A 71,775-nucleotide genomic window follows, 5' to 3' on the forward strand; every position below is an offset into this window, starting at 1 on the left:
CTTCCAAGAGCATTTGAGAAGCCTAGATGGGATATAGTGTGCGAACGTGCTTCGCACACCACAGCTAGTTTAAAAGCTCCAGAAATAAAAGCGCTAAGTATGAAGCACATGCAATGGGTAATTCTCTGTTCTATGCATAGTGCTTTCTTTTTTTTTAAAGATTTTATTTACTTCTTCATGAGAGACACACACAGAGAGAGAGAGAGAGAGAGAGACGCAGAGACCCTGGCAGAGGGAGAAGCAGGCTCCATGCAGGGAGCCCCATGTGGGACTCGATCCCGGATCCCCAGGATCAGGCCCTGGGCTGAAGGCGGTGCTAAACCTTTGAGCCACCCGGGCTGCCCAGTACTTTCTATGTTAACAATGACCCTATAAGGCCGGTGTGCAGTGAGCTTCCTTTATCACTCAAGGCTGGAAACAGAAGCACAGGAGCTTAAATGACCCATACTGAGGTTCTGAAGTCCATACGGCGAGGCACCCTGCAACCTGGTGGAAATGAGCACGTTAGATGGCCCCATAGAGCATTAAATCATAAAGAAATGCACAATGGGTCATGGTATAGATTTGCCAGATGGCCAGATGTCTTTCTCTACTAACCCCATCGCAGCCTTGACACGGATTATAATCACGGGGCTTCTCCCTCAAAAATTCTGGTTTAATTCTTGAAGATATGGGTTGGCGTATTGGGTTGAATGATGGCCCCAAAAGAGATATGTCCACATCCTGAGCCCTGAAACCTGTGAATGGACCTTATGAGGCAAATAAATTTTGAAGATATAATTAGGTTTTATCTGAGCTCATCCTGGATTACACAAGTGGACCCTAAATCCAATGACAAGTGTCTTTAGAAGAGAGAAGAGGACACACAGACACAGAGGAGGAGCCTTGTGAGGATGGAGGCAGAGATGGGAGGGATGTGGCCACCAGCCCGGGGACGCTTGGGGCCCCAGATGCTGAAATAGGTGGGAAGGACCTTCCCTTGGAGCCTTGGGAGGGAGAGAGCCTGCACCACTAGATCTCAGTCCCGTGTCCAGCCTGGATCTGAAACATCTGGTCTCCAGAATGGGGAGAGCGTAAACTTCAACTCTTTTAAGCACCTCCCACCCCTAATTAGTGGTAATGGGTTACGGGGCCCCAGAAGTGAACACAACAGGACATGAGGAATTTTTAATCTCCCCAGGGGATCGCAACACGAAGCCAAGGAGGAGAACCGCTGGCCTCTTAGGACGTAACGAGGTTCACTCTGTGAGGAAGGCTGAAGGGCCAGACATGCAGGATGGAGGTAAAATGACCTTTGGGTTTTCCCTTCCAGAAATATCAGGTCGTCTGGAGCCCAGAAACTCACCACACTGCCCGCATGCAGCTCAGTCTTACGTGATAAAAGGTGCATTGACAATATCTGGAGCCAACTTTTGATTGTCACACCCGGAGTGTCTGTTGAGTGGACACCAGGGATGCTGCTCAACACCCTGCAGGGCACAGGACACCCCACCCGAGAGTCCTCAGCCCCAGGCTGTGAAACCCTCTGGCTGACGGTTTGTCTGTGGAGCACGAACTCTTGAGGCAGGATGTGTTTCCTATACATCTGGTTACTCCCTGGGCCCATCCCTGTGTCTGGCACGTAGTAAAAGGCTGTGTGGATATTTGTGAGCAACTGCGTGGATTAATGAGCGAGACGCCCTCTGTGCATCCCACGGGGTCACGAAAAGCAGAGCACTCTGCTTCAGTGACTGCCATTCATTAAAGGTTGGCAGCGCTCTCCCGTCCACGCTGCCTGTCACGTCCTTCCCACATACTTACCTTGAGTTTTGTTTCTCCTCCTTGGGGAAGCATAACAATGACAGTGTCGCACGTTGGAGGCAGGCTAGTACGCGTTCCCCAGATGTGGCTTTCCTAAAGAATATTTCACTATATTTCATTGCTAAGGCACCACGTCCCCATCCTCAGACTGTCCTGCTTCATATTGGAGCTGTTACCCCCTGGGACCGAGGGGTCTCACCCTGCATTCCTGCGAAATACATCATTGGAGCCACTGCCTTTGACTCAGTTTCCCTACCTGTACACCCTTGCAGGGAACGGAATAATTCTAATGTCGTGGAAAAGAGCAGCTTTTCGAGAATTTCGCTTTCCACGCAAATTCACTTGAAAAGCTCTTGCCCTGGAATGTATCGCTATGATTACTGCCCAGTTCTTTGGAAAATATTATTTTATTATCAAATGTACATTATATTGACCTTAAAAATACAGTAAAGCAGTCATGGGGAGAACATGTCTCTTATTTTCCAGGAGCACACATTGACGGGGGGTTGGGTGGAGGAGACGTTTCCGGGCTTTTCCAGGAGGCTCTGGATTCTTTGTGCAGGGTCACGGCTTAGCTCTCTCCTGCCCTCTCCCCCGACTTCAGCTCTCAAGATAAATCCACAAACAAGGAAATCCAATATCCCCGACTCCCACACCATAGGGTTGCCGGGGAAGGTAATATAATAGCGGTTTCTGAATGTGCTCAAGGAAGTTTGGAGGATTTTTTTTTTTTTTTTTTTTTTTTACAATTGTATTTCCATGCCTGCTCTCATGTATCCAAGTCTTGTAAAGACCAATAATTTATTATTTTTAATGAGACAGAGAGCACTTCTCGCTTTCTGGCCTCATCGTCTGACCGGAAAGAAAATATAAAACGTCTTTATGTGAGACATTATCTAAAAAGTGAGTTCCAGGGAGAAAGTGAGTTCCATTATATAAAAAAAGTGAGTCCCGTATAAAATGGTGGCTGTATTGTATGAAACTTGTACGTTTGCAAAGACATCAGTCAGTGCGGTGGTTCTAAGCCCTTCTAGGGCAAGCTGGAGCTCTAACGTGGCAGGAAGTGAAAGACGGGTAGTCATTCTAGAACATTCTATCGTGTTAAGACTGCAGCAGGTTAACTAAGGGACGCATCTTCAACGGGGTAGCAAGGCACTGGTAATGTCTGCGGTTTATTTTCAGTGAATGCTCCTTAGGTCCGCGACAGACGCCCGGTAAAGCATAGACGTGGCATCTGCAAGACAGACACCGCCACGAGCGCGTGCCCAGCTCCCGTGAAACGCCAGACAGGAGTGGGCGACATGCTGTAAACATGAACGCAAGTCCCCGGGGAGGCCGAACCGTCCTGCCCGTGTCTGCATGGCTTCCCTTCACGGACAAGCGTAGGTCAAAGTCAACATGAACCTGAAACCCAGCCGGGGGGGTGGGGGGGGCCACCGTGCACCGTGACAGATCAGTCAAGGCCTCTGACTATCCGGCTGCGGCAGCTTTCCTTACAAACGGGGCTTTGTCCTAGCTTCCCGAGCCATGGCCGTGGAGTCCGTGCGCTGCGGGGGGCGTTTTCAGTAGACGTGGATATAAGTAGTCTTTGAGTCGGTGCCGAGGATGTTCTTTGCGGTGCATTTGTAGAAGCCGGCGTCTCTGTGTGTGGCCTGCTGGATGGTCAGCGAGCCCTGCGGGTGAAGGAACCTGTTCCCGTACAGACGGGCCTGCGCCCCGGCCGTCAGGTGTGACTTGTCCGGCAGGTCCCAGGTGATCTCTGCTTTGGGAATGCCCATGGCCATGCAGTTCATCTTGACCGTGTTCCCGGGCCGCGTGTAGATGACGGGCGTTGGCTCGCTGGTGATCCGGGGAGGATAGGCTATCACGATAACTGGGAAGTTCATGACGGAAGGGCCGTACTCGGTGTCCGCCTTGCACACATAGGTCCCCCTGTCAAACACCGAGGCGTCGCGCACCGTGAGGGTCCCGTTTTCCCAGACGGAGAAGCGCCCCCGTGTCTGGGGGCCCTCCAAGAGCATGGTGTTGGGGAGCGTCCAAGACAAGCGAGCCGGCCGGCCCCCCGGAGGGATGCAGTGCAGCTGCAAGGTCTCCCCGTTGATGATGCTCACCAGGTTGTGATACTGGTTGCTCGTCTCGGGTTTCAGCCCTACCTTCAGAGACACCAGCCTCTCCGTGTAGCCGGCAGAGTTCCGGGCCACGCAACGGTAAGCCCCGGCGTCCACGGAGGAGAGGCTGCTGATGTGCAGCATGCCGTCCCCCTTATGGTAGAACCTCTGCAGCTGCTGGCCACTCTGGAGCTCCGTCCCGTTGGGGAGCACCCAGAGCAGGGTGGGCGTCGGGGTCCCCGCGGCCGAGCAGTTGAGGCTGATGGTGTGGCCGGCCATGGCAGTGATCTTCTCGCTGACCGGGTCGTGGAAGATGGGCTTCTCCACGGGCTCCAAGACAGTGAGCTGCACGATGAGCCTGGCCTCCCCGCCCTCGTTGCGGCCGATGCACGCCAGCTGCACGGAGTCGCTCTTCCTGAGACTCCGAATGTCCAGCGTGCCGTTGCGGTGGATGGTGATCCGGTTCCCGTAGTACGGGGCCGGGAGAACCACGCCCTCGGGAAAGGCCCACAAGACTCTCGGCGTGGGGATGCCTTCCGCGTGGCAGTCAATGAGTTTGCGACTCCCGCCTGCAGCGATCTCCCGCACGGTGGTGATGGCGTTGGGGTTCCCGTTGATGGTGGGCGACCGGACGTTGACGTGAATCCAGACCGTCTTCCTGTCTTCCCCGGCGCTGTTCCTGACCACACAGGTGTAGTTGCCACTGTCTGAGCGCTGGGCTTTCTGAATGAGGAGAGTGCCATCCTGATATATCTGGTACTTCTCGGAGGAGGCCGGGATCAGCCGGTTGGTTGGAGAAAGCCACGTCACCCTGGGTGTGGGCTCCCCTTTGGCTTCGCACGCGACGGTGACCACGTCACCGTAGGGGACCTGCACCACGGAGTACGTCTTGTTCCGGATGGCGGCGGGCTCGGACACCACCTTGACCCGCACCCTCATCTCATCCTTGCCAACCTGGTTTTCGGCAAAGCAGGTATAATCCCCTTCCTCGCGCATGCCCACCTCGTTGAAGTAGAGGGTCCCGTTGTTGAAAACCACGTAGCGCTTGGTCCGGCCACCGCCATCGTCGGACTGCATGAAGGAGTTGACCAGGCTGCCATCTGGGAGGCTCCAGGAGATCTCAGGGTTGGGAAGCCCGGTGGCCACACAGTCCACTTTCAGGTCACCCCCGTAGAAGACCTTGTGGTCATTCTCCTCCTTGTGCTCGATCTTGGCCGGTTTCATGACCACATTCACCTTGAGCATGACAAAGTCATCACCAACCTTATTCCGGGCAACGCACAGGTAATCCCCCGCATCTTTGTCTGTGACGGATTTCACCACCAGGGTCCCGTTGGCAAACACCTTGATTCTGGTGTCAAAGCTGACCGGGAGAAAAAAAGAAAAGGAAAGGAAAGAAGAAGGATGTCAGTGTCCCATATGCTCTGTCCTGGCTTTAGGTCACCAGCATGAAATGAAAACATGTGCTTCTGGGAAGTATCTGGGCACATGGCTGCTACTTACCGCAAAATGTCACGCGGCTTTTGCAGCCTGGAGGGGACTGCGTTCACAGGCGGAAATGATTGATCTACCTCAAATAAGAACTCTGACTCGGTAGAGTCTGACCTTTGGCTGGCCTGGCCACTGATTCAAGGAAGTGAAAGGCAGTCAAAGACTTCCACCCTGTCCCCATGGGTGTTATGCGCATCACGCATTCGCGTGGCGGTCAGGGCACAGCGTCTGGTTATGATAAAATCCGGTAAAATGCGACAGCCGTGGAGAGAATGAACCTGAGTGAACTCTGTGAAGAGGTGCAGTTCTTCCTGAATAAAATGTTCCAGACACAATGATTACCCTTGACAATCCTGTATTATATCATATCCCGTTACGAGGCAAGAGGCTGCCAAAGGGCTACTCCATGCACCGTGTAATTGGGGTTATTCCTGGCTATTCCTGGACTTTTAATGGTAACATTGGGCTCGTCAGAACATGGAAACATCAATGTGACGTCTTCTTCCCTAGACCCTGAACCTAAAGCTGGATGACATTCTCCAGCTAGCTCCATAAGCCGGCATTTGCATTCCCCCGTGTGAAATGATAACGCTGGACCTAGGCCCACACACCTCTGGGTTAATAGTTCAAAAGCTTTTCAAAACTCATGTTTTGAACGAGAGGTGCAAACACTTGAGACATTCTTCCTTTAAGAGCGTCCAGATTGAAAAAATCTCAGTTACACATAATTTGTAATGGTGGCATTGGGGGAAGGTGAGGGTGACATTTGAATCCGTAAATATTTCCTAAACATTGCATTATTTGGACAGCGTGTGTGGAACTGTATTGTAGAGCTACCAAAAAAAAAAAAAAAGTCTGCCTATGGTTGAGTCAACTTGATTACTGGGAATAAAATACAACTAACAATGACCAAATAAAGTGTTTTGTTGGCTGCGAGTGTGAATGAGGCCAACATAAATCAGTAGGAGGGGAGCAGACAAAGAAATTTCAATGTGTCGTGGAGTTTAGAAACTAAAACTCTGTACAGTAGCTCATTTTTGCCAGCATTTGGGAACTGGGAAGCGGTGACTGGTAGCCTTGGTCGTAATCACGACCCACGGAGTGACTGAGAAACATATACATGCCTACCCATCCCTGGGGATCAGGCTTCAAGAAAAGCTCTGATATCTGTATTTTTAAATAGTCCCAATGTGTAGGCAAGGCATAGAGCCCGCTCTTTTATAAAACTCACATGGGTTGTTTAATCACACTTTCCTAAGAATGTAATTAGTACAAAATTTAGTGAGAAGGAAGCCGCAGAGACAGCGGTTTGTGATTTATGGGGAGATACTAGTAGAACGGCTCGCATTCGTAGCAGGATCACATTCTTTTGCTGCCGTTCATTCAGGGCTGCCTGAGTCATGCCAGAAATTGCTGAAAACAGTTCTTCTGCACATGGCAGTGCATCTGCTGGGCTGGGAGATAGTCCAGGGAAAACTGCATACGTGGTATTGCGGATGGAGGGTGCAAGGTTCACGAGGCACCACCCAACTGTCTAAAGTTAACACTCAGCCTGTGAGAAAGCGCGTTTGCCTTCTTCCTGCATTGGAAAGACACGAGGGAGGCCAGGCGCAGCTGCACAGAGCCCCCGAGTGTTGGCTCCCCTCCTCGTATCCTGGGGCGGGGGGGGGGGGTGCGACGTCCACAAGCATTCCTGCCTGAGCTGGCGGGCTGTGGAGGCTAAAAATGCACCATAAGCCAGAGTCTCTCCATCACGGCACTAGTGATGCTTCCTTCATTTCATTTTGCCAACCACGGTCTCTGCTCTGTATCTTGAGATGCGTACTGAGGACATTGGCTCTTTTGGATCTAGCCGATGGTTTCCCAGCCTGGGCACTGCTGACATCTGGGGTTTGATGACTCTCTGGGGTAGGGTGTCTTGGGCACCACAGGGTGCCGAGTAGCATCTCTGGTCTCTGCCTACCAGATGCCACAGGCAGCCTCCACCCATTCTAGTGTGACACCAAAAATGTCTCCAGTCATTGATGGGCGTTCCCTGGCGCCTCGATCTGTCTAGTTGCAAACTACTGCAATAGATGGATACACACATACATGTCTGATGGATCGATGGATAGATGGATAGATGGACATAGGTGATAGATGATAGATAGATAGATGATAGGTAGATAGATATGATAGATGAATACATAGATGCGATGGATGGATTCATGCATAGATAGTTGATGGATGGAGATAGATATGATGGGTTGATAGATATGATGGATGGATAGATATGACAGATGGGTAAATTATATGATGGATAGATGGATACATAGATACAATGGATGGATGGATAGAGATATATATGATGGATGAATCGATAAATAGATGTGATAGATGGATGGCTACATAGATAACATGGATAAACATATAGGATGGATGGAGGGATACCTAGATACCATGGATGGATGGATAGGCATAGATAGATAGATAGATAGATAGATAGATAGATAGATGATAGGTAGATAGATATGATGGATGAATACATAGATGCAATGGATGGATGGATACATAGATAGTTGATGGGTGTAGATAGATAAATAGACATGATGGGTGGATAGATATGATGGATGAATAGATATGACAGATGGGTAAATTATATGACGGATAGATGGATACATAGATACGATGGATGGATGGCTAGATAGAGATAGATATGATGGATGATTGGGTAAGTAGATGCGATAGATGGTGGCTACATAGATAGGATGGATAGATAGATAGGATGGATGGAGGGATGCCTAGATACCATGGATGGATGGATAGGCATAGATAGATAGATAGATAGATAGATAGATAGATAGATAGATATGATGGATGGATAGATATGATGGATGGATAGATATGGTGGATGGATAGAGAGGTACAACAGATGGATTGGTAAATTGATATGATGGATGGATGATATGATGGATGACAGACATGATGGATGGATGCATGGAGGGATGGATGAATGAATGCATAGATATAATGGATGGGTAGATAGAGATAGATATGGATGAATGGATAAATAGATATGATAGATGGATGGCTACATAGATAGGATGCATAGATAGAGAAGATGGATGGAGGGATACTTAGATACCATGGATGGATGGATAGACATAGGTAGATATGATGGATGGATACATAGATTGGATGGATAGATGGATGGATGGATGAATAGACAGAGATAAGTATGATGGATGGATAGATACATAGATAGGATGGACAGACAGACATGACGGATACACAGAAATGATGGATGGATGGATAGACAGATGATGGTTCAGTTGTCTTTCATACAAGGTCAGAGCGTCTCAGCCTGGGCACTGCTGACATCCGGGGTGGCTGACCCTCTGCTGCGGAGCGTCCTGGGCACTGCACAGCTTTAAGCAGCGTCCCTGGTCTCCACTCACTGGATGCCTTTGACACCCCCATTTCCTGAGTCATGTCACCCAAAAATGCCCCCAAGCATTGCCCGACGGTTGCAAACCAGTGCTGTATGTTCACACATGTGGGACCTGAAGACGCTGGATGAGAAGGGGACTTTCTTTGCAGCCAAAAAAGTAAAGTGTTAGAATTCTAGGTGTGCCAACCTGGTGCCGTATTCATGCCTCAAATGTTTTTTGTGTTCACACCGTTCAGCTTCTATGTGTTTTGTCGAAATCATACAACACACATAGAAGGTAACGTAAGTGTTGTATCTAATATTATCGCTTAACACAGGGATAAAATATAACCATTAAAAGGTTTTTGGTTCATTTTTTTTTCCCCTTTGGAGGGGAAGGGGTAGGAAAGGAGAAGGAGAAAGTCCAGATGTTTCTTCTCCGTCTTGGTTTCTAAAGGCAAGATCACATTGGGTGGAAAAGAAATGCCCCTTCCGCGCGGGGCGGCACACACAGGGAGTCAGGTCTGCTCATGTCCATCCCGGATGCAGAGTCATTCCCTTCTGTGCCCGGCCCCATGGAGAGGGCTCCCAGGATGGCCCCAGCATAGCCCAGGACTCGGTCCCCAGCGCCCAAAGGGGACGTAGGCGCAGGAGCGCAGTGATAGACGGCGAAGCCAGAGTAGACACCTACCTGAAGAGCGAGTCCATCATGCGCTTGGACGGCAGCCGCCAGAGGATGCGCGGCCAGGGGTCCCCTGAGGCGCTGCAGTCCAGGCGCAGGGTGGCCCCATAGCGCACGTCCGTCCTCTGCGGGGAGGTGCCCGTGATGCGCGCATTGGCCGCCGCCCGCTGCACGGTCAGCTGCACGGTCCTGCGCGCCGAGCCCACCAGGTTGGCGGCCACACATTCGTAGCGGCCGCTGTCCTTGGGTGCCAGGTTGCGGATGTAGAGCGTGCCGTTGGGGAAGACGAACAAGTTCCCGTTGATGAACTGCGACGGCCGGATCTGGGTCCCATCCCACAGCACCCAGCGCACGCTGGGCAGGGGCGCGGCCTTGGCGGTGCAGTGGATGTGGATGCTGAGCCCCGGGGGCAGTGAGATGTTCTCCAGCTTCTCCTGGTGGATGACGGGCGGCAGGGCCGCCACGTGGAGGCGGATGGCCAGGCTGTCGGCGCCCGCCGCGTTGCTGGCCACGCACTTGTAGACTCCTCTGTCCGAGAAGGAGGCGTCTTTGATGGACAGGGTCCGGTTTTCATGCAGCGTGACCCTGCCCTCCACGGGGGACACCGTCTGCCACACCCTCCGGTCGGGGAAAATCCAGGAGATTTGCGGGGCTGGCGTTCCCTTGGCCAGACACTCCATGGCGATCGTGTCTCCCAGGTACACCGTGACGTCCTGGTAGTGGGAGGCTAGGATTTGGGGCTGCTGGACCGTCACGGACAGCAGGACCACCATCCTGTCCACCCCGTGCAGGTTTTTGGCGGTGCACATGTACTGGCCCCGGTCCTGCACCTGTACCTTTCGGATGACAAACGTGCCATTCTTCAGGACCTCGAACCGTTGTACTCTGGTGTTCGGGGTCATGAGAGCACCTGGCAATCAGAACAGATACGGTCAGCCTCCACACAAACACACCGTCTCCGTCTAAACCAATAAGGGGGATTATTAGTTGGTTAGCCGAATTCTTCCCTTTAGGTCCCAAGCAACAGAAGACCAGACCGCACGTCAGATATGGAAAAAATAGAACACCCTGTTTCACCGTTTTTGACTCTTACCCCAATTCCAGAATCAAGGCATATGCGGCCCCCAAGCAAAGGGCAGCCAGCCAGCACGGGGCTCGTAGAACGTTCTGGAAGCGGCCGTGAGACCCAGGTCGTGCCCAGGGGACCTCCCTGTCACTTGAGCTCCTACAGACGCAGGCTTGCTTCATGCACAGAGACGCTGAGCTCCTCAAGTCCCCAGACGTGCCAGCACCATCCGCCTGCACCCGGGCCACACTCCTGAGCCACAGAGGGCGGGTCACTACTACTACTACGCGCTGCTACAATCGGGGACACGTGTCTCTCTCCCTCCCCCACCGCAGACTCCCTACGTTTTATGTCACATCCTCTTGGGGCTGGGCCACCGTGAGGATCTGCATTAACCACGTGCGCCTGATGCTTTGGCATCCGGGTCGTGCTGACCCTGCTGGGAGGAAGGCCCCTTCCAAGGCCTAGCCAGTCCCTAAAATTAGCAGACAATTCACCTTTTAAGTGCAAAGCAAGCAATTCAGAGCCCACAGGGCCACTTTCTTTTCTCACATGCCCAGGCCACCACTCACCTGCCTCAGTCACAGGGCAGGTACCAGACAAGTAGGGAACCCTTGTGCGCCAGAACCCACGGAAATAATTATTCAAACCAGCCAGCCCTAAGCCCGCTCACCCTGCCTCGCCTGTTTCTTCTTTCAGAAACCACAACAAAGGCCCTTGTGCACATTCTCCCCTCTCCCTCTGCCTGCCGACAGACGCCGGTCCTTCCCTGTGTGGTCCCCTCCTCGCGGAGACTGAATAATAAATGGTTCTTCAGTGGCAGGCATTTCCTGATGTGCTGGCTCACCATTTTCTGAATAACAAATCCCATATTTAAAAACTGGAAAGCCCTGGAAAGCCCTGAGTTATGGCATTCTCTTCGTCTCCCACACAGCTGGGCTCCTGGGCCCTGCTTCCACCACCGGCTATTCCGTTAGTTCTGACAAGCTCCGGCAGGAGACGCCGATTCGTGGGGATGTGCAAAAAATGCACGCGTACGTCGAGTGACGGGGCATGGCCCTGGGGTGCTCTGGGATCACACAAAGTAGGGGAGAGCCTACGGGTTAATACAAATGGGATTTCCCAGTAGAGAAACCAAGGCACGACCCTGTTAGCATGAAAGCCGCACGGCGTTCCCCATTCGCTACTTTGAGCAAAATTCCTTATTAAATCATTACGAAAACATATGACATCAATGTTGAGCCGATCAAAGAAGTCTGTAATCCCCCTGCGCCCAGAGCCTCTGCTGAACTTTGGAGCATTTCCAACGCTGGTGAGATAAACCTAAGAAATGCACAGTTCCCTCAAGTGCTATTAGCATAAATCATTCCTCTGTCATCAAAATGGAGAAGAAGAAGAAAAAAAACCCTCTGATCAGACTCCAGGCCTGAAGGATGTGGCCGTGTTGAGAGAGAAAGAAAGGGAAAGGGGGCGAGGTAGGTCTTTCATGCTCAGATGGCCCTTTCCTGTCACCTGGCGATTGTTTTGCGGCTCAAAGCCGATGGTCAATTTTTTACACAACCAGGTGCCCTTTGGGGCATCCCAGAGTTCCAAGTCTAGACTGTTGTCATAGGCTGAGTTGGGTCCTCCCCCCAGAATCGTTGAAGTCCCATCTCCTGGGATCTCAGAACATGACTATTTGGAGGTGGGGGGGGGGATCTTTTAAGAGATCATGAAATTAAAATGAGATCACTGGGGTGCCCTATAGTCCAAGGGGACTAGTGTCCATATAGGAAGAGGGGATGGAGACAGACACGCACAAAGGGACAATCACATGAGGACACAAAGAGAGAGGCCCAGGAGAGAGGCCTCGGGGGGATTCAGCCTTGGCCCCACCGGGATCTCAGACTCCAAGCCTCCAGGACCAGGAGAGAGTGTAGGTCTGTCTCCGAGGCCGCCAGCCTGTGGTCCTTTGTGAGGGCAACCCCAGCAAATGAACCCGACCACGTCTCTAGGTGCCACTCAAAGCAATGTCTGATGAGCCCAGAAGCAGCCGCATTCACGTGCAGCAGCCAGTGGAAGGCCAAGAGGAGGACTCCACCACTCCTCCTACCCGCCCCACATGGGCGACCTTTGTGCTGGGCTCCTCTGGGAAGACACAAGAGGGGCTCCTTTGTGAAATATTCCTGGCCTAGGTCATTCCCTGTCCAAACCACCTAAGACATGCCGTCATGGTCCCAATGAAATCTCACATAGCTCACGTAGGAGCTCTGGTTCCCTACTTCCTGTCCCCCGATGGGTCCAGGCTCTCAGATGTCCCCTCCCCTCCCACCCATCTGTCCACAGGCCAGACTGTAGTTTTGCCTGAGGTCACAGCCTCAAGGACCCTCCCTCTACACAAGCCCCGTTAGAACGCAGACATGTAAATGCCTCACCTGTAGAAACCTTTGTCCAGGTAATGAAAGGCGTGGGTTTCCCCGTTGCCTCACATGGGAACACGGCGTCTGTCTCCGCGGTGACAGACACGCTCTGGGGAGATTTGGTGATAATCTGGGGCTTTTCCCCAACCGTCCAGAACTTGGAGGCAGGGGGCCCTCCAGCAGAGAAGAGCTTTGAGCTGCTCTGATGGAAGCTTCTGGAAGGCTGGCCAGACGATGCCACGAAGGGGATGGAGCTCCGGGTGGAGTAGACGACAGGGGCGTTCTGGGAGTTTGTGGAGGGTGGCCCCGTGGCCCGGGGAGGGTGCAACAATGGAGGAGCGGGGGGACCAAAGTCCACGTGGATGATGCTCTGAGAATGTATCCTATTGTACGGACCCGGGTTGACTTTTCTCTCTCTTATCACGGGGGCAGGAGACGTGGGCATTTGGGGCTTCGGAGTAACTCCCAACTGGGGGAAAGACAGAGTCCTGTTGAAAAAGAAAGGGAATCTTGCACTGGGGTGATGGGGGACTCTTGAACTCGGAAGCTTGCCAATAGGGTCTCTGAGATCCGGGATGTTGTTATTTCCAAATACTTTGGAGTTGGCATTGAATCGGTCCGGCCCTTGGTCAGTAAACTTCGTGGGGACGCCAGGTTTGGGCTTAGGTGCCGGAACAACGGGAGTCGTCGTACTTGGTGGTCTTGGCGTCGTTGAGTGCTTCTTCTCTGGCAAGATCCTTGAGGGATAGGCCGTTATTTCTGGTTTGTTGGTCCAGTGACGAGGGGGATGGAAAGTCACCACGTATCTAAAGGAGCCTTCCGTGGCCGTGTGGGGTGGCCTCGCCGTCCCTCTCGGCGGGATCGGTTTGGCAGGAATCCCGGCTGGCTGGTGGAAGACTGGGGCTCTCCCGCCCTGGTGCTTACCATCGGGCCCATGTGGAAGACTGTTTTGGGTCTTTCCGTCAAATGCTTCCTTTTCCAATCCATGCTTTGGAGCGGAGTGAACTTTATCCTGGTTGGAAGAAGGGGTGGATAATTCATTCGGCGTCAGTACGTGCCGCGTTCCCTCACTATTCACTGGGGGTGCCTTGGCCTCTGGGATCCCCACGTAGTTCAAGAGAACATTTTCCCTGGAATCCGTCGATGTTGGAAGTGTCTTTGAAGTAACAGGTGTGGGCTCCGTGAAGGCCTGAACCGAGGACACAAGAGTGGTGGCCGGGGATGGGGATGCCGGCTCCGCTATGGGAGCAGGAGGTCTAACTTCAGCTGGAGTGGTTGCGTGATGATCTTGAGCACGGACGGGGGTTTCTGACTCCGTTGAAGACGGCTCGACTCGTAGGCTCGACACAGTGGTTGAAGCAACCACTTCTTCTCGTTGAAACAGTGTAGAGGCTGCAACCGGTGGTGGAAACTGGGAGGGAACACCCACATCCTCCAACTGTTTAGGAAAGGGTGAGTCCGTAAGGGTTTCCACAGAGCTGGGAACAGGCGTGTCCGTCTGCAGCCTCCCAGGCTGGGCTGTGCTTGGGGGATTCCAGCGTGAGGTCTCTGGAAAGCCGGATGGAGCCAATTCCCCCTGACGTTCTCCCACAGTGGCCACCTCAGAGCCAGAAGGTGATGCAACACTCGTGAAGGAGTCGTCAGGGCCCGAGCTGTTGGTTTTAAGGCCATTTAAGGTGATTGCGACACCGTAATCCATTTCTCTTCCTTCCGATACAGGCGTATAGGTGACTGCAGTTGTCTCTTGGAATTGATTGGGTGGTGAGAGTCTTTCCGTGGCAGTTGTCGCAGAATCTTTCGCTGTAGCCGTCCCGCGTGGGTCCCCGGTTGTCAGGGAAATGGTCGTAGATAAGAGTACAGCTTCCAAAGTGGCAACGACATGATTATGTTTATTTTCCGGGGAAGGGCCGGGCGTGGACACAGAGGCTGGAAGGCTCCCCGTAGAAGTGGAGTAGCGGTGTTTATTCGGCCTCTTCCCGTGTTTCCTTCGTGAGGTTCCCCTGGATATGGGTTCGGCCTGCTTCTCTGTCTCCAGCTGCTTGGCGACACCAACTGTGCCGTCAACCCGAGATGTTGGCGCTGGTGTGCTCCCCACGTGGCCTGGAGCCTTTGTTTCGGGTACTCGAGTACGTTGAGTAGAGAAAGCCTCCATTGTTGGGGCAAAAGTCGTGGGCACATGGGTTTGCTTCTGGCGGTTCCGGAATCTCTGAGGGCGTAATCTCCTCCTCCCGTTGGGTCTCTTTCGTGAAGGGTGAGTGGTCAGCCCCGGAGACGACGTGGTCTTTTCCGCCGGCATCACTGTTGCTACTGCGGGGGCATCTCTGTCTAGGAGAGCTCCCAGCGTGGTTCCCCTGGAAGGTGTAAAGAGAGTGATGCCATCCACTCCTGGGGTAGAGTCAAGCCGAGTGGTCGATTCGACTCGTTTTCCCATTCCTTCAGGACTCCTGGAGTCTGTTGGGTCTCTCTCTGGCATATCTTCTTCCCCGAGTGTCTTCTCAGAAGTGTCCTCTGGACCCTTTTCCACCCGCGGGTTGTCTTGAGTGCTTAAAGCACCTTTCCCAAGCCGGGTGTCATCTGTTTGTCCCCGTGGATGTCCTCGTGACGGGGCATCTGGCTCCCCTAACGTGAGCCCTGCTAATGGTTGGGATGTCCTGGAGTCAACACCCCACAAAGTGGTAGTCGGTGTAAAGTGAGTGGAGGTGACCTCTTTCATGTTCTCTTCATCTGGTTGTGGGTTGGCCTCCAAATCTGGCTGAACATATGGTACGGTCTCAGACTCAGCCAAGGAGATGGCACCCAGTGGGGCCTCATACTCGCTTGACGTGGGCTCCGCCATGGATCCAGCATCTACTGCAGGCCAGCCCTCTGTGGCTGTGCTTTCACCGGCCTGCTCTTCGTAGACCATGTCCAGGGGCTGCGCAGTAGGAGAGGATTCAAGAGGCGTGGCCCTCAGGGTGGTGGCTGTAGCCCACGGTGGCCCAGCCTCAGTGGGAGTTGTATCCTCGCTCTTAGAAAAGTCGTGGTCAATGAATTCTTCCAGATGTGTGCTTGTCACTCGGGGTTCAGCAAGAATCACTCCACCGTGCCCACTTTCTGGTCCCGACCTGGTTGAGGACACGGTGCTGGAGCCCTGGTCTTCCTCACCAAACAGAGATGCATCTGCTGAGGTTTCTTCGACACTGATTGTGGTCCGTGCGGGTGATACTGAGGGAGGCGGAACGGCAGGCAGAAGAGGTGTCACTTCTGGATTCACGGATGGAGGAGTGGTGGTTTTGACCACCTGGGCTATTTCAGTTCCCTTGGGAAGGTTCTTCCCACGTACTCTGGCCAAAATATCTGCCCAATGCTCTGGATTAATCTGTTTGTTTGCCATATTTATCCTCCGCCTGGACTCAAACACTCTGCGACCTTCCGCGATATTCGTCTCTGGTTCTTTTTCAGAATTCTTCCACGGTTTGAGTTTTCTTCGCCCTTTCTTGGTCTTCTTACCTCCGGTGACGGCATCGTCTTTTGTCTTGATGAGTAGCTCCTGGTCCTTTGTGTGGAGCTCTCTCCTTGGAGCGTTCTCTTCATCTCCTATGCCTGAACCGCCTTCGTCCTCCACGACGTCTCCCGGCACCCTGGGAAGAGTCTTCCCACCCGGGCGTCTGCCCTTTTTGGATGACCGGCCGGATCCTTTCTTATTCACCGTGAGCCCCACAGTAAAATGATCCGCCCCTTGCTGGTTGACAGCCACGCACCTGTAGAAACCGCCATCACTGACTTGGACCTTTGGGATGGAAAGAGTTCCATTTGCCAACATGTAGGCATGTGACGTGTTAGCCAGATTATTAATTATCCTTCTGTTTGGAAGAACCCAGCTGAGCTGGGCCTCGGGTATAGCCAGCGCACTGCAAGGCAACATCACTGGCTCCCCTGGGTTCTTCTGAATTGTCATTGTATGACTATCAGATGGCTGAGTGGCAGGTGGTTGCACAAGGACCCTGTACACCATCCGGTCCATTTCATCCCTCACCTGAGCAATGCACTGGTACAAACCCGAGTCCGACTGCTCCGTTGATTTGATCCTCAGCCAGCCGCTGGTGAGGATGGAGAACCTGCCATCCTGGTCCTCCAAGGGCGCTTTCAGCACAGACCCATCCGGGAGCACCCAGAAGATGGATGGACTTTCAGAGGCCTTCACGTTGCAGCTCAGCTGGCACGGGCTCCCTTCCAAGACAGTCTGAGCTCTCTGCACTGCTCTGCTGGGCTCGATCATCACCCAGCTTCTGCTCCGAGACTGTGCTGCCTCTTTGGCGGGCATCGTTAACGAATGGTGGGAATAATAGGAGAGCAGCACCTTTTTGGCCGTACTCTGACGTCGGTTGAGTTGGATGTCTATGGACGGCTGCATGACCCACTCTGGTTCTGCGAGAACGTGGGCTCTGACGCCCGTGTAGTAAAGGGCGTCCTCATCGGCGTCTTGCCTGTACTGGTAGGTGACCTTGGGGTCTTTGCTGAGCGTAAGTTCTTGGTTCAGCTTCACAGGGACCTCACTGTAATACGCGATCAGTTTCCACAGCTTCTCGTAGTTTTCCCGTGTCATCGGACACTCGAAGTCCAGGGCAACCGTTGCATTTATATCAATCTCTTGAGGGTCCGTCTGGTTCAAGTGAATTTTGTACACATCCATGGGCTTCTTGATGTCACAGACCAAGTTCACCGTGTTCCCGTGCTCGTCGGTCATATTCAAAGAGATGTTCCACGGGGGGAATTGGAACCCCTCCAGGGAGAGCTGGCCCTCACTATCCTCTTCTTGTCCCTGCTCCTCCTCGCTGCTGCTGCTCCGGTTCTGTCTCAGGGGAGACTCGATGGAAGGCTTCAGGCAGGTGATGTCCTTCAGCTTGTGAATCTCTTGTTTGTGCAATTTTTGGGGAGCAGAGCACATGGCGCATAACTGGCCACCTTCGTAGGCTTTGTCCTTCTTACACTTCAGAGTCCCTAAAACAGGCAAGCAAACAAACATGCGATGAGTTAACGAACCTAAGAACGGCCTGCCTTGCACACGGCCAGAGGAGACAGGCTTTGTGTGCATCTTTATCACGTCGGCTCGTGGCCATAATGATTTCAGGCTTCTCTCATTGCTGTGACTTCACCAATGACCTTAAATCAATTCAGCACAGACTGTGGAAAGGCACCACCGCTGTAGAACTACTTGACCATGGATAACAAAAAACTACCTTCAAAAGTATTTTTAAGTCTTACTCTGAAACAACTCTCTTCTCACACATTATACAACTTACCTTCTCCAAAGGTCCAGGAGAATCTGGACAAAGAAATGCAACCCAGGAAATCAGTTCCAGGTTGAAGGACCCACTTTTGCCTTACGTCGTATCTCCCTTTTATAATGGTTTCTGTCGCTATAATCTTTCATTTCGGGCAGCGTCTACATTTTGGATTCACGGTCTCCTCTTGGCTTCCTGGACATCAAGTCTTCCAGAATGTTCTCCTAATCTGGACACTGCTCTGCCTCTTTCTCTGTTTTGTCTTTCTCTGCTCACCGACTCATTAGTGATGGAGTGTGGCCCCCTTCCATCTCGCTCTGCCCCGTCATCCATGGCCTCACCCACATGTAGGTTTCCAACACCATCCATTATCTGGTGATGGCTGCCATATGTGCTTCTCCAGTCAACACACATCTTATGAACTCCACGCCCAGTTTTCTGCTTGATGTGTCTGTTTCCAAACCACAAAGTCTCCTCTCATGGATACTTACAAGACCAAATTATGTTTTCTCTCTGCTCCAGACCTAGATGCCTTTTCCATAGCAGTAGATGGTGCCACGCTATCTCAAGCTGGGGAAAGGAGAAGACTACAGCCCTCTGGATATCTGCCCTCTTCTTTCCATCCCTACTGGGAATGAACCAGTGAAAGGGCCATCACCTACGAGTTGAATGTGGGACATGAGTTGTGTGTGCAGGAAGTTGTGTGTAGATGAGTACAGGCCAAGGTGCTAAGTAGAAATTGAGGACAGCAAGATCTCTCAAGGAAGGTGATTTTTAAAATATTTTTAAAGATTTTATTTATTTATTTGAGAGAGAGAGCACAAGTTGCAGATGGGCAAGTTGACTCCCTGCCAAGTGGGCAGCCCGAGATCATGACCTGAGATGAAGTCAGATGCTTTACCAACGGAGCCATCCAGACACTAAGGGGGAGGGCCCACATGTGGCAGAGGGTGGGCAGTAGGTGGGAGCACGGTTGTGTAGGAAGTCCTAGTAAGAACTGTGCGTTCCATCCCAAGAGCAATGGGAAACCAGCGGACAGTTATGCAGGGGTGCCGCAGGGCCACATGCTCCCTCTGAAAATTTGTTCTGACAACTGCTCTGTGTGGAGACGACTGAAGGAGGCGTGACCAAGGCTGCAAAGACCTGCCCAGAATGCCCAGAACACCTGATTCTCCACCCAGAATGAGAAGGAGCTCCACCCAGGCTGGAGGCTATGAGGATGGACGTGAGCCAACAGAACCGGGATATGGTAAACCCAATGGGATCGAGGTTGGGGTTCAAGGTGTGGCTCGAGGAAGAGGGTAAAAGAAAGACAAAAAAAATAAAACCTTCCTTATTTAGAGTCAAAATCTACTGTCTTGCAACTTCTACACATCACTCCTGTTTTTTTTTTTTTTTTTTTTTTTTTTTGTTCTCTGAATCACTGCAGAACATCCCTCTCCCCCATTCTTGAGAGAATAATGTCATAGCCACTGCTAGCCTTCTCTTTTCTAAGCATTCCTGAACTCCTCTCCATAGGACAGAAAATCCTCCACGTAACCCAAAGCTACCTGTAATACTCCAGATATTCAATGTAAGACAATCATAGTCAACTGTATGTAACTGATTAAAGGATCACCGCTTTACACTTCACTGAAGGATCCATCTATGATGGAACAGAGACGTCTTAACATCTAAGTTGCACACTTTGCACAGGTGTTTCCCACCCTACTGATTTGACAAGAGAAAGTCTCGTCTCAACACCAGAGAACGTAACCTTTCCAGAAGGGTAAGGAATGTGCCGCTCTGAGCCACCTTCCTTCCCTCTGCTCTCCTCTTACCTTTGGATTTGGCATCCCATTCCAGAAACCACTTCATCTCACAGTCACACGACCATGGATTCCCATGCAGGTAAAGATTCTCCAGAAGCGGCATGTTCTGAAGCATCCCCGTGGGAAGGGTCCTGATCATGTTGTCTGCGAGGTAGAGGTGTCTTATGGTAGAGAGCCTGAAATAATCCAGAAACGTGAACGTGGAGAACGTGCCGGGGTGGAGCTGGTGCAGCAGGTTTCCCTCTAAGTGGAGTAGCCTTAGGGATGTTAAGCCTTTGAAAGCTTGTGGGTGGATAAATTCGATCTTGTTATGGTCCATATGCAGCCTCATTAAGCTCCAGAGCCCCTGCAGGGTCTGTCCCGTGATTACCCGCAGTTTATTGTAGCTGATCTTGAAAACCTAGAAAGACAGGGGATGGAGCAGAAAGTCCTGTGAGTAATTTAGAAAGCCACAAACAGACACAGAAACTAGAACAAAGGGCAGGGAAATAAGGACATTAAGCCGGTTTTTAACCTAAAAAAAAATGGCGATTTTATTAATCGTTAGGGAGCATTGTATCACTTCCCACTATTCATTAATGATCGTACAGGCCGCAATTACCGATGCTCGTAAAAGCACAGGGTTTACCTGGAGGGAGCTGAGGTCTCTTAAAGCCCCGTCGGGGATGCTAGGGATGTCGTTGCCATGAATCATAAGTAGCTCCAACTTGGTCAGTCCCGCAAACGAGGTTTCTGACAAAGCCTGTATACTATTAAATCTAAAAAAAAAAAAAAAAAAAAAAAAAAAAAAGAATAAGAAACAGTGAATGCTTAAATCCCATATGGGGCAGATTCTGCAGCCTGCTTAGGAACAATTTAGCAAAATGTTGACTCTGAGGTCTACCGGTGCTGTTCCCAAAGCAGAGTTTTTGGTTAGTGTCCATGTCCATTTCCAGGGTCCAAAGGAAAGCTGAAAATATGGTGTTGGTGTTGGGCGGTTAGCCCTCTCGTTGGGTCCTTGAGAGCCCGGAGCCAAGCCCCTCCTCTCTTGTTCTGTGATAATACAAAGCTACTTCCCAAGTTGCCTGTTTCTTTGCATTCGTGCTAATTCTCTGCAGCCAATGACCCTCGTGTCATTCCTCATTACTGACGCTTTCCTGTGCACCTTTCCAAGGAAGGGCCAACTGGACCAGCTTCCATTAGAAACTAAATCCCACTCCTTTGTCTAAAATTGCCTCTAGCTCCATTAGCAGATTCCTAGTCAAAGTACCCAGCAAATATTCCTGAACTGGACGAAGGCTATTTCACAAGGACCAGTGGCCATTTCTGATGGATTCCCTGAATTATTTGTAAACATTCTGGTATGTTTTTGGGTTTTGTTTTTGCATCAACATTGGTAAAGATGAAATGAGTGAAAACTCCTATATTGGAGGGCGGTTACTTTGTGCCACTGTTTCTGTGGAAATAGAACACATCTAGCCTGACTTCTCCCTATCGTCTAGATAAAAGGAAACAGATCCTATAGACAAATGCAGGTGAAGTGCTCATACCTACAGCATAGGCCGCCAGGTCCAATTTTCTCATAAACACAAATGTGACTGAACCCAGACCCCGAATCTGAAATCAAGATGTGGGGAATCATTCCTCTAAGAGCCAGCTTTAGGAAGCATCACCTTTCAGCTATAAATTCCAGGAAATACAATCTCCCAGAGCAAAAAAAAAAAAGTAATCCCGACTCCTTTTTGTCATTTAACTTATGGAATCAACAGACAACTGTACACAGAGGTTCCCTCTTCTGGATTATATGGACAGCATCTGCACTCATGTTTGGGTGTCACAACTGGGTGGGGGAGTGTTAGTGGCATCTGGTGGGTAGAGACCAAGGGTGCTGTTAAATACCCTACAATGCACAGGACAGCCTCTCACAATGAGCGACTCAGCCCCTAATATTGAGATTTGGAAACTGTCGAAGCAGAAGAGACTCTGTCGTTGGTCTATTCATCCACCCATCCATCATCCATCCATCCATCATCCATCCATCCATCATCTATCTACCTACCCATCAATCTATCCATCTATCATCTGTCTATCCCTCTGTCCATCTATCATCTGTCTATGCATGCAGTCATCCATCCATAATGTATCTACCTACCATAATCTATCCATCCATAATCTATATACCCATCATTCATCCATCCATAATCTATCTACCTACCCATCAGTCTATCCATCTATCATCTATCTATCTATCTGTCCATCCCTAATCTATCCATCCAATCATCCATCCATAATGTATCTACCTACCCATCAGTCTATCCTTCTATCATCTATCTATCCATCCATCCATCCATCATCTGTCTATCCATTCGTCTATCCATTATCTATCTATCTATCTATCTATCTATCTATCTATCTATCTATCATCTATCTATGGTAGTGGTCTGAATGGGGGGAAGCAGTCTTGTCCCCATGGGACACTTGACAATATCTGGGGTCATAAGCAATCACAACTGGAAGAGGGGGAAGGTGCTACTGGTATCTCATAGGAAGAGGTCAAGAATGCTACTCAACACCATCCAAACAGGACAGCCCCCACAACAAGGAACTGTCCTAAGCAAAATGGAAATAGCACCCCAAATACCAAGGAGACTGAAGTTGAAAAACCGCAGTCTAACCCTAGATGGGATGGTCTATGACCTGACACGTGGCCTCAGTCACTTACTGTTTAGGATTCTACAATGAAATCTATCTGGGATGGTGAAGCTCTCAGGGAATGGATGGCCGAATCTGAACTTCTTCCCATTTCTTGGTGCCTGGGGTCTGCCTGGAAACAGTAAACAAGCAGGAGGATGGTATCAGGAGAGGTAGGTGGGGTTGGCAGGAACCAGGCAGCCTAGGAGCTGGGAGGGTGTGGGAAGGAGCGTGTTTCACTTGTTCCAACATCAATGGGAAATGATTAGAAGGTTTTAAGAAAAAGAGTGACACAAACTAAGATACGTGTGAAAGCGACAAATGATCTACTGCATGTAGAGGGAGTAAGTATAATCACCGGAGATGACCCTGGAGGTAAGAAGAACAGAAAGGCCAGAAAGAGGAGGCAGGTCTTGGGACAGAAGAGGTGAGAGTCAAAGGCTCAATGTCTAGAACAAGTCAGAAAGATGTTGCTCTTCTTTGGCACTTTGTGGTCTCAGGGTGTGCGCTATGCTCACTAGTGTTATGTGTCTTTGTCACCGAAAAATTGTCACTTCCAACTGGCCATTCAACCATAATGGTGGGTGCCAAGGTGGAGAAGGTGCAGGGAAGGCATGTGTTTGAGGTCAGAGGGACAGCACTGTTTGGACTCCCTCACGCCTGCATAAATCGGCCCCCAGTCCTGGATGGTGGAGATACCGGGTGAGGAATCTGTCTTACTGCATCAACTTGGTGCATTTTCTTCCCTCTGAGGACCCGAAGCATAGGGAAGAATCCCTGTGCGCCCATCTAGAATCCAGCAGGGGCATGGGGAAATCTGTGGGGCTCAGGGAAGAGACTGAAATGACTCTGCATGGAGGCCAGTTGTGCAACACGATCACCCACCCATCCCCCTTTGCAGAATGTCCCGATTGACAGTGACTACATAACGTCTCAAGTGAAATGCTTTTTAGTACATCACAAATACACGTAAGACGCCTTCACCGATATGGGTTAGTTTTGCAAGACGAATTTTAAAATTAAAAAGGGCCGTGTGGGCTTTTGGGAGACTTAGAAAGAGGTTGTGAAAGCTAGTCTTTTCATCGGAGGGACGAATTCTTTAAAGATCTATAAATATGACGCTAAGTGGATGATTCTTTTGTTGTTGTTTGTTTACTCGAAAATACTTGGAAAGCGATTTTTGCAAAAGCTCTAGGGCTGTGCAAACAGGAAACAGCGGATCTCTCTCCTTCCATGCTGAGGACCCTGAAAACATCTGTGTGGGAATGAAAGATTTCATTAGTGCCTTGCCAATAATCCCTCATTCTTTGAGAGTTTCCTACTCCTTCCAGATGACTAGAAGACAAATCAGACCCTGAGTCCGATCTGTATAGACATTCCCGTTCTTTCTTCCCTCTCCCCACCAACAACATGCACGATGACAGTCTCATTAATCTAGTTTGAGACCGATTTTCAGAGAAAGTGCTGAGATATGAGTGTCTTATTGATGGAAATGAAAACATGCCATATTGACTCATGTTACCAATTAAGGCAGATGCAAGTAACATATGTTGGTGCCGGGAAGCTCTTCCTTAACCGTTTTCCTTTTTTTTTTTTTTTTTAATGTGATGCAATGACGTCTCAAAATACTACTGCCACCGATAGGAAAAGAGAAGATCTTGGTATCTGTGTTCTACTCCAGTGGCAAAAATCTGGGGAGACCCTAATTCGTTATCTTTACCACTTAAAGTTGCTTAAAAATGCAACCAGCAGAAAGTAAGTTCTAACTCAGAAATTGTTTCACCTGCGTGAACTGTTTCAACGTAAAGACGAATGGAGGGAAAACAGCACAGAAATTCTAAGTGAGGTATAGACAGCTTGATGAGCCACAGTCTACTGGTGTGGCCAAGTATAAAGCCACCACATAGTCAGGAGGCATGTGGCATCTTCTCCACCGTGCACTCCAACCTGACGGCCAGTAGGGAACACACGGACACCCCAGACCCTCAACACGCAACAGGTGGCACATTCGTGCCTTCTAGGCAGGAAACCAGCAGAAAACTGTCCTCCTCCACCTCCCCCATTTTCACACTTTCCTCGGGGATGCCACAAAGGCCTCTGTGACGGTACCTCCAACTCTGTGCTCTGCCAAGGGGTCAGGCAGTATGGGACAAGACCCTAACGGTGGTTCACGAGAGCAAAGGCCCCAAGACAGAACCATTTTGCACACCCGGAGGTGCAAGAAACGAGAGGAATCAGGGACGAGCTCTGCTAATGCACCACTAGCACGGCACATCCTACCCTGATTCAAACCGGTGGGAGACGATCTTCCTTTTCTCTCTCCCATTCGGCGGGCGATGTGTCCTAATTAAACTGTAAGTTTGTAAAAGGGAAATTTGGTTAAGTATTAATATCCCCTCTTCTGGCAAAGATGAACGGTTTCCCCTACTCAGCTATCCTCATTGTGGTTGGATTTTCAGATAATCAAATCATCAGGTCTCTCAAGACTTTATGGAGAAAACTAGGTAATGATCCACTCCCTTAGATTAGGGAACTTCCTATCGTACTGTCTTTACTTCCCATTGTCTTCTTCTACTCCTAGTGGCCTTTACAAATGCAAGAAGATCTTTTTTTTTTTTTTCTTAATTCTGTGCTCTAAGATGTGCAGATACATGTATAATTATGTGCTCATTGACTCAGGTTTGGCCATTGCATTTTACTAAAATGTCCCATCAGTGGCCAGTCATCAAATCCTAAATTATTTTTGTTGTGTTGTAGATCATAGAAAATGGCTTATGTATTCTCCGGGGGAAATCCAAATAATTGTTTATAAGGTTGCACGTGAGTACCTATAATTCATAGCAACTAGTATTTATGTATAGGAAACGCTCATGTGAATGAAACAAAAATTAAAAATATAAAAATTCTATCTTAAATGCTGCACAAAAACTCCTCTTTAAAAATAGTCAAAATACTTGTCAAACTATTTTGACAAATAGCCAAAATACAAATACTAACTAAAAAGTTAAAAATGCGTTTTCAGTGTATCTTCTGAGTCGTATTTTTAAAGAGGCAAAATCTTCAAGAACTCTTTTATTTCCCCAAGGTTCACAGTCACAACCTCCAGATAACTTAGAATGTCAGAAATGTCCGATTTATTTTAAAATTATTTTTAATAGCTTCTGAAGTCTGAGTAGTATTTATCTATCTACATGCGTGTCTGATACATTTGCACCTAATATGTAGTAAATGATTGTTATCAAGGGAAATCTCTCGACACACTGAAGTTGTTCAGGATGCTTGGTTATTAAGGCTTATGATAGTGGTTGCAGTTGATGGATACATTCAGATAATTGCCCCCAAAGGACCGCACGTAGTATCGTTAAAATCCATCACCCTCAAAAAAAAAAAAAATCCACCTCCCTCCATTCTGCCCATATGGCCGTATGCATCGCTAGATAGAGCGACACGGAAAGAAATATGCCTTTGCAGTGACGTCAATGCACATATACGTTCAAAGAAAAAACAAACACGCAAGCAAAGAGGCTGAAATCGTTCAGTAAGAATGTGGTACAAACCCCAAATTGATTCTTTCCACATGTTTAGAAATCCCAGCGGGCACAGAAGCCAAGGAGCGAAACGTGCAGTGGACCTCGCTAGGAACGTAGCAGGCGCAAGGGTGAGGACAGGAGAGCGCGGGTCGTGGATGTCCCCAGAGCAGAATCAGCACCACGGACAGTGCTCGCCAGTGCGCCCGCGTTGGCATCTTGTCGGGGTGCCTCATCCCTGGACACCTGTCGGGGAACCACAAAGTGATATCCGTTTATGGCCAGGTAACGCTTATGTTGGGCGAACGTGGTTTCAAGCGTGCATGGTGGTGTGGAGCTTCCCAAGCCGTCGTACGGTGGTATCCTTTAGGGACACAACATTTCTGAGCCAAGAAGCTCGAAACTTGTTTTTCTGATCTTTCCGGGCGAAGCTTGATCCTTCTGTAGAATGGGATCGGAATGGCCGACTCGGACACTACGATTTGGAAGTCTCCCTGCGCGGAGAGCGAGGGTATGGAACAGACACACGGGCACGCACAAAAATACATACATGTGTGTTCGTACATGCGTATTCACGTAGCATTTGTATATACATGAGAGCAAAAGGAGAGACATCGATGTTTAAAATAAAGCAATTAAAATGACTATGTGCCTCTGATGTTAATTCTGAGCCTTTATACACCGTACGTATTTGAATTTAAAAAGAAAAAACAAAACTCTTGTAATTAAAATACTCCGTGTCCACCTCCGATGTTAATTCCGAGCTATTATATACTGTACATATTTGAATTAAAAAGAGAAAAAACACAAAGCTTCTCAAGAGGGTCGTTATTAGGAGTATTCCCCTTTTTAATGACCTTCTTTACGTTTCCGGTGTATCTTCTAAATGTGTTTAAAGGCTTCGCGCTCGCTAAACCCGAACGTATTCCATTATTCGTGGGTTTGTACTATTCTTAATTTTTGCTAGCAAGAGCCACAGGGTTGCAATGGTGCAGCAGGGCTGTTCATCGGGGACGCAGTTTGTTAAAATCTGACCTTAAAGGAGGAGGAAAGGAGTTCCCCGATGACGTAGGTTCAGGCAAAGAGAACCGATCAGTGCAGTCATACACACAAAAATGGAAATGCTCCGATATTTCACATAATTGGGGCTGCATCAGCGGTGTCGTTTAGAATACCAGTGGTCATGTATCTACTTTTTTTTTTTTTTTCACGCACTGGCCATCACCCCATCATCTTACGTGTTTGTCATCTCCTGAATGAAGTGGACTTGAAAATAGGAATGCACCTGGAAAGCAAAGCGCGCGGCCCAGAAACGCGCCCGCCCCGGGGGCAGCGCTAAGTGCTGATACAAAACCCAGGCGCTCACACGCTGGGGGCATCCCAAACCCAGAGCTTTCCAGGCTTTTACCTCGAAATAGATGGTGCCCTAAAGCCCGCGCGCGTCTTCTCTGGTTGCTGCGCGTCCGGGCAGGCGGCCCTTGCAGAGGGAGGCTCAGCTCCAGCTCTGCGCTCGGGAGCCAGCGGGTTCCTGCAGCCTCCCCGGCCGCCCGCGCGCTTGGCCTCGGCCCGGGAACGCGCGCTGTGCCGCCGGAGGGTGGCCCGGGGCTCGGGAGTGGCGACGCCTCCTCCGCAGCCTTGGTTCCCGGGACCCCGGGAGCGCGCACCCCAGGCGTGGCGCAGGGAGGCGCCCTGAGCGCCCAGGGCCTCCGGGGCCGGCGCGCGGGTGGGCGGGGGGGGACCCGGACTGGCTGGCGCGGCGGCACTGCGCCCTGGCCCACTTCCAGCGCCGCTCCAAGGAAAATATGGGCTTTCCCCGGAACGCAGCTCGGGGAGGGCCCCTGGAGGTACGCGCTGCTGGAGCCCGCACACCAGGAGCCGGCTCTCCCGGATGGTGACCTCTGCAATGTCTGCTCCACCCCAGCAGGCCGAGAGGCTCCCCTTTTCCAGGGGAAGAGGAGGAGGGGGGACTTGGGCGCCGAGCTCTGCTGGCGCCTCCAACGCAGGGCGCACTCGCTTTCACTTGGGGGGGGGGGGTCCCATGGGCGCCTCCCTGGAAACCGGGGATGCTTAGGTGCAAGGAGGCAAGGGGGAAAGGAGTCGGGGATCCTCCCGCAAGAGAGAGCTGGCCCCTGGGCCCCGGAGCCACGGACAGTGCCATTTGTCCCTGCCCAGCCTTGCCCTTGGCCGACCCCCAAGTCCACCCCTGCAGCAGAGCGCGCGTCCCCCGGGCGCCCAGGCTGCCCTTGGTCCTCACCTGTCGTTCGGAAGCCGCGACGCACGGGAGCGGGGCGCCCTGAGCCTCCGCGGGGCCGGGGCGCGCGAGTCACCGCCGGGGGTCCGCCGGGGCCATGCCCTTCCCGGGCCGGGGGCGAGGCGGCGAGGCTTCCCAGCTCGGCGCGGCGAGCCGGCTCCCTTTTATTCGCGTCCCCGAGTCCACGCCTCGGCCCACCCCCACCCTGCCCTGCCCCACCCCGGGGAGACGGGGCGCGGGCCCGAGCCCAGGGACCCTGGCCGCGCGCGCTGCGCGCTCAGCCCTCCTCGCGCCTCTTCATCGCGCCTCGGCCCGGGAGGGCGCGCCCCGCCGGCTCCGGCTGCAAGAGCGGCTTGGGGACACGCAGTTCCCGGCCCCGGAGGGAGTCCGGGGACCAGGGGCCCGGGGAGGCACACGGTCCGCGCGCCCCGAGCGCGCCTCGCAGCCCGGCGCGGGGAGGCTTCCCTCGCTCGGCTCCGGGGAAGGCAGAGCAGCGGGGCTTGCGCTCCTCCGGGCTGGCGGGCCGCTCCTCTGGCCCCGAGCGCGCGCGGGAGCCCCCGGCTGCAACGTGAGACCCGCGGCCACGCCCTCGCGCCTCTCCCGGGGCTCCCGGACGCCCGCCTCCCTCCCGCCGCCGGGCCCTCCTGCCAAAAAGGTGGGACTGCGCTCCTCGGGGGCCGGGCCAGGGCGGGGACGGCGCGGAGCCTGGGGTGCCAGCTGCGGGACGTGGGAACCACCAGGGCACAGGGCCAGGGGCTAACCCCGAAGGGGAGCGAAGGGAAGGCCCTGAGACTCCCAGACGGAATCGGACAGGACAAAGGCAGGAAGGGGTCCCAGGAGCGCAGTCAGCTGAGACCCCTCCCCCTTCCCTCCACCTTTGGGACGGAAGGACAGACCCACTGGGAACAGGAAATACATGAGGGTCCAAGTGCCCCTGCCCGCCTCGCCAGGAGGTCCTGGTACATCCTGCTGCATGCCCAGCGCTCAGCCAGGGTCTGTTAGGAGGTGGCCCCCAACGCGCCTACAGCTGGGTTCCTTCTGATGCATGCACTCTGGCCTGCCTCAGTTTCTCCTAAGAAGCCCAGTGTCCAGGAATTCCTCTCTGCCCCTGGCCCACAGTGGCGTCCACAGGGCAGGCCATCAGTAGGCACAGGTTCATAGATGGGTTGACTCACTTGTTCCAATGCTTTCGCTTCCAACCATGCATGTGGACCTATTTTTCAGGGTTCTCCTGGGACTGCCCCGAACCCAGGCATTGAATTTATTAACAATTCTGGCCCCAGATCATCCTCTGATGCTTTTTTTTTTTTTTAAAGATTTTATTTATTTATTCACGAGAGACACACAGACACAGAGGCAGAGACCCAGGCAGAGGGAGAAGCAGGCTCCACGCAGGGAGCCCGACTGGGACTTGATCCCGGGACTCCAGGATCAGGCCCTAGGCTGAGCCATCCCCCTAGACAGCTGACCTGGAAACTCGCATCATCCTCCCCATGCCTCTCTTCTGTGGGACCGCGCAATTGGTCGCCAAGTGCATCCTGACTCTGAAGGACAGTTGGGGTCCCCCCACGTCCAGCTCTCTTGCTGCCCTGGTAGGAGGTTGCATGTCTACCCTCCTGGCACCTCTACTGGCCTTCTGCTCCACCAGGTCCTTCTTTACTAAATCTCCAGGGAGTCACCCAAACTGGGAGGATTGCCGTCATCCTCAAAACAAGCTCTGGAGCTGCCATGGGTGGCACATGACACGTCATGGTCTTCCCAGACTGCCTCAACGACCTTGCAACTGTCGGCACGCCTGGTTTTGAGGAATTGGTGGACATCCCACCATCTCCTCTTCCCCATGTCTATGCATGGTCTCATCTTGAGGTCCTCGCTTGAGTCCATTCTTTGATGGCCCTACCTTGATAATCTCACCCGCAACATCCACGTCATACCAGGTCCCAACATTCCTACCCATCCGGGTGGCCCTTCGCTTGTGTTATGGCCAATTACTTACCCATTTCTAACTAAACAGCATTTCGAAACCTGGAAATTGGCACAGAGGTTTGCACACAGTAGGTGCTCGATGGAAAGCATGAACAGAATGAGCAACCAGATGAGGCTTAATTCTGCTAGAAAATGTGTAGGTTAAGAGGGTCAGTCCATGACTTATACAACCACTGCATGAAGATAGCATTAGGGATTCTCAGGGATCCCATGATTTAAAAAAATTAAGACTTTGGTGTATTTAACCCTTTGGTTTGGACACTGGTCTTTTTTTTTTTTTTCCTTTTTTAAAGATTTTATTTATTTATCCATCAGAGAGAGAGAGAGGCAGAGACACAGGCAGAGGGAGAAGCAGGCTCCATGCAGGGAGCCCAACGTGGGACTCGATCCTGGGACCCCAGGATCACGCTCTGGACTGAAGGTGGCGCTAAACTGCTGAGCCACCTGGGCTGCCCTGGATGCTGGTCTTGGCATCATTGCCTGCTCCTGGGTGGTTCACTCCGTGGGTAGGAACCAGGATTCATTTGTTGAATCTCCACAAGTGCCAGCACAGTGCCTTGAATACGGAGGTTTAGAAATGCATGTCGGTTGAGTGAGAGGCACCTGTTTGCTCGCTGTTGAGCGCTATGGGGCGGGTTGAGGAGGGAGAAGATGAAGGGCAGGCCAACAAGCTAGGAGAACTTGGAGATGCCTCTGACGTGCTTGGAGCAGAGGAGTGGTGTTGACCTCAGTATTGGCCGTGGTCCATTGGAGTCCTCCTCGTAACCGAGCCATGCGCCTTGAGGGATGCATGGTGCACCCAAGGACTTAGCAGTCCTTTTTCTGTCTATGTTCCTCCATGATGTAGCAGTTGTCACCTTCCACCAGAATTCTGACAATGTGTATGCTCCGGACTGGATTGTGTCCCCTCCAAAGTCATATGTAGAAGCCCTACTGCTCCGTGGGATGATATTAGGAAGTGGGGCCCTTGGGTTGTGGCTGGGTTTCGGTGAGGTCACGAGGATGGAGCCACCGTGATGGGATTCACGCTCTTGTAAGTGGAGGAGGAGACGAGAGGTCCCTGTGTGTCCCCACCACGTTGTCAGGTCACAAAGAGAAGAAAGCCATCTGTAAGCCAGGGAGACGGTCAGATCTGCTGGCACCTTGACCTCAGGTTCCCAGCCTCCAGAAATACACAACTCATGAGGAATACGTAACTCGTCATCTAAGATCCCCAACGTATGGTATTTTGTTGCAGACACCTAAGCTAAGACAATGTGCTTGGTCACGACCTCTTGCCTACAAGAGACCTCACTTAGCACCAAAACACGTAGTTTTACAGGCCCTGTGGTACCATTTACCGGGGCAGTGAGTCCGGGTGCCCAGATGCCCCTGCGGCACGCCAGCGGCGGGCAGCTTTTTGAAGCGTTAGCATGACAACCTTAGAAATGTTTTTCTGGTTAGAAGCGTACGGAGGTCGCCGAGAGCGGCAGAGCAATTGGTAACTGAGTCAGACGGCTGGGCGCGAGCCACCCCTTCCTCCTGCCAGCTCTTTCTTGGCTGGGAAGCCCACGGCATGCCAACTGCCTTTCCTGAAGTCAGCTTTTCCAAAGGCAAACTAAGGACAGGGACACCCACCTGTCAGGGGAGGGTGACGAGGCACTCGGATGGGGTCTACGGACACTACACGAGCTGCACCGTCTCTGTGCTTAGGCCCTACCATCGGGCCAAACCGTCCTCATTGGATTTCGGTGCATTTTTGTGGCTTTTGTGCTCCTTCCCCGACCCCTTCCCCCAAGGCATGCTCTCTGGGGGATCGACTGGCTGCTTCTCGGATGAGGTGAAGCTCTCAAAGGGCTGTGGCTGGTGAGCAAGAGAGTTTAATATTCTAAGCGGGGCCGTGGATTACCAAGGAATGACATGGCTCTTTGCTTAGCAGCGATTTTTAAAGTCACTCCGGAGCCACGTGATGGCCCTCCCCGCCGCTGCAGGGCTCCCTAATCCGGAGAAGGGCTGACCCTGAATCCTGTGGGCTGACCCGGAGACAGAAAAACCAGTCTACACAGGAAATGTCTACTTGCATAGCTGGGAAGTCCCATGGGGTGCACGGATTGCTGGTGGGGATGTATCTTGATTTGAGCAGAAACAGACTCTGAGGAATGTTCCGTGGGAAAGTTGCCCGCGTGCGTCTAGGGTAAACCTTCGGTGATAATACGGGCTACCGGCAATCTTGCCGGACACGAGGGGGGCACTTTTGCTCTGTTCCTCCGTTCATAGCGCCGTCGGAAATCTCCTGCTCGGTTGCACAGACTAAAATGCTTCCAGATTTTTCTCAACGGCGTCATTTAGAGTGGCATGGCGTGCAGAAGGAATAAAAGGTGTACGTCGGAGCCGCTCTGCAGACCCGCCGAGCACACTGCAAAATATCTTTGCAAAATAGGCCAGAGACACTAGTCAGCTAGTAGGGCAGCACCTTTCAGAAAAAGCATCGTGTGTGTAAATATGAGGTCCGTCGGGCCCCGTCATTGGCGGGAGGCGACAAAAGGGGTTTCTGGGCAAGGTGGAGGCTATTTATGCATCACTGCTCCTTAGCTGAGCAGAAGCATCTAGAACAAGAAAAGTCATGGGCACATACATGGTCCTTCACTGTGGCTTGTGGAAAACCACGGTGTGGGGGATGAGGTCATGGAATCATTCCTCCGCGCTGCATTTGCACCTCGCAGGCTGGTGGCAGAGGCAGCCGGGGGCAGCAGGCAAGATGTCAGCACGTCTGCTCAAGCATCCCCGCGAAGACCTCGGCTCTGGATGGCCACTTGGCAGAAAACGAGATCCATCTCGCTTTTCGAAACAAAGACTGCAGAAGGTCTGAAATTCAACATGAACATATCCATTGGAGAAGGATGTCCTTGACATGAGGAACATTCAGAATTCTAAAAATGTGTTGTGAAGACTTTTTTTTTTTTTCTTTTTTCGGCCAACTCACTTTGGCTTGCAGTCATGCTGAGTCTACTTGCCACAAGTGAGCTGAGCTGAGTCTGGAAATGGAAACCCAGTAGCTTCCAGGGCGTTTCTGAGGGGAAGCTGCCCGAGAAGCCCACAATGAAAGGGCATCATTAAGAAGGTTCTCCTGAGCTCTAAAGGCTGGTGGGACCCAGCTCTTCATTGGGTCCCCCCATGGACATTTCCCAGTGGATTCCTCTCAGCTGCAGATGAGGTTCCCTCACCTTCAGGAACCCTCGTAGGGATCCTGATTCGTTAGTGCTGTCACGTAGAAGGAGCAGCCTCGTTGATGGACAGAAGGTGCCTTACAGAGGGAGAGCTTGAGTCCTTCTGGGGCAGCCCCGTTGATGGACAGAAGGTGCCTTACCGAGGGAGAGCTTGAGTCCTTCTGGAGCAGCCCCATTGATGGACAGAAGGTGCCTTACGGAGGGAGAGCTTGAGTCCTTCTGGGGCAGCCTCGTTGATGGACAGTAGGTGCCTTACAGAGGGAGAGCTTGAGTCCTTCTGGAGCAGCCCCGTTGATGGACAGAAGGTGCCTTACAGAGGGAGAGCTTGAGTCCTTCTGGGGCAGCCCCGTTGATGGACAGAAGGTGCCTTATGGAGGGAGAGCTTGAGTCCTTCTGGAGCAGCCCCATTGATGGACAGAAGGTGCCTTACGGAGGGAGAGCTTGAGTCCGTCTGGGGCAGCCCCGTTGATGGACAGAAGGTGCCTTACGGAGGGAGAGCTTGAGTCCTTCTCGGGCAGCCTCATTGATGGACAGTAGGTGCCTTACAGAGGGAGAGCTTGAGTCCTTCTGGGGCAGCCTTGTTGGTGGACAGAAGGTGCCTTACGGAGGGAGAGCTTGAGTCCTTCTGGGGCAGCCTCATTGATGGACAGTAGGTGCCTTACAGAGGGAGAGCTTGAGTCCTTCTGGAGCAGCCCCGTTGATGGACAGAAGGTGCCTTACGGAGGGAGAGCTTGAGTCCTTCTGGGGCAGCCTCGTTGGTGGACAGAAGGTGCCTTACGGAGGGAGAGCTTGAGTCCTTCTGGGGCAGCCTCGTTGGTGGACAGAAGGTGCCTTATGGAGGGAGAGCTTGAGTCCTTCTGGGGCAGCCTCGTTGGTGGACAGAAGGTGCCTTACGGAGGGAGAGCTTGAGTCCTTCTGGAGCAGCCCCACTGATGGACAGAAGGTGCCTTACGGAGGGAGAGCTTGAGTCCTTCTGGGGCAGCCTCGTTGATGGACAGAAGGTGCCTTACGGAGGGAGAGCTTGAGTCCTTCTGGAAAAAGACAAGTAGGAAGAGCTCCTTGTGGCCGTTGGGTCTACCCTGCATGTCAGGAAAGAGAATGTGCTCATTTCCCTGGCAGTCAAGGCAGGTGTGTGTTTGTAAGCAGAACAGCTTAGCCGTCCAAAAACAAAACAAAACAAAACAACTCTAGGCTAAATTCACAGTTATCAACATGCTTTGGAATGTGGTCTTTAAAGATGTAAATAGAATTCACCGAGGCATAAAGTGGAAGGAGGGCATGACTCAAATGATTGTAAATCGTGGAGATTTATGATGACACTCCCACACGAGGCAGTGAGTGCTTACCAAGGAGATAAAGGCCAAGAAAATATTTAGCTGAAGCAGAAACTGTGTCGTGTGGTAACAATTTCTAATTAGGCCTCAAACTCGGGTACGACCCGCGTTGAGTTTCCTGGGGCTGCCTTAACAAATTAGTACCATAAAGCAGGAGTCTTTAAAACCTGGCAAAGGAATCCATCCCCTCCCAGCTCTGTGGAGCAGAGATGCTGAGCTCCAGGGGCGGGGGCAGGGCCACTGAGATCCACGGGCTCTGGGGAGGGTCCCTCCTGCCTCTTCCAGCATCTGGGGCCCCAGGCATCCCTGGGTTGGTGGCCATGTCCCTCCCGTCTCCACCTCCATCCTCACGTGGCTCCTCCTCTGGTCTGTGTCTCCTCTTCTGTCTCTTCCAAGGACCCCTGTCGTTGGATGCAGGGCCTCCCTCCTCCAGGATGAGCTCATCTTAACCCATTACATCTGCACTCGCCTAATTTCCAAATAAGGAACTTTGTATGTTTATACGTAGACACACATTTGGAGGGGACACCGTTCACCCCCGTATGCTACCCAACTACCTGGTAAGAGGGTTAAATGTGTTGCACTCACAATGGTAATATAAGGAATAAGTAACCTCATTGCAGCTTTAAAATGTCATGTTTTAGAACTAATAATGGAAATATTGCCATTAAGGGAATAGAACAGCATCATGTTTTTCTAGTAGAACATACAGATTTACTGTAAATTGATGTGGGAGGGATGCATTTTTCTGTCTTGGTCCAATACTCTTTGTCTTTGTTTTGGGCTCCAAATGCTCAAGCACCAGCACAAACATGGTCGTCCTTGATAAAGAAGGTGTGGTATATCTGTAGAATGGAATATTACTCAGGCATGAAAAGGAAAATAAATCTTGCCACTTGCCATGACATGGATGGAACTGGAGGGTATGATGTTAAGTGAAATAGGTCAATCAGAGAAAGACAATTACCACATGATCTCACTCCTGTGTGGAATTTAAGAAATGAAACCGATGGGGAAAGAAACATTGGGGAAGACAGGAAAAAATAAAATAAGATGAAATCACAGGGAGGTAAACCATAAGAGACTCTTAACTCTAGGAAACAAGTACGGTTGCTGGAGGAGAGGGGGTGGGAGATGAGGTAACTGGGTGACGGGCAATGAAGAAGGGCCCATGATGTAATGAGCACTGGGTGTTGTATAAGAGTGATGAATGGGACACCTGGGTGGCTCAGTGGTTTGGCACCTGCCTTCAGCTCAGGGAGTGACCCTGGAGTCCCGGGATCGAGTCCCACATCGGGCTCCTTGCATGGAGTCTGCTTCTCCCTCTGCCTGTGTCTCTGCCTCTCTCTCTGTGTGTCCCTCATGAATAAATAAATAAAATATTTAAAAATATGAAATAAAATAAAAAAACTTGCAACGAAGAAAGTTCCCTATGATGTAACTCTCCAGCTTCAAACATAAACCCAACTTTTATAAAACGGTGTCATTTAGGACACAGGATCGTGTAAGACTCTGCACTTTCTAAAGCAATGAAGCCTTCCTACACCGGCCAGGCAGGGTACAAAAGGACGCATATACGTGTGCTTTGTTGTTGCTTATGTTGTTTTGTTATAATTATGAGGCACAGTGCGGTCTCTGTGAGCCTCAGCTCTTCACGAAAATGATCACCGAGATAATAGTCCCTATTTTAAGCCACTTGAAAGCCTGCAGTCCTGGGGGGCATTTCACGCCTTCACACTGTTGTGCAACCACCAGAACTAGGTGGCTCCAAAATGTTTGCATGACCTTCGAAAGGGACCCATTAGGTGATCACTGCCCATCCTCACCTTCCAGCCCCCACCCCCCCAACCACTCACCTGCTTTTGGACCCTATGCATGTGTCCACCAGAGACGCAAATGGAGTCACATGCTTCCGTGTCCAAATACAAATGCCCTCCTGCTAAAGTGACTGTCAACGGATCAACATAAATCTGATTGTTGAACCCCCACCCCCCAGTTTAGTGACTTTACCTTCAAACTTCCATTCTTTAAAGTTGCTTCTCGGGGAGTCTGAGTGGATCGTTGGATTGAACTTCAGATTTTTTTTTTTTTTTAGCGTTGGACCCCCCCCCCCCTTTTCTTTTTTTTTTTTTGAGAGTCAGACTCTTGATTTTGGCTCAGGTCATGATCTTGGGGTCATGAGATCGAGCCTGGCGTTGGCTCCGTGCTGAGTGTGGCGTCTTCTTGACATTCTGTCTCCCTCTCCGTCTCCCACTCCCCGTCTTCTGCTCAAGCTCTCTCTCTACGTCTCTAAAAAATAAATAAATAAAACACAGGTGCTTCTCAAGGCACTCACTGCACGTTAGGTGGCGGAACCGGTATTTTTCAAAAACACACAAATTTAACAGCATAATCGGAGCCCCGGCTACTGCCAGTTCCAGAGGAAAAGTGCAAAGCGCACGTGATCTGGGATCTTAAAATACGAGCCCCGAGGTTGTGAATGAACCACCTGCACGTCCTGCAGGAGCTTGGAAGGGGGGAGGCTGGTTTTGTTTACTGAGCCGCATACTCTAGATCCTTCCATGACATGCACGGGGGCAGGGATGTTATGTAACCGTTTCCAGCGGAGACTAAACATTTCAGGCCTGTGAAGTAACTAAAAAGCAGAGTAACATGTTGATACATAACAGTCAACCTCTGGGCCAAACCACCTATTAAATACCTGGAAAATTATATCTTTTGTAATTTTTTTTTTAAGGAACACAGATACAATACACAGGCTTTGCACATATGGAAACAATAACCTGCCTATGGAATGTGGGCGGTGGAATTCATGGCAACTCAGGACACTCGCAATCCCCGGCGCATGACCTTGATGGGAGGAACCCAGGAGTCAGGCGACCTGCGTCTGTCTCTGGCTTCGGTTGCTAAATTAGCTGTGTCAGGTAACAGAAATCACAGCTGATGGACTTTCCTCGGGGACGCAGGAGGTAATGGACATCACTAGGCTTGCAAAGGAAAGAAAATGCAGCAGGGGGGGTTGCCTGTTGGTTTACATGTTCCCCACGGGACTTTATCGCCCGGTGGGTGGCTACGTTCACTGCATCGCCTCCTTGCCAAGCACCTGGCCAGGCTTAATTGGTCGACCGCCCCCAGTGATAGGACGTTGCGTCTTTCAACATCAGGTGTGTCCTCATTCGGCGAGCCACATTCGGCGAGCCACATTACCCCAAAGCCTATCTCTTTGCAACTTCCATGGGTCACAGATGCACCCCCAAAGTGCTGGGTAGGCTGTGCCAACGTCTACGTGGCAGGTTTCTGAATGTTACAGAATCAATCCCTATGCTTCCTCTGCATTATTTCCTTGAGAATAAATGCATGCTTGAGCATGTAGTGGTTGAGACAACTTGCACCGACCTTCGCTTGTCTCCATCCTTCCAAAGCAAAGCACCTGGCGCTCATGGATAGCAGGTGGGCCCACAGGGGGAAGACGGTTGGCTCTCCCCATCAGCTGATACAGCCTATTACTTGCTATGTCTGACATAGAACATATCCGTGGTGCTTTACGGGAACAAAAAAATGTGACTTTCTTTTATTTGAAGCCAACCCAGTTTTTTGGCTGTGCGTTCAGGCATAAAGGGGACTGGCAGGATTTGCATGGTCCAACACAGCTGTAATGGAAATAGAGCATCCTGAAGGAAATGTCAGTGGGTAGGTTGTATTTGCCCATTGGCTCCCCAGGGGAACGGTGACGATTTTTCTGTGCAATTCCCGAAAGTCACCTCGAAAATCATGGGATACCCCCAAGACGGGCCTTGCAAAGAAAAGTTCAGATGCCACATGAGGGTAGCCAGTGTGTCCAGCCAGTGTCCTACGCCATGAAAACACACAAGGAGCCACTGAGGAATATGGGAGAAGTAGCACCGCGGCTCTTCTGTAGAACCCCGTGAAGGAAACATGCTGGGTGTGGCAAGTGAGCGTTTCGCAATTGGCACACGACACGGTTATGATTCTTCTGCTAAGAAATATCGCAGAGGGAAGGGCAGGCAAAGAATATGTGGCCTCCGTGTGGGAAGAGGTCTGCAAACTCTCTACAGGCCATCTCTGAATGTCCCCAGGCCGTAGATGTACGCGATGTAGGTTTGTCCGTGAACATTTGACGGGATAAAGGGATAAACCTTGGAACTGAATGGTTTGAGGACAGTGGGCCCAGTTTAAGGACAGCAGGTGGCTAAGCCGATGAGGGTTGCCCGTGTTTCCTGTCCTCCGTGTGAAATGCTGAAATGGGTCTTGTCTGTGTCGTGTGCCAGGAGCACGTGGCCATATTAACGTCCGCCCAGACAAAAGAAGGAGAATGGTAAGTAAATAAGAGGGCATGAGATATGCAAGGGGAAATGTTTTTTTCCCTCCTCCCTCCCTTACGGCCTCTCTTCTTTCCTTCTGATGGTACAGAGTGCTCCCTCGGGGCGGCTTGCACATCTTGGCTCATGGCCACTTCTCCTTGGCTCATGGCCACTTCTCCTTGGCTCACGGCCACTTCTCCATGGTTCATGGTCCATTCTCCTGGCTCATGGTCCCTTCTGGCTTGGAAACGAGCCACCAATGTTGGGTCAGACTTTGCTGAGCTGCCACCTCTCTGGTTCCCTGTCTTCGGCTTCCTCTTCCACTCCCATGAGCCCTTGTAGTACCATCGCACTCCCCCGGATAACCCAGAACCATCTCCTCATTCTAACGTCAGCTGCCCAGCAACTTGAATTCCATCTGCTACTTTCATCCCCCGTTGGCATGAGAGGGGACATATTCCCAGGTTCTGGGGATCAGGACATGGGCATCTTCTCCAGGGGTGGAGTGGGGGGACATACTCTGCTTACTCCTTCCATGGAAACTGTTTTGTGTTTTCCCTTCTAAGAATGACCTATCTCCATTGATTGCCCCATCTTCTTTCAGATTTTCCCTTCACTTTCATAGACACCCTTTGCATAGTCTAGATATCAACCCCTTGTCAGGTTGATATACTGTGTGTGGGTAGGTGGAGGGGGGTACCTTTCTCTCTAGTTTATATATTCCTTTTTTCTCAGGATGCAAACGCTTCACCAGGATACATTGACACACCATTTCTTTCCCCCAATGGCTTTTATCTGGGAGTTCTTAAAAGCCAGATTGCCAAAAAGTTCATCATCATCAAACAAAACAACGTTCATTTTGTCGATGTGAGAAAAACACCATTGATCCCTTTCGAACAAGTTGGTGCATTCACTTGATTTTCTTCCCCACCCCACAGTTTATTCTGTAGGCACAAAATCGTCACAGGATCGCTCAGAGTAGAGTCAGAGGCCAAGGCTTCTGTGCAAGTCATTTACTGAGGGATGAAGGGCCAGGAACACAAGTTCAGGAAGTGTGGGGGGGTTGAGCTGAGAAGGAGGCAAAGCCAATTTGAGGACACGTTAGTGCATTAGCCATCAGTGCTGGCAACTGGAGCTGGACCTGCAGGTCCTTCTGAGGCTTTTAAATGATCTCAAGGCCCCGCAGCGGGAGGATGAGAGGCAAAGTTCACTATCCATGTGTGTATACCCCCCGCCCCTCAATCCAGGATGGCTTCTCCTCCCTTCTGCCTTCTGGAATGCAAGAGCTGGAAAGATTCTTTCAACAGTTGAGTGACTCCAGCCAGGATGGGTTCTCGGGAAGCTGGGGAAGCAACAGAGGCTCACAGAAGAAGATTCCAGACATCTGACGTGGTGGGCAACTGTCTACTGATAGGTTGGATCTTTTTTTTTATTTTTTATTTTTTTTTAGGTTGGATCTTCTATAGCATTTTAACTTATGATAATGGCAACTATAATAGTTATTATTCTTAGGTTAAGGGCCTGTAGGTATGTCACTACTGCTTGTCTACTTCTACTTTTCCAGGATGCAGTGACCTCATCAATGTTCTGGGGCAGCATTATCTCTACTTCTCAAAAACAAAAACGAACAAACAAACAACAACAACAACAAGAAAATGAATGTAATGGTTTCTGCAGTCAAGAATAATAGATTAAAATTGAAATCTTATCACTGAGAATAGATGTAGCATGAGTTGGGAATATTGGTCCCACTCATCTCAAACTAACAGAGGGCTTGGACTGGCCTGTATAAAAAATAAAATTGGGTAATAATCTAGGGTCAGAATATGTGGGTGGTTTGGGACTCTGTGGGTGTTTTTGTGAATGGAAAGTGATAGGGATCTTGAAACCTAAATGGGTCTATATAATCGTCTTAATCCATGTTGGTGGGGGGAGAGATAGATGGATAAATAGGTAGGATGATTGATAGATGGGTGGCTCACTGGCTGATCAATAGATAGGTGAGATAGATACATAGATGATGGATGGAGGAATGGATAGATAAATAGATAATACATAGGTAGATAATGGATGGATAGATGATAGATAGATAGATAGATGATAGATAGATAGATAGATAGATAGATAGATAGATAGATAGACAATGGATGGATGTATAGATAGACAGGATGAATGGATGGATAATTGACAGATGACAGATAGATATAGATGGACAGATAAATAGCAATTAAAATGGAATACATTACCATGTGCCAGCCACATACTGCACATATTGCATGAGGAAGATAAAATATTGTCTACATTGTCTACATCGAACTTCCGGGCTCCACGTAAATCAGAGATTCTCCACGTCGGTGGAGGAGTGTGTGTGTGCGTGTGTGTCAATTTCGTATGAAATCCTCCTGCACTTATTGCCCAACTCTCCACTGAAAGCCAGCTAGGACCCACATGACATTGGTATTGTGTTAGTTTTGTGGGATAAGGGCAGAAAGAGGACGTGGAATGGCAAAGAGAAGCCAAACAAAACTCAGGGAGAGAGACAGTGTGTGTCTGCCAGAATGGAAGACTTTTCATTTCTCCCTTTAAGCTTTATTTTGCTCAGTCACCAAGAGCATGAAGAGCCCAGGTTGGTGGGGCAAGATTGGATGACCGAGGAAAGGATAATCTGCTCTCAAGGACGGATTAGGGGGTGGAGGACTTGAAACATCCAGGTATAAACTTGTCAATATGCATTTGTTCTTTGGAGTCCCCAACAGACATTGGGATGTCCTCACAAATTCATTTTATGGCCACCATATCTTCAGCAAAGGGAGAAGGTAGGGCTGCAGGCAGGATGGGTTCTCAGGAAGCTGGGGAAGCAACAGTGGCTCACAGAAGAGGATTCCAGACATCTGACATGGTGGGCAACTGCCTTCCGATAGGTTGGATCTTCTATAGAATTTTGAATTATGATAATGGCAACTAGAATAGTTATTATTCTTAGGCTAAGAGTTTTGTAGGTATGTCACTACTGCTTGTCCACTTCTTCTTTTCCAGGATGCAGTGACCTCGTCAATGTTCTGGGGCAGCATTATCTCTACTTCTCCAAAAAAAAAAAAAAAGAAGAAGAAGAAGAAAATGAATGTAATGGTTTCTGCAGTCAAGAATAATAGATTAAAATGGAAATTTTATCATTGAGAATAGATGTGGCATGAGGACCAAGTGATGGATGGGACACAGTTTCCCACAATGCCCTTCACTTTCCTTGTTGCTCTATTAACTACAAGACTTTAGTTCCATTTGGTTTGGTTTTCTGATGAATAGTTTTTTTTTGTTTTTTTTCTTTTGTTTTGTTTTGTTTTGTTTTTTTTGGTTTTGTTTTGTTTTGTTTTTTATTGTAAGTATATCCTACGTATTTCATGGGTCATACTTAGACTAAATAATTGTGCCTTGTTCATCTGAAATGATCCTTTCACTGGATATTCTCATATTTTCTCTTTGCTGAATCTGGGCAAATCCCCACCCCCTGGCCATTTGCATGTTGAGAAGTAAAAGATAAGTAGGTTCATTTTAGATAAAAAAATCTGGCTCTTGATCATCAGCGGATCATCAGTAGTATTATTTCTTCTTGTTATTATGTTGGTTGCTTTGGGTGGGAGGACTTCTCCATTTGCCTGAAATCACAGCATGGTAGGGACCGCTGAGGTCCCCAACCTACTTGTGGAGTCCTGTTCGTCAGCCCTCAGATTCCTCCTCAAGGTCGGGATGCTCGCAGACAATGATGAACCATCATACCCCGGGGACGTAGAGCATTTTCTTTGAAACTCAAAATGCAGACGGAATGTATTTTCGAAAATTCATCTCCATATGTGATACTCAAGTATTAATCCTACTCCTCTTTGATCACATCCGCCTCGTGCCTTCTGGGTGTTTCTGAAGGACGTTCCTCACATTTGCAAACAATTACGTGACCAGCATTCGAAAATAAAAGTGACATCAGTTCAAAGGACTGGAACTTCATCCTGGTGCTGGAGTCAGAAGGAACCTTTGATGATATTCAAACCCCTTTGAATCTTTAATCCAACTACATCCAAAATTGGGGGTGGGGGGGGCAAATCCGTTGGCATTTTTTAGAAATTTTCACTTCTTATAGAGACTACAGCCCAGAAAAAAAAAAAAAAAGCTACCAGGATTTTGCGATAACAAAACAAACCGTCAAATGCAAACTGTAACGGGCTTTTCACTGAATGGTGAATATCCATTACACGTGGAAGGCAGATTAACAAAAAGGAGGATAAACCAAGATCTATGGCACGCCGGTGCCTGAAGAGGAAAAATAAATTTTTTTAGCTTAATAAAGAGAAGCAACTGCATCTACTTATATAATTTTGGCAAAAGCCTTGAAAATTGCAGCCATCTCCAGCACATGCACATTTTAACTGTCAGTAAGCAGGTAGATTAAAAGGAGGAAGACGTGGTGGTCAAAAAAATAATCTGATCAGAGGCGTTTCAAATTGAATGAAGCACATGGCAAGTGGCCCATCCGTTAAGTTGCTCCACATCTTGGAAGGCAAACGTAAAAAAGAAGCCAATTTCCAAATTAAAAAATAAAGCCTGAGCCGGAAGAGTGTCTCCTTTTCCTTTTCTTTTTTCTTTCTTTCTTTCTTTTTTTAAACATTTCTTTGTAAGTAACTCCCCCGGTTACTGATCATCTGGGAATTTGTGGTTGCAAATTGTTAACGTATAATTTGTTTCTAAGATTCCACATGGTGCCCTGGAATTGGAGCAGATGCTCTTTTGGGGTTTAGCTTTGGTTTAGGGGGGAAAAAAACAGATGAGCCATTGTAGGACTGTTTCTCAACACTGTTGACTTTGAAAGCGGTTTAAGATTCGGTTTTGGCTCATAATTTATCCTGCATTAAGTTAAAGGACGGTGAGGGCAGATCTCGGTTAAAGAAATCTTTCAGGAAAGAGTTTATAACGTGTAGATGCGATATGGGTGTGTGTGGAGCGTTCGGGGGCGAATGTGTTTCATGGAAGCCTGGTCAAGGGTTTTTCATATAAACAAAAATTCCAGTTTTGGAATAAAATGGTATTGTGTGTACTGGTTTGCAGTGGGAAGAACCAAAATGTGAGGATGTGAGAAATCCTTTTGGACCAGTGCTTATAACACATTAATGTGCAAATGAATCACCCCGGGATGTTGTTATAGCGCAGATTCTGGCTCCCGCTAGCAGGTTTGCGGTGCGCCCCCAAATTCTGTATTTGCAGAATCGATGCTTTGGACCAGGGACCACACTCTGAGAAGCAGAACCATGAAGCCATCCTGGCCCCGGATGGGTCCTTGAGCTCCCCAGGTCACTCTGATACGCAGTCAGGATCGAAAACGGCAGATTTGACACGGACGCCTGGGTTTTCCTAAAAGAGTTGCATGAGACCGAGTGGCCTTAGGACTCACAACACTCTGTTCGCGTAAGCACAGAGTGGACTCAGGGAGCCACCACCTGCTCCCCTGCATCCCAGCTTCGGGCACCGGATTGTCCGCCACCGTAACGTCTGTGATCTGAACAAGTTTGAGTGATTAAAACACCAAGTTCTCATGGTGGAAAGGGGTCCACGCGGAAGACATTCGACCACCAGTGTATTCTTTGCATCACTTCTTCGATGTTGAGGTTGCTTGTCAAGTGGGAAGAGGCCCTTCTTCATGCCTGGAGAAGGAGGCATTGTCCTCGCAAACCAGGAGATAATAGGGGACGTGAGAGATGGAAGAAGCACTTGGCCAGAGGTCAAGTGGGCTCCAGCCTGTGAGAGAAATACCCCTACAAAGTCACGTCGTTGTCCACTGGGATGACGCCACCATTCCTTCTACCACATATCTGCCTTTCCTGACACACCCACTCCACTTCATCTGAAACACACTCTTATTACTTCTAAAAATGTCCTTTCGCAAATTGAACACCAATAAAAAATAAATTTATTTAAAAAATGAAATAAAAATGTCCTTTCTTTTTTCAAAACCAATTTCCTAAAAAATAAAATAAAATAAATAAAAATAAAAATAAAAATAAAAAACAAACAAAAAAAAAACCCACACTGGACCTAAAGCTACCTGAAGCCCTCCCGCGGCTTCAACCACACAGCCTTCCTCGCGAGGGCGTCAGCAAGAGGGGGCACATTTGTCAGAGCTTCAACCCGTGTTGCCTCTTTGCAACTGAGCAACGCGAGGAAAACACAGGACTGCCCCGAATTCTGGATTTCTAGAAGCAAACTTTCACGGCTATGAGGGCTTCGGGAGAACATGAGAAACGGATTTGCCCAGTTTCCCCTGTCAAGAAGTTCCGTGTTGAGAAAAATCTGTTGGCCCCTTCTAGAAACCGCCAGTGAAACATACCTCGACAGAACTCATCAAATCCAAATTCAGAGGAGGGGGTGGCTGGGAACTGGTTTCCCCTACAGCCGAGCTCCCGGTTTGTGTTGGAACAAAGTCGCAAGGGTTTTCAGTATCTTCTTACGCATAATAAGCTATTTGAGCTTGCGCGGGTTCACCATTTTTCCTGACTTATAATCTTCTGCTTGGACAGAGATTAAATAGGAAAAGCACACACAAAAAATTTCTTTTTCTAGCAAAAAGTCTCTGTTTCACACACACACGCACACACACACAGAAAAATCCCCATTTATTTATACTTTGAAAGAACTCCAAGATCCTGATGTGAAAAGGAGAATAAAACCCACATATAATGATTATGCGGAGCCCTGAAATGCTCTGTTGTGTAGACATGCGGTTAAGAACGCAAAGGCTGAAGCCAAAACGGCTGAGTTCAGACTCCAGCTCCCACTTGGGTAATCACCATCCTCCTGACTCACTGGTCCCAGAAAGATAATGTCTGTGAAGCAATTAGCTCAGGGCTTAGCACACAGACACCATTCAACCAATATCATCGTGATGCTTTTATAGCACTTCTGCTTTTTTACAACGGGGGAGTCGGTTCATGTGTTTCTCCTTATTTTTAACTTTTTATTATTATTATTATTATTATTATTATTATTTTTTTTTTTTTTTTTTACCAAGTGGACAATTAGCTCTTTCTTTCGGGTCTTACTCTCCCAGACATACGAACGAGACCTACAAACAAGATGCTGGAGCCATGAGATAATCTAAGATATTTTTCATGAAGGAGGTAGGCCATTATTAGGATAGGAAAGCAGCCCCCGGGGGAACGGTAGGATAACACATGCAAACAAAAATGACCAGTAATGTGAAGACCAGGAAATAAGAATTTATCACAATCCACCACTCTTGCCAAAAAAATGATCTCAGCAAGCAGGGTTTTAGGTAAATAATGCGTGGGAGGTTTCTTGTTGGAGATAGCGAGTTCGCCCATTGGAATTCAGAAAGGCCGTGCATGTGCGGGACCACATGAGCAACCCCCGGGCTCTGTACTCAGAGACCTTGGGCCGATTTCACCAGCCCCCTCGATCTGCATGAGCGAAGCCAACCCCTTGCCAGGCCTAACTCACTGTCTAGACACGGAGATAATCTGCCGATTAGACCCAAGCATGGAATCTTTGTAGGGATGCCAGCTGCAAGCGTAGGGTGCCAGATGACGCCCGCCATATCTCACCTCCGGGAGACACTGGGATCCAACTGACAATGGCTTCTTTTGAAGCAGGAAACATCATTCCACGACCGGGATATTCTTTGCAATCTAAAACGGCATCCCTCCTGGACCAACAGAGGCCTCTGCGTGTGTGTCTGTGTGTGTATGTGTTGTCTTATGTGCGCTCCTTATTGGCTTTTTGGCGCTGCCCTAATAAACACGTCACCCTATTTCCGTGGTTGGGCAAATTTGACAAAAATGTGAATATAGGCAGGGCTTGAACTCCGTTGATTTTGCACTTTAGGAGGACGCTCTAAAAATGCGACCTTCTTGTGTTTGTGTTGTTTGTGTATCAAAAGGGCTCCTGGGGTCGCCTGAGTGGTGGTCGAGCGTCTGCCTCTGGCTTAGGTCATCATCCTGGGGTCCTGGGATCGAGTTCCGCATTGGGCTCCCCGCACAGAGCCTGCTTCTCCCTCTGCCTGTGTCTCTGCCTCTCTCTGTTTGTTTCATGAGTAAATAAGTAAAATCTTAAAAAACAAAAACAAAAACAAACCAAAAAAACCACAAAAAACCAAAGGGCTCATGACTTATGAGTTTCCATGAACCTATTCGAGGGAGTCCTACTTCTTGATCGCCTTTCTGATTTACTCTGGAAGCCTGTAAGTGACTGCATGGTCGCTATCACTAGGACTTGGTTCAATGAATATTTGTTACAAGTTACTAACGAATGGCAGCTTTTATTGCTAATGGAAAAAAAGATACACAAAAATCCAAGAATCCTTAAAAATTGAAACTCACTGCATGAACTTTCTGTGCTGAACTTTTGAAAACCTTATAAGCCATTGTTTTAAAATAAAGCTTTACATGATTTAAAAAGCATGTCTTCTGCTCATTTTGATCAGATTATTTGGGGTGGAGGGTTTTTTGCTTTTTTTTGGTGTTTTTTTTTTTTTTTTTTGGTGTCCAGTTGTATACATTCTTTATATATTTCAGATACTGACCTTTTATGAGTCGTGTGTTTGCAAACATCTTCTCCCATTGGGTAGGTTGTCTTTTACTTCTGTTGACTGTTTGCTGTGTAGAAGCTTTTTATCTTGATAAAACCCCAATAGTTTATTTTTGCTTTCATTTCCATCGCCTCAGGAGACACATCCAGAAAAAAATGTTGCTATGGCAATGTCAGAGAAATTCTGGCCTGTGCTCTCTTGTAGGATCTTTACGGTTTCAGGTCTCACGTAGACGTTGATGCGTTGTGAATTTATCTTGGTTATAACTGTAGTGGAATTAAAATAAAAAAAAATTTAAAATAAGATAAAGATCCTGAATCTAAGTGGGGGAAGAACAAAAGCATGAGAGAAACAGCTTGAAGGAAGCTGCCCTGGTTCTCAGTGACACTGAAAGACCTGGAAAGATGGACATGGTCCAGCCCAGGTGTGTGGACGCTGAGGACAGGTATGAGGGGTGCGACGGAGAGACGGCCATCTACGCACCCAGGGGAGAGGCCTCAGGAGGAACCAGCCTCAGCCCCTCTTGGATATCTGACTCCCAGCCTCCAGGGCGGTGGGAAAGAAATATCTGCTGTGTAATCCCTCCACCCCCCCCCCCCCCCAGTCTGCCATTGGTAGAAGATGAAAATGTTGCTTCATTATGGCCGCCCTAAGACACTAGCACAGCACACAGATGGACGTGGGCGTTCGGAGCCAAGTCCTAAGCCCTGAGATAGATTACTCACTGAGTCCGGCTCTCTGAGCCCTGGCTCTCGCTCTGAAAGGATTCATCATCTCATCCTCGTAACCTTTTATCGACCTGCGGGAGCAGCTGTATCCATCTCATTGTAGAAATCTGCCTACATGAGTCCACGTCGCAGGGAGGCCCACCCTGGGTCTAGGGGAGTCGGGGGGCCACCTTCATGGCCCCATCAAGACCCCCAGAACGTCTCTTCAGATCAACACTGTCCTCATCTCTCCCGTCTGGAAGGATGCAGGGCAGATACTCCTGTGTGCAGGGTCCAGCGGTCTTGGATGTAGGGGCAACGTGCCCTGGAGACAAAACAATGAAGTGTCAGCTGCAGATGGTGGGAGGAGAGGGGAGGAAACAGTGTGGGAGGAGGGAGTGGAGGGGAGGAGGCCGAGGGCCCAGGACAGTACAGCAGGGAGAGGAAGGCAGGGAGCACCGTGGCCACCCTGACCGCTTCGCTTGCAGCTCGGCCCTCCCCGCTGGCCCCTAGGCCCGTGGCCTCAGCTCATCTTGGAGCTGCTGCTTCTCCCGCTCAGGGCTCTGTCCACTGCGGAGGAGGCCAGCTTCCAGTTTCCTCTCCAGAAAGTTGCTCCCTCCGGGTGGCAGACAAGCTCTCCCCGGGAACCTTTCCCGTGGCCTCCAACAGACCGAGACACTATGGTGTCAAATCCCATCCTGATTTTCTTTCTTGGAAGAGTGCATCACCTCCTGGTGGGGCTTCCTGGCCCCTGTGGGTTGTCCCCTGTCCCCTCCCTCCACCGCCTCCAACGGGACTGGCCGCCCCAGGAAGGGGGCCGATGCATCTGGACAAGACAGGCCTTCTAAGCCTTCCAGCCTGGTCGGTCAGCAGGCTAGGCGTGGAAATCACATTTGCTGAACATGCATTTCCGTCCAGCCAAACAGAGCCGCATCCCCCCCTGCACGGGCTTCGGGGACGGGAGGATCACCAATCTGCCCTCTGACTTCCTGGGGAACGTGTCAGCCCTCGGGAACACGTGTTCTGCTTTCCTTAGATTCGGTGACTTTTGGAATATTAAAAAAAGAAGAAAAGAGCGGGGGGAAAGGCTGCCTTTTGGCAACTGCCCATGGCATTAAATAGGAGATATGTGCATATTAATATTTGTGCATATTGATGATTTTAGTTCCAGGTGTCAAAACCCTCCAGCATGTCGGCTCTTATATCTCATTAAGCTCATCAAGACCAAAAAAGGAACTTCTGTTCCCACCTGGCAGGTCTACTTCCGAATGCTGGGGACCCGGCCGTTGGCATGCCACGTCGTGTGACCCATCGGGGGGTCAGAGGGTGTGCATCTCTGCATGGCCATCATAGTCAATCTGGTGCAAACTAGCATCGACTCTTACCTGGACACCTTATCTGCTCCTTAAGCCCCCCACCCCCGGGGGGCCAGCTCCTATCCACGCTGCTTACCCCACAGCCACAGTGACATCTCTGAAATCTGCAGTAGAGACCGCCCTGCTTCTTTAAAGCTCCCAGCTGCGAGCCATTGCTCTCACAACGGATGCTATCCTGGACATGGGGCACAGACTCTATGCTGGGACCCTCTCTCTCTCTCCCGGCTTCCGTTTCTCACCTGTGTCCCCATCCTAAGTGCCCTGCGACCACTCTGGCTTCCCTCCACCTCCACTGCTGGAGGCATTTGGATGGACCATGTCTTCCAAGAAGACCCTGAAGCACAGAGGACCCATCTCTGGCCTCCTACCAGCCCAGTTCCTCTATTGCACGTTCCCCGCGGTGACCTACGTTTCCATCATGGCGCCCACCGTAGTTTGTCATGATGGTCATGACATGTCATGAAGTCCATCATGTCATGATGATGTCATGACTGTTTTATTCCTCTCTGCCTCCTTCAGACCACACTTGTCTGGTCGAGTTCAGGCCCTAATCCCCGTCACCCTAATCCCTGCTCAGTGCGGCTGGGAACCCGCAACTACCCGCAAACAGATGGATATGGGGCTGCACTACTGAGCTATTTAAAGACTGAGCTACCAGAAAGCCTGTGTTGGACGGGAAAGTTAAACAGGAAGCTCTGTCCCTCAGGAGTTGTTGTTCTGGCTCCTCTTGATGATACTGAAAAGCAAAGAATGTACTTGGGTAGCTCACACAGCAGAGTTCGTGAATACGTTCAAAGATGTTCCTTATTTAGCTTGTGGCAATGAGTTTAATTTAATGTCGTTCGGCTATTTACGTTTGTTTCTCTTCTAAGCTCTGGGATTCTAAGAGTGAGGACGCTCCACCACGCATTTCTTGCCTCAGATCATATTAATCTTCAGAACTGCTGGGTTTGGGCAACAACCCCAGGCTGGGAGGCGTGTTGTGATCTGTTTTCTCCAGCTGCCAGGACTCAGGTTCAAGACGCCTGGTAGGGAGTGAGACAGTTAGTTATGAACAAACAGCACGTGGCATTCCTTCTGCAGAGCAGATGGGATCATTAATTTGAAAAGGAAAAATAAATTTCATCGACCATTGACTGCTGACTGTATTCCTGATTTATGCATTCCTTGTACAAGTGGCCCTTGAACAACACAGGGTGTGGGGCTCCAGCTCCTAGACAGTTGAAAACCCACCCAACTACCCCCAGACTCAACTACCAACAGCTCACTGTTGACTGGAAGCTTTACCGAGAACGTCCATAGTCAATTCACACAGATTTTGTATGTTTTCTGTAGTATATACTGTGTTCTTATAACAAAATAACCTAGAAGAAAGAAAATGTCATTAAGAAAATCTAAGGAAAGGACGCCTGGGTGGCTCCATTGGTTGAGCATCTGCCTTTGGCTCAGGTCATGATCTCAGGGTCCTGGGACCCAGCTCTACGTTGGGCTCCCTGCTCAACAGGGAGTCTGCTTCTCACTCTCCCTCTGCTCCTCCCCACCACTCATGCTCTCACTCTGTCTCTCTTTTTCTCTCAAATTAACAAATACAATCTTAAAAAAAAAAAAGAAAGAAAATCATAAAGAGAGGAAATTGCATTTACAGGACTGTGTTGTATTTGTCGAAAAAAAATTCCTCTATAGTTGGACTCATGTCGTTCAAATCCGTGTTGCTCAAGAGTCAGTGGTATTGAAGTTTTCCAACTGTTGCTATGGTGCTATTTTAGAACCCCCGTGGAGGACGTAGTATATGAAGAAAAAGGGGTGGTATGTACACCTGCATATGGAATTCCACCAATATTAGGAGAAATGAGGATGTGTGTATTTGGTTTGGACAACACTATGTGATGGGAGAGTAGAGTCACTTCATCCAGCTGTGGGCACCATCTCAAACCCTAGGAAACACACATAGGAGGAAAATGTGTGTACATACCTTGGGCCAAGTCCTTGGCATGTGGCATCTGTCTGAATCCTGTCCAAAGCCCAACAAAGTCCAAAGATGGTTGATTAGAGATAACATCTCAAGAGTTGAGGCCGACCAGCCTGCAAGTCCTTGCTTTATTGGGTGGATATTAAAGACACAGTCTGCAGCCCTAGATTGTTCTCCCTTTTGGGCAGCAGGGCTGGAAAGAAAATTCACCCAGTATCTAGAAGCCAAGTCAAGAACCCAGTGCTGCAGATGTAACTCGGCTTATTTAAAAGATTCAAGCTTAAAAAAAAAAAATCAATAGAAAAAATCTTACAAATCTTATAAAATCTTACAAAAAAAAAAAAAAGAAAGAAAAGTTCAACTCTTTCTACAACTATTCCTAAGATCATGACAAATGGAGAAAAATATTTGATTGGCATGAGGCAAATTAGCTTTTTTTTTTTTTGTCTTATTTTTTTAAGGATTTTATTTATTTGCACAGAGAGACAGAGCAGAAGCAGGGCAATGGGCAGAGGGAGAGGGAGAAGCACACTCCCCACTGAGCAGGAAGCCTGACCCAGACTCGATCCCAAGACCCTGAAATCATGACCTGAGGTGAAGGCAGATGCTTAACCAACTGAATCACACAGGTGCCCCTTAACTTTTTATCAAGAGCAGTTTTAGGTTCACAGCAACATTGAGAGGAAAGTAGAGATTTCCTACAGAGGGTCCAGCCCAAAGACATGTACAGCCTCCCTGCATCAACATCCCCCACAATGTACCTTAGGATTCACCCTTGGTGTTGTACAGTCTATGGGTTTGAACAAGTGTGTAATGACATGGACTCACAATAAATTTGCTTTCTTATTTTAAAACATGGGGTTTGGGACTCCCAGGTGGCTCAGTGGTTGAGCGTCTGCCTTTGGCTCTGATCGTGATCCTGGGGTCCTAGGATCAAGTCCCGCATCAGGCTCCCCTCAGGGAGCCTGCTTCTCCCTCTGCCTGTGTCTCTGCCTCTCTCTCTCTCTCTCTCTCTGGTTCTTGTGAATAAAAAAAAATATTTTAAAAATGAATAAAAAATAAATAAAAATAAAAACATGGGATTTAAATAAGTGTCCGTGAGGCTAGTAGATGCATTGATGTGAAATACCAGATTTAATTTTGATCTCATGATAGGTGAGTGCACCTTTAGTGTGCAACAGCATGCGGGGTTAGTTTCTTAGGCTGCTTCCAGAAGCGTGGGGGAATAGATTTTACAAAGGTCTTGAGTGTAACCAGGAACATTCAGACACATCAGAGCAGGCAACAAGCAGGCAGTTTTTTATAAAAATGTTGTAATAAGTGAACTAGGTGATTAATAAAGGGTTCATAGCTGCAGGAGAGGTTTGTAGACTTTATCAGGCATTAGAGTCATGCAGAAATCTTTTTTTTTAAAGATTTTATTTATTTAGAATTAATACCACAGGAATCGGTAGATGCCTCACATATACAATTTGGTGGTCCTTGCAGGACAGAGTTCCTCAGGAGCACAGAGTCACTTGATCCTAGTAAGCAGATGGAGCGACAAAAGCCAAAGGGTCACCGTGGGGGACATTTGAGAGCCTAGGGCAGAGGAGAGAGATCAAAGGGCGGTCCTGGTGAGCTAAGGCTGACACAAACACCCACGCACCCAAAGCTCATCTCCAATTTTCTGCTCACTGCTTTTCCAAATGGGATGCAAATCACTTTATTAGAAGGTGCAGAGCAGGGTACCTGGGCAGCTCAGTCAGTGAAGCGTCTGCCTTCAGCTCAGGTCATGATCCCAGGGTCCTGGGGTCGAGTCCTATATTGCGATCCCTGCTCAGTGGGTAGCCTGCTTCTGCCTCTGCCCCTCTCCCCACTAGTGCTCTCTCTCTCTCTCAAATAAATAAATAAAATCTTAAAAAGAAGGAGGAGGAGAAGAGGAAGAAGGAGGAGGAGGAGAAGGAAGAAGAGGAGAAGAAGACAAAAGAGGATGAGGAAGAGGAGAAAGAAGAAGAAGAAGAGAAAAGAAGAAGAAGAAGAAGAAGAAGAAGAAGAAGAAGAAAAAGAAGAAGAAGAAAAAGAAGACAGAGAAGAAGGAGGAGAAGGAGAAGAAAAGAAGAAGAAGAAGAAAAAAAAGAAGAAGAAGAAGAAGAAAAGAAGAAGAAGAGAAGAAGAAGAAGAAGAAGAAGAAGAAGAAGAAGAAGAAGAAAAGAAGAAGAAGAAGAAGAAGAAAGAAGAAGAAGAAGAAGAAGAAGAAGAAGAAGAAGAAGAAGAGGAAGAAGAAGAAAAGAAGGGGAAGAAGAAGGAGAAAGAGAAGGAGAAGGAGAAAGAGAAGGAGAAGGAGAAGAAGGAGAAGGAGAAGAGCAGAACATTGGCTGGATGCTGTACCCTTTTCTTGATTTTTACCCTAAAAACTGAAATGACCCAAGTTTGCTGCTGTATCTACTCAGACCCTATCAAGGTTCTAATTGGTTCTAGACAAAAAGAAAATTAAAAAAAAAAAAATCAGAGCCAACACGAGATTGGCCACGCTTACGGGTGTGTACGTACCACGGACATCCGGTGTCTGCCTTATGTGTGTACATATGTCTGCAGAGATGCTTCCTACATCATTCATGTCACAAGAAAAGGTTGAAATGAGTATATATATTAAAAAACAAGCAGCCTGTTTCGCTTTGTAGCACTATTTTTAAACAAAAAAGGTCCACCAACAGTTCACATGAAACTTCTGCAAGACTGTTCTTGCCCAAGTATCTATTCCAATCCTGCGGGTAGGATGGAAAGCTGCCAAGTCATTTTATCTTCGTCAAAGAGAGATTTTTTTTTTTCCCGCCCAGACATTGACCCGGTAAAATCAACCATTTTGGAACATTGAGTTTGCTTTTAAGGCATGATGACTTCTGATGGTTTGTTTTCGATTTTCAGTGTTGAAAGTAGTGAACTTCTCTTGACAGCCCCTGTGGGCAAAGTCGAACAGTGGCACAGGGTACCAAGAAATGAATGAAATGAAGTAATAAATGAGTTAAATAAATGTAAATGCATGATGAATGCATGCAGGAAAATCAGCGTTGGCCGGCACTCTGTGTCTTATGGCTTTGACGACCGTGTGGACGTCGGTGTCAAAGTAGAAACATTTTCTGGGGAGAATTTTGTCCCAGCCACAGGAGTCTCACAGGCTTCTTCCATGAGAGGCTGGGGTGACATTCATCAGACACGTGACTTTGCCGTGGGTCCCTGTGCTCATGCGGAGGCACAATCAAGACTTTCCTGAGCTTGTTTGTTCTCAGCATCTGGACTCTGGGATCTTGCCGGACATGCAACTTGCAAGTCTGTGCCTCTCAAAGTTGAGCAAAAATTCCAGCTAAAGCATGTCTGAGGGACATCTGCTCAACTGGTTTTTCCATAGAGCTTGAATGATACCCTCCCGTCAACTTGTGTCACTGAGAAGTTGTAGAGCTGAAGAGGAATGTGGACTTCAAGGTGTTGGTGTCTTACAGGACAGTCTCCCCAGTACCACGTCCGCTCTGGGACAGGGGTCCACACTGGGGCCGTGAACATAAGCAACTTCTGAAACACATCATGTGCTTACATCAGGGCGTCTTCAAGGTACTGAATCACCCTGAAGACACAGGGGAAAGAAGTCTCCCCCCGTATCACGTGATTTTATTTTACGTGATGGACACCTTGGATTCTTTTTTGAACTGATTATAATTTCCTTCAAACTTTATCAGGATTTGCTGAGGGAAAGCTGACTTGTTCCCGTAGCAGGGGCACATGCCCATATGCCTGCCAAACCTGTGTGTGTAAGGCAGTATTGCCCGGTGGTGGGCTCTCTGACCCAGGGACTAAACAAATCTACCCTTAAAGCTGGGCTCCTCTTGCCCCAAAGCAAACATGATCCTAATTCACTTTAAGTTTGTGTGCATGTGTGTGCCCTCGTGTTTGTGTATTTCCATCTCCTGAGCTACTGTGAGTCTGTAAATCACCAACCTTCTGAAGCCTGCCTTTAATTCTGTCTCTTTAATGCATATTTGTCTTTTCATAGAAATTAAGCGTGCAAACCTGCAAGTGTAAAAATCTGCACCCAGGAGAGCAGCGGATGGGATTTCAAAGTTATATCAGGAAACTCCAATGAGCCTTTTCTAATAGAGAGTAAACGTGGAAAATCATCTTTTACAAGGATATTGTTCCCCTCAATGTCAAATATACCATATAAAGCAATGTTGCTTTATATTTTCTGATTTACATATTTGCACGGCGTATAAGTTTGAATTGCAATTTTAAAGAAAGAATCAAGGCCCACAAAGGGAGCCGTGTTACAATGTATACATCAGGTCCATGAGTTTGTGAGTGACCTCATGCAATTATTTACTGCCTACTCAATTCACTCTTCTCGCTCGCTCTCTCCCCCTTTCTCTTTTTCAATGAAATGTTATCCCAGGTAGGACAGACTAGATTCTGAGAGTGAAATAGGTTTTCAAGCTGCCAATCCTCGTAAAGAGAATGTCCCAAAGTGTGAACGGGGGATGGTACAATGTCAACGTCTCCCCTTTGAAAGCGACCTCTGAGTCATTTTCCTGGATGTTCAATGCATATCAGCATTTCATGTTGAAAAAATATTTTTTTTTTTTTGCTTTTCTGCATTCTGTGTAAATGATGTAGCAACAGGAACATAACGAAATCGGCCAACGCTAGCAAGGCAGTACAATGGTAGAGCCATCCTGTGCTCCTACACCCCCTCTCCCATTGGCTGTTTGCTCCTATTCATTCACTCATGTTCCGTCTCCAACTCATTCTCCTTTTGTAACCACGTTTCCTGCAGAGGGTGAAGCCAAAATACTCCAGAAAACTTGCTTCGCTTAACCCTGAGAGCCCAGGATGTCGGCAAGCTGAAACAGGAAACAACATGGATGGTGTTCCTCCTCTCTATCCTTCATTAACAGCAAGATCCTGATCCTCGTTGGCATCATTGTTTGTTTTCCAACAGCCATGTACAGCTTTGTAATGTTTTGGTAAGGCTGCCATAGCAAAACACCACAAACTGGGTGGTTAAATAACAGATGTTTATTTCTCAGGGTTCTGGAGGCTGGGAGTCAGAGATCAAGGTGGGGCTGAGGCTGGTTCCCCGTGAGGCCTCTCTCCTGGGTGTGTAGACGCCATGTTCTCCCTGTGTCCTCACATGGTCATCCCTTTGTGAGAGTCTGTGTCCTCATCCCCTCTTCTTATAAGGACCCCAGTCCTATGGGTTTAAAATGCAGCCTAGTGACCTCATTTCACCTTAATTCCCTCTTTAAAGGCTCCATCCCTGAATACAGCCCCATTCTGAGGTCTTGGGAGCAAGGGTTTCAACATATGAATATGGGAAATGACACAATTTAGCCAATTACAAACTTTTCCACCATATATATTATTGCCCTTGCTCCATTTATCTCCTTGGCCTAGAACTCAGATGTACACACCCAACTGCACACACCCACACACAGATGGATGTTATCCAGTCAGATGTATCACAGGGATATAACCTCTCAAGTTAGTGATTTTGTTTTAGGTTTGGATATGCCACCTGGATTCGCCTTTGGGAGACACTAAGCCCCTAGAATGTCCTGACTTAAGATGGCCAACAAAAGGGCACCTGGTAGCTCAGTTGGTTAAGCATCTGTCCTTGGTTCAGGTCATGATCCTAGGGTCCTGGATTCGAGCCCCACATTAGGCTCCCTGCTCAGTGGGGAATCTGTTTCTCCATCTCCCTCCTTGCCTGCCTACTTGTGACCTTGGTCTCTCTCTCTCTCTGTGTCAAATAAATAAAATCTTTAAAAAAAAAAAAGATGGTCAACAAACTATTAACACTTGCCTAAAGAGACTTTCTTTACTGATTCCACTGGTGTGGAAATCCTTATAAACTGGTAAAATCCAGCCCTCTTTTTGCCATGTATTTTGTGGTCTTGAGGTAAAACTCATTTCAGTTCTCCATAAATCCCACAGAGAGTGAGAACAATCATGAGAGAGAGATGTTGATGAAAAAAAGTATAATAGTAGATACACCTGTTTCCCAGAAAACATTTAATTCTGCTTCCTTTGCTCTTTGGTAATACTTTGCAAAAGGAGAAACATTCCATAACAATAAAAATACATATGGACTTTCTCTGCTTCTTGGAGTTCCTGTCTAGCAGGTTATGAAATCTGGAAAACCAATTCTCTGGCTGTTCAACTAATTATTGTGACAGATATATGCATTTGTGAATCTCACCCTATCCACTTTTCAGAAGACAATGCATTTTTTGAACAGAAATTTAAGCCAAGGGTTTGTCATTAACTCTATATCCAAGTTAAAAAAAAAAAAAAAAACGCTAAGTATGTTTTGAGTACAGACCATTGCTAACTAATTTGATTTCCAGTATGTTAACAAAGGTATAGCAACTAAGTGGTTTGCCAGTTTTAAACAGTTTCTCAGGATCCAATTAAATCTTTAATTTGAGATCAATTACTGTATCAGGGAACTCTGCTCACGGTTGTTCTGATTCCCTGTTGGAACTCCAAGACAGCCTGAGCTGGAATGGTTAGCTGTGAGTTCCTGTGTCTGGGACACCCTTCATTTCACATCCTGCTTCCCTGTCGGTGACTTAAGAAGAGGTCATTCTCAAACTATTGCACTTTTGGTTTTCAAAACTAATAGCTTGAAGAAAGATGAGATGAACTCACACAACTTCGCAGCGAAAAAGTAAACAACCCAACTAAAAAAATGGGCGGAAGACATGAACAGGCATTTCTCCAAGGATACCTGGATGGACAACAGACCCACGGAAAGATGTTCCATATGAGTTGGCATCTGGGAAATGCCAATCAAAACTACAGTGAGATATCTGCTCACATCTGTCAGAATGACTCAAATCAGCAACACAAGAAATATAGGTGTTGGAGAGGATGTGGAGACATAAGGAACCCTCATGCGCTGGTGGTGGCAAAGCAAACTGCTGCTGCAGCCACTCTGGAAAACAGTGTGGAGGTTCCTCAAAAAGTTAAAAATAGAAATATTGGGACCCCTGGGTGGCTCAGCGGTTGAGCATCTGCCTTTGGCTCAGGTGGTGATCCTGGGGTCCTGGGATTGAGTCCCACATCGGGCTCCCCACAGGGAGCCTGGCTCCCCCTCTGCCTGTGTTTCTCTGCCTCTCTCTGTCCTCTCATGACTAAATACATAAAATCTTTAAAGAATAATAAATAAATAAAAATAAATAAAAATAGAAATACCATACAATCCAGTAATTCCACTTATGGGTATTTTATCCTTTGGAACTGTATCCAAAGGAAACAGAAATGGTATGTCAAAGAGGCATCTCACTTACATGCTCACTGCCACATTACTGACAAGAGCCAAGACATGGAAGCAACTTAAGGGTTCATCAGTGGAAGAATGAGTAAAGACCGTGTGGAATATCACTGAGCTGTGATGAAGGAAATCCTGCTGTTTGTGACAACATGGATGAAACTTGAGGATGTTTTGCTAAGTCAGACATAAAAAGACACATACGGGATGGTCTCGCTTACATGTGGAATCTAAATAAAATGAGAGGGGATCCCTGGGTGGCTCAGTGGTTTAGCGCCTGCCTTCGGCCCAGGGCATGATCCTGGAGTCCCGGGGTCGAGTCCCACGTTGGGCTCCCGGCATGGAGCCTGCTTCTCCCTCTGCCTGTGTCTCTGCCTCTCTCTCTCTCTCTGTCTCTCATGAATAAATAAATAAAATCTAAATAAATAAATAAATAAATAAATAAATATAAATACAATGAGACTCATAGAAACAGTAGAAAAGTGGTTACCAAGGATTAGAAGTAGGGGTGGGTGGAGGAAGGTTGGATGGTGTCTGGCTCCTAGTTCTCATTAGGCCTCAAGGAAAGATTTATCTTTGTCTTTGAGGTGAGCCTTTTCTCACTTTCAGAGAAATGATGAGGGTTTTGCTCTCCATGATGGAAAAGGAGGTGTTTTCTGACCCTGGAGTCGGGTGTCACCAAGGAGATGCGCCATGGACAGTGTGCACCAGCCCTGTGGGAGTTTCCGGGGGTAGGAGATGTAGATGGAAATGTCAACATCAGTCATCTCGGGCACTTCTTCCTTTTGAACTGGAGGCAACAGAGAGAAGGTAGATGCCATCGCAGGGAGAACGGTGCATTTAATAAAGGGAAGGCGTGCTTGATGCCTGCTGGTGGAATTTATGTTTTCCATAAGGTTTAAGGCAAGATCATTGGCTTAGACTGCAGCAGGCATGTTGGACTTTTAGGGGAAAGCGGACAAGATGAAAAATAATGATTTTAGGAAGTGGGATGAGAAGTATCCTGAGGCAGCAGTGTGCAGGGAGTGGTACCACACAGAAAATGGTGCAAGGGTGTGGTTTCTTCCTCCAGCCACACCCAGCTCAGCTGCATTTCCAGAGTGGGTTTAAGGAGGGCTACTATCAGGTCCTATCATCAGGGCAAGGATTTTTGAGCTAAGGATGTTTGCAAGGTGGTGATCAGAGCTCTCAACTATGCAATTGAACACAAAGGGTGGAAATAAAAGCACATTAGTCCATGTATTAGGAACCGGATGACATACAAAGAGGAGCCTAGAAGGAATGACCCAGACCCAAGCTTGAAGACCTGCGTCCTGGAAGCCAGTACTTCAGACATGACTGGGGATGACCAACATCACGTGACTGCAAAAAAAAAAGGTCTTGAAAACAAAAAAGGTCTTGAGAGAGCTGAAGGGGAACAATACTTGGGATGCACTAGAGCAAAGACACACGTGAATTTCACAGACTTCACAAGTATTAGAGTTGTCATTATCCAACTCGAATATCATTTGCATTCCATCATTGTAAGTTGGCTCAAGGAAGCCATAAAAATAACTGAACACATTTCTAAGTGGCCAGAGAAAGAGGAGAGTCTGTTTTCTTCATTCCTCTGGCGTTTGGGGCAGGTCGCCTTTTTTTATTTGACTGTAAGTCTATCTTTATGTGCCTGTAAGACGATATATTTTTCTTTGTGAAAATACATAAATTTAGGATGACGGCGGTGACATCGGAGCTCACCAAAATACTTTAGGAAGAGAAAATTCATTAAATTGTTTTCTGTGTGTACCTTTTGGATGTGCCTTCAGAACTAAAAGTGGAGGGGGGAGGTCAATCAAGCCAAAAGTCAAAATAAATAAATGAATAAATAAAAAGTTTGAAGGGGATGATGAAAATTTACCATTTGGACTCTGTTTGCAATAAATAAAGGCACATACCTTCGACAAATCCAATTCTTAGAGAAATACTGTCTCTTTCAGAGTGTTTTTTACACAAGAGGAGAAAAAGGCAGGAACGTATGAATCACAAGGCCATTTGTATGTAGACTCTACAGTCGATGTATCACCTCAGTCTTTGGGAGCTGATATGGTCCAAATGAAGTTTTATTAGGAATTTAATCGGGTAAATATTTCCTCCTGGTAGTTACATCTCAATGGGACTGGAAATCCCGCCAGTGTAGACACCGATGCCCCTTGAGGTGCTCAGAGGCACTTAAAGGGGAGTCCTGTCCACCTAAGATGCCCCAGGTAGACCCCGCAAGACACATCCTCTTTTCTCCTACCCGTCTTCCCCCCAGCCGTGCATGTATGGACACCAAACGCAGAACCAGCCTGGACCATAGCCCTCATCAGACACTGTCTCTGGAGATCTGCCGTCAACGTTGGGGCCGCAGTGTGAGTCCGGTGGGAGCTTGAAGCTGTCTGCTGCTCTTCCGTGTAGGGACCCCACACAGTCTTGTTCTACACAAGGCAAAGCCGTCTGTGCTGGGCCACAGATGGTGGGTGGCGGATTATCCTGCTAGGGCTGCAGTATCAAAGCTGCTACTCTCCAAATGGGGATGGTGATAATAAAATTCTTTCCTGGGGGTGGGGCCTTTACTACAAATGCAAGCGACTCATAGAGCTTTCAGAACGTGATAACGTGCTCAGTAAAGTTTTGATGCCCCATGGGGGAATGGGAGTATTATTTTCTCTCTATAACCGCCCAAACGTCCTGGCCAGATTGCTCCATCAAAACTGGGAGAAGGGAGCTTAAAAGATAGTTTTAGTCTGAGGTTTTCTTAAGTGGTAAGTTTCGGCATTGCCTGTGGGGGGACGTGAGCCAAAACTGGCTCAGGAGTGTCGGGGTAAGAAGCAAAAAGAGCCCTTGTGTTTGAGGTATTTCAAAGATGTTTTTCACTGGGTGACAAGAGAAGAGGGGAGCATCGTGCACAGATTGCAAACTGACAGCGAGTCCTAAGGGACCCGGTTGCAAGTCCCACGTGGAGAGGCTACACGATATGGGGCTGCCAATTAGTTGTGCAACGTGTCAGCAGGGATCTGTGCTAATGAGGAAAAATATTTGAAGATGTCACATGTTAAACTCTGCTTGTCAAGGGCTTGCAGAGACTTGGCTTGGGGTGCATCTCAATGGAAATGGGATTTCCTTTCAGTTTTGACGAATGACTTTCAGAGCCCCACAAACACCCAGGTGAAGGTGCAGTGATAATACCTACTTGGTAAGAAAGGAATTCACCATACGGTTTTGATTTTTTTTTAAATTTTATCTCATTTCATTTTTATTTTGTACAATGTATTTTTTTTATTGTGGGAAAATTATAGAACATGAAGCTGACCATGTTACCCACTTTTTTTTATAAATTTATTTTTTATTGGTGTTCAATTTGCCAACATATAGAATAACACCCAGTGCTCATCCCATCAAGTGCCCCCTCAGTGCCCGTCACCCAGTTATGTTACCCACTTTTAAGAGCTCAATAGCATTAAACACATTTACCTCATTGCTCAATCATCCCCTCCAACCATCTGTCTCCAGAACTTTCCATCTCCCCAAACTGAAGCTCTGTCTCTATTAAACACTAGCTCCCCATCCCTGTCCTCAGTCCCTGGCACCCACCCTTCTACTTTTTCTCTATGGATGAGACTCCTCTATGGACCCCATATATGTGGAGTCACACAGGATTTGTCCTTCTGTGTCTGGTTCATGTCACTGAACGCCACGTCCTCAAGGTCCATCCACACCATAGCCAGTGCACATCTTTTCTTTTCAAGGCTGCATCATACTCCACTGTGTGCATGGACCACATGCTATTTATCCATCCATCCATCCATCCATCCATCCATCCATCGACCCATCCATCCATCCATCCACCCATCCATCCATCCATCCATCCACCCATCCACCCATCATATCTATCCATCCATGGATCCTTGGAGACTTCCACTTCTTGGCCATTGTGAATCCTTCTTCTGTGAATGCAGGCGTACAAATATCTCTTAAGTTCCTGCCTTCAATTCTTTTAGATAAATATCCACTCATGGAATTGCTAGATCATACGGTCATTCTGCCGCACTAAATATTCTAAATAAACTTGCACCAAAATGCTTCTTTGTAGAAGATGTTTTAATGGCTTAAAGTTGACGATTATATAATTCTGAATATTTGTATCAGGGACTCCAGAATTCTGTTCCCTCACTTACAGTTGAGCAAAAGAATATGTTAATCCTCTCTTCCCTTCATAGAAAATTTATTGTTTCTCAAAATCTATGGACCCTAAGTCAAAATCAGGGTTTTATTAAGGGTGGTATTAGGTTTACTATACAGGGGGCCACACACTTATGGGAGAAGCCAGTCTTTAAAGAGGGATATAGTTTAATGTAGAGGCAATTTCAGTTCTTCTCATAATTATTCCGGTATGCCTCTTCTCGTTCCTTTACTTCCAGAGAATCCTATCCATTCTTGTGTATGTTGTTTGCCCGTTAGAGGTCTGCTATCAATCCCCCTTTATGAAAAGTCAATCTGCAAACATCTCCTGTGGCTGAAATTCTGACATGGAGTAACATGTAGGATCCGAATACGTTCTATATTCTTTTTGGCTGCTTAGTGTATTTGAAATAGCTATTTTCTCACTGTGAAAAAATAAGCCAAGATCCCTTGAAAACCACCCTGAGGCAATTTTCATGAAGAGCCCAACGTCACCATGGCTCTCATGCCCATCACCCTCCGCCTCCAATACCATTTAACAGATGATCTGGTAACTTGCAGGTTCATTTTTAAAGGATTGATGTCATGAGAGATCATAATTGAATGCAGGAGTTATTTCACACTTACCCTCAGAGGGAGTAAGAATTTATCTATCAAGACGTCTGTCTCTACGTCTGTATTTTCCTACCACCTCTATGTCAACTCTCTTCTGGGCAAAAAAGAAAAAGGGTCAAGAAGTTCTGAAATTTAATTAGAATAGAGTTTAATGATGTGATGCAGGGAAGAGTTTGTTTTCTTGACATAGTGGATATGTGTGTTCTAATCCCATGGCCAGACTCAACTGGCACAAAATCTTAAGTAAGCTTCACTGTCATCTTCTCTCATTGCCTTATCTACGCCATAGACTGATCATCAAAATAGTAGCCGATAAGGTTGAGAGGTTTTTGGAGATTTTTAAAGATGACACTTGCATTCATTACTTTTACCTCTCAATGCTTAAAACACCCCCAACAGCAGCGGCTGCCATGCCACATGCAAAACTACCACGTTTAGAATAAAATTCTACTTTGTAACTTCAATTGAAATATTTCCCAGATAATCTAAATGAATAAAATATCTTCTAGTCAATCCACCCTCTGGTTTAAAAAAATATGTTATTTAAAGAAAAAAAAATGTCTTCAGGTAGAAACAGAAATAAGAGCCCATCTCCTATGCAAAAATACCAGAATGAGAGCAAAGAAGAATCAGAACCAACGAATATATGGGTTACGGTAGTAAAATAAGTCATTTCTTGGAGGGAAAAACATAATACGTATGCAGGGAGTGTCATGGCTTTTATAAATGGTGGAAATGTAGGCTGGAATCAAGAGCCAAAACTTGCTGTCTTCCGTTACCGATGAAAATGCATTCTCTTCCCTTGGGTGATATTGTAGGTGAATATGGTAGGCTGAATCTGGGTAGAAAGTATCTACCCATATTTTCCCGTTTTTGTCTTCCCTATTCTGGCGTGTGTTTGAACCGTGCTTCTCAGCGTATTTTATTCTGCACAAAATATATCAGACGGGATTGCAAGGTGGAGAATTTGGAAGTTCCAGATTCACAAGGTTAGGAGGCCACGAGCATAGCAATGAACCAAGTAAAGGATCAAGTCCTAGCCATCACTGTATTTTTGGTTGATTCTCTTTCTTTAGGACAAACCATCTGGTGGACTTTTATGACCTGTACTGTTTGCTTTTCCAAGTATAAACCTATGGGTTTATGCACAGTCAATAATGCACAGTCAATATCATTTTCCTGAAAACTGAAGAAAAGCAGTTTTACATGCTATTTACTACTTACACATAAAATTACTTGAAACTCCCTCCAAAGTAGAAGGGGAATGTCTAACAACCTCCTTCATCTTGGTGTATTGCAAATACAAACTTGTGATGCACCCACTTAATGATGCCAAATGGGCGTCTTTCACAGACACTTACCTGAGAGTAACACCAGCACATTGTTGCATGAGTAAAGAGTCAGAGATAGCTCATGAAAACCTTTAAATATGACAGGAATTTCCCTGTATGACTAGAGAAATAGATTCTTAAGAAAATGAGTTTGATAGATAATGCCAGATATATGTATCTGGATCCTTAACATCAACGATCTGCTAAATGGATTTATAGCTTAAGGTATGCTTATGTGGTTTTTTTTTTTCGTGATGGGTTTTTTAAAAAAGATTTTATTTATTCATTTGAGGAAGAAAGAGCACAAGTGGTGAGGGGAGGGGTAGAGAGAGGGAGAAGCAGATTCCCCACTGAGCAGGGAGCTAGACATGGGGCTCCATCCCAGGACCCTGAGATCATGACCTGAGCTGAGCACAAATGCTTAACTGACTGAGCCACCAGGTGCCTCATGATGTTTTGGGGGGTTTCTTTGTTTTTGTTTTTGTTTTTAACATAAACTACCCTCAATGTGGGGCTGGAACTCAGGACCTTCAGATCAAGAATCACATGCTCTACTGACTGAGCCAGCCAGGTGCTCCAAGATATGGTTCTATTAATATTTGTGGATATACATATTGACTATATAAGTTATATACGTGTGTAATATTTAAAAATGATCACCTATAATTTAATATATGAATATACTTAGATATTTAATCTATGCTTATACTTTAGATTTGGGTATTAAATAAAGCATTAAAATGTAAAGGGTAAAGTGAGGAGAGCCTTGAAGAAAAAAAAAAGTCTACTCTTAGCAGAAACCAGGAGCAACATAAAATGATTACTCGGATGCCTTTTTTCTCTTACCTTGGCACTGACATTGAATTTTATGAAAGACATACCCTGGAAGCAACAACCACCCACAGCATCGTTTTCGTTGTGTGTTTCCACCAAAATGTCAGTGCTCATCGGTAATATAATTTGTGTAATGGGATATTATATTATAAACACACTATCCTGTGGTTCTGAAAACCACAAAGTAACTCCAGACCCCATCCAGGGAGAGGAAGGACGAAGCCCGAGGAGTCCAGGTTGAAACGGGGTTAGTGTTGTTTTGTGGCACGGCGTGCTTTAAATCTTCATTCACGAACTTCCATGCTTCAAATACGAAAGCTTCGCCATGGAATTGTTTCCACTCTCCCGTGCTAGTGATGGAAGAGAGCCCTGTAATTTCTGGAGGCCACACGTTCTCCCAAACTAGCAAGGCGGCTGGGCGTTTGCTGACGTCTCCAGGAGGGGAGATTAATGGGCTTCCAGCATTCATGGTGACCACCTGTATGGACTGTGTTGACTGGGAGGACAATGGGACTCTCCAAAGTTCTGCATAGGGGACACCTGTGGGCATGAATAGGCCTCCAAAATATCCCTTCTGGACAGAGTAGAAGATGGAACAAGGTCAAAAACCTTCAAGGGGAAGGAAAAAACATCAACCCAAGTGGCTCTTGCATCTCAACATAAATGCAGAACAAAGCTGGCGCTCATATCAGCAGCCCCTTGGGGAGAAAGGCTGGGTGCCTGGGTCATTTTCTTCCAATCTGAGTGAGTTTTCTTTATCTACCCAAATCATTAGAAGCTAAATGGAGAACACAGGATGAAAAGTAAGCTCAGAGTCTGCCTAACTCAAGACACCCTGGCTCCATAAAGAGAGTTTCTGGTTGCATTAAAGACCACCGGCAATTATAAGCTCAGGATTGGGAGAATCACTAAGATTTTGTAGTGTTGAATCCTATGGAATTAAAGTAGGTGATTTCTCTGTAGTATATTTTGTTCTCAAGTCACTTTCTAGGGCCTGAATTAAGGTCACTCTAGTGTCTCTACAGTAGGCTTGCTGTCACATGAATTTCCATCTCTGCTCTTCTCTTACTGATTTTTTTCCCCAAGTTCCTGGACCTTCACTGTGTGTGTGTGTGTGTGTGTGTGTGTGTGTGTGTGTGTGTGAAATAAATATTGAATTTGCTTTCACAGAGCTTTGTTGAGACTCATGATTGAGGTAATACAAAAGGCAGTTCCTAAAATCCAAGTGCACGGTGTGTCCTAAGTGAATGTTAGCTTTCACTCTTTCCTTAGGGAATCACTGAAATCTAGGTCTGTTGTCAGAATGGAGGGAGAGCTGAGACTCAGCAAGAATATATACAATATCATGAGTTTATCACATCAGCTGTTGTGCATTTGGGATTCGTTGCTTGATTCAGGGGAGAAGAGGGCAGAGGACTCCCCTCTGCATGGCAGGACAGGAAGCGGGCACTTCACAGTGTGCTGTCGACAAAGGGAAGACCAGTTTAACTGGGGGTGGCTTTAGAGATTGAAAAGTGGGTGATATAGGGTCCTGGAGAGAAAAGGGGATGCACATATGGAGGGAGCTACAAGTATGTTAAGAACTTAACAACAGGAGGGACACCTGGGTGGCTCAGTGGTTGAGTGTCTGCCTTCAGCTCACGTCATGATTCTGGGGTCCTGGGATCGAGTCCTACATCCGATTCCCCACAGGGAGCCTGCTTCTCTCCCTGTCTGTGTCTCTGCCTCTTTCTGTGCGTCTCATGAATAAATAAATAAAATCTTTAAAAAAATAAAAGAAACAACAGGAGAAGGAATTCTAGTGAATTGAAATGCCTGGGTCCAGCCATATAAGGAAGTATGGACTCCCAAAGGGTTAGTACATAACCCTTGCACCAGGCTCTGCTTTTCGGGAATCCAGGGGGAGTCTGTCAGCAGTAGCCAGCCCGATCCATCGTTTTTAGAATTACTTGAGATGATATACATGTACTGCTTCTCACCTGTCCAACCTGTTATAGGTCCTCAGGATAAGTTGGGTCACCAGAAGAATCTAGAATCTGTGCATGAGAATGTCTTGATTTTCATAAGTGGCTTTTGGGGTTTTTCAACAGTTATTATGTTGTGATGATAGCAAATGTTTGAGAAAGTTCATTGCCAAGGAAAGGTCATTTGAAGGTGGCCACCCTAACCGACAAGGATGATGTTCTCAGGACTCTAGCTACATTAACAGGAGGATGAGAATGTCAAAGTAGCTCCACGTCCAACTTGACTTGCTTTGCCATGTTTGTTCAGCCCTGCTTGGGGTTCCTGGTTGGAATTCTAAAAAGAAAGGGATTTTGACAAGCATATTCTGATAAGCTATTTGAAAGAAGTGACATAAATCCCCAGAGGCCCTGGGCAGGTGACACCTTATAGACGATGGGGAAGGCGGAGCACAAGGCATCATGGGTCACTGCGTGGGAGAAATCGGGTTGTTCTGGAACGGTCCATGTATGGTGTCTGTGGAGGTCCCAAGCACTGTGTGGGGAATGTTGTGAGCTTTACTGCAGTGCCAGGAATGTTTGCACTCTAGGGCCATGGAGAAGAATAAAGCCAGAGAGGAAATATCAGTTTAGGAATTCCACAGCCTGAAATTTGTCAGCAGCGCAGACATTAACATGTGAAGTAAAACAAAACAAGACAAAAGAAGACCCTAGTAAGATAGATGGATGATGGATAGATAGATAGATAGATAGATAGATAGATAGATGATAGATAGATGATAGATAGATAGATAGATAGATAGATAGATAGATAGATAGATAGAGGATGGATGGATGGATAGATAGATAATAGAATTGATGGATAGATAGATAGATAATAGATGATAGATGATAGATAATAGATGATAGATAGATAGATAGATAGATAGATAGATAGATAGATAATAGGTAGATGATAGATGATAGATTGATAGATTGATAGATGATAGATGATAGATAGATACATGATAGATGGATAGATAAGAGCTATAGATGGATGGATGAATGGTTAGGTGAATGGATAGATAGATAAATATGATGGATAGATGGATACATGATAGATACATAGATAATAGGTAGATTTTTTATTTGCCTCTAGCCATTGAGTAAATGCTTTTGATCAAAATTAAAGTGCTTTTTGTCAACAGGTGAGAAACAGATTGCTCTTGAAAATCTTTCTTGTGTTTCCACAATGCGTATGTACATCACACCACCTCATCGTTCACTTTAAATATCTCACCACTTTATTCATCAGTTATACGTTCAGGAAGGTGCATTGAGGGCAAAAGAGGTCACGGTTTAAATATCTTTTTTTTTTTTAATTTTACGTGAGTGCATAGAATATTAAGATGTGAGCTACGTGAAGACAATGAGGGGGTCCTGGGACATGTGAGGACCGTTTAAGGTGGACATTGTCATCCATGGGCATCTTCCTAGGACAGCAGGGGCACCCAGACGGGCCATGTGGGAGAGGTCCACACGTCCCAGGGCAGGAGTGCAGTGAGAACTCATGGTTTCAGGCACATAATGCTGATTCTCAGAGCCTCTGACAAGGTGGGTAGTGAGTTTCCGTCTTGCCACTGATAAAAGTTGACCACAGGGGCACGTGGCTGGCTCAGTTGGTAGACCCTGCAATTCTCAATCGTGGCGTTGTGAATTTGAACCTCACATTGGGTGAAGAATTTACTTAAAAAAAAAAAATAAGTTCTCCATAGATGAGATGAGGAGTGGCCCAGACGGAGGAGCAGGTCAGGGGTTCAAACCCAGCTCTGATGGCTTTCCGCCTGAGCTCTGCCGATTGCCATTCTCTTACCAGGCCTGCCTCCCTCAGTCAGTGGAAAGAATGAGCAAGTCCTCCCGGAATGTGCAACTGTAGCTCCAAGTCTTCCTGCCCCAGGGCCTGGGAGTAGGGGTTTTTGATGTTTTGTCTTAAGGATTCATATGCAGACTGCACTTGCCTACACTTTGTTTTGCTAAATACTTACCAGCATGAGGTGAGGCCTGTCCCCAAGTCCCTCCCCTCTCCCTCTCGGGTGACAAGCAGCTGCTTAGCAAAGTCATTCCGTGGACACATAACAAAGTAGGGAGCTCTATCTCTCGCTCCCTCCTAACTTCTTCCTCCCGTCCTCCCTTTAGTGGAACCGCCCGGTTGAATGACGGTCTTGGAAGAGCTACCATAGAAAAATGCAAGCGTGTCTTTGGCTTCCTTTGGCGAGTATCAGGTCATGTTTCTACTCCCCCGTAACGATTACAAGAGAGGACAGGGTTGCGTTCTTTGACAAAGACAAAAACAAAGGGAGCGTATGTCCGTGTGTGTGCACATTGGAATTGCAGACACTGGTGGTAGTTTTGCTGAGGGAACAATATGTGCCCTACTCTGGTCTCCAGGCAGGGGCTGAATTGCGGCCCCCCTAAAATTGATATGCTGAAGCCTTACCCTTGTTAGCTCCAAATGGGGCTGTATCGGGAGGTGGGGTCTTCATAAAGAGGGAATTAAATCAAAATGAGGTCAGTAGGGTGGGCTGTGGGTCCCCCCTCTCCCATTTCCCAGTGTACTCTGTCAAGGACGTTCCCAGCCTATCGAGGACGCGTTGGTTTCGAGTGTCACCGCCATGATGACCATGACGTTGAGCGTCTTCTCATGTGCATATGGGTCACTGGTGGGCCTCCTTTGGAGAAATGTCTGTTCGAGACCCCTGCCCACCTTTGAGTGGGGTTGTTAGTTTGGTTGGTTGGTGTTGAGTGGTAGGACTGGTTCTATACTCTCCATGTTAATCCCTTCTCAGATGTGGGATTGACAAACATGGTCTCCTACTCTGTGGGGCGCCCTTGACGATCTTCATAGGGCCCTCTGATGCACCAACGCGTTTAGTTTTGATGGAGTACAATTTATTTATTTTTGCTTTGGTTGCCTGTGCTTTGATGCCATAGCCAAGACATTACTGTAGTTTTTCAAAACACTTAAAAAAAAAAAAAAGTCAAGCTGATGTGAGGTCAGAATGGAAAATACGAGCGTCAATTGGATCTCTCCATCCCCAGGAATTCCCGGGTGGGGTCACGGGTCCCAGCCTCTGAGTCTTTTTTTTTTTTTTTTTTTAATTTATGATAGTCACAGAGAGAGAGAGAGAGAGGCAGAGACACAGGCAGAGGGAGAAGCAGGCTCCATGCACTGGGAGCCTGATGTGGGATTCGATCCCAGGTCTCCAGGATCGCGCCCTGGGCCAAAGGCAGGCGCCAAACCGCTGCGCCACCCAGGGATCCCCCCAGCCTCTGAGTCTAATGGCACTTTGGGTCACATGTTCACTCTGCTGCTTGTCACCACCCAGAAGACGGTGTCACCTTTGCCAAAGGCACTGAAGCACTGACTGGTCACCGCTAGCTCTCCCTTCATGCCCAGAAATCAGCGGACTTCCGGTGTCCCAACCCCAGCCCCCCACCTGCAGTACCATTGCTCAGCTGCACCAAATTCTCCGAGGGCCATTTTGGGAAAGTTCCCCACATTTTGTTCATGTTGTTTTCCCAGTTCT

The 71,775-nt window shown here is 48.0% G+C and overlaps 1 protein-coding gene across 2 annotated transcripts; it reads right to left on the minus strand.

The window, feature by feature from the left end:
• Positions 1-2,188: 2,188 nt before the first annotated feature.
• On the minus strand, positions 2,189-28,615 carry MXRA5 (matrix remodeling associated 5). Of its 2 annotated transcripts, XM_025435717.3 has the most exons (7): positions 28,482-28,615; positions 26,258-26,473; positions 20,659-20,788; positions 20,040-20,430; positions 12,971-17,935; positions 9,500-10,400; positions 2,189-5,271 (listed from the first exon to the last, which is right to left on the minus strand). In XM_025435717.3, exons 2-7 carry the CDS (start codon positions 26,461-26,463, stop codon positions 3,363-3,365), a joined length of 8,502 nt encoding a protein of 2,833 aa, XP_025291502.3. In that variant the 5' UTR covers positions 26,464-26,473; positions 28,482-28,615; the 3' UTR covers positions 2,189-3,362. The 2 variants fall into 2 exon arrangements, with proteins under 2 accessions (XP_025291502.3, XP_048963432.1); XM_049107475.1 differs by lacking the exon at positions 26,258-26,473 and having other exon boundaries at positions 28,482-28,585.
• Between the last annotated feature and the right edge of the window lie 43,160 nt (positions 28,616-71,775).

Source organism: Canis lupus, chromosome X (genome assembly GCF_003254725.2).
Source record: "Canis lupus dingo isolate Sandy chromosome X, ASM325472v2, whole genome shotgun sequence".
Classification (NCBI taxonomy): domain Eukaryota; kingdom Metazoa; phylum Chordata; class Mammalia; order Carnivora; family Canidae; genus Canis; species Canis lupus.

Coding starts and splice junctions, on each gene's coding strand:
- MXRA5 (XM_025435717.3), bottom strand. CDS start 26,463: ATGAGGCACCCCGACAAGATGCCAACGCGGGCGCACTGGCGAGCACTG. Junction 17,936..20,039: donor ATGGGATGCCAAATCCAAAG/GTAAGAGGAGAG, acceptor TGCCTGTTTTAG/GGACTCTGAAGTGTAAGAAG. Junction 5,272..9,499: donor ATGATGGACTCGCTCTTCAG/GTAGGTGTCTAC, acceptor TCTCCCGGTCAG/CTTTGACACCAGAATCAAGG.